The sequence below is a fragment of the Oryctolagus cuniculus genome, chromosome 12, assembly GCF_051225735.1.
Source record: "Oryctolagus cuniculus isolate XC-2025 breed Fujian yellow rabbit chromosome 12, ASM5122573v1, whole genome shotgun sequence".
NCBI classification, from domain to species: Eukaryota; Metazoa; Chordata; class Mammalia; order Lagomorpha; family Leporidae; genus Oryctolagus; species Oryctolagus cuniculus.
In genome coordinates, this window is record NC_142878.1 from 53,327,935 (window position 1) to 53,400,023 (window position 72,089).

General features: G+C 41.0%; 1 long non-coding RNA gene, 1 pseudogene and 1 gene segment (V, D, J or C); 1 reads left to right on the forward strand and 2 right to left on the reverse strand.

Annotated features, from left to right (window-relative positions):
- Positions 1-21,980: 21,980 nt before the first annotated feature.
- Positions 21,981-23,138, reverse strand: LOC149123046 (T-cell receptor alpha chain V region RL-5-like). The segment is given in 2 exon segments: positions 21,981-22,823; positions 22,950-23,138. Coding segments are annotated over 2 exon segments (510 nt in total).
- A 20,460-nt stretch (positions 23,139-43,598) lies between these two features.
- On the forward strand, positions 43,599-44,609 carry LOC149123047 (high mobility group protein B3 pseudogene; annotated as a pseudogene).
- A 24,030-nt stretch (positions 44,610-68,639) lies between these two features.
- On the reverse strand, positions 68,640-70,443 carry LOC127483798 (uncharacterized). Its single transcript, XR_016217979.1, has 2 exons — positions 70,000-70,443; positions 68,640-69,842 (listed from the first exon to the last, which is right to left on the reverse strand). It is a non-coding gene; the product is annotated as an uncharacterized LOC127483798 (long non-coding RNA).
- Positions 70,444-72,089: the final 1,646 nt, after the last annotated feature.

Genomic DNA, 72,089 nt, shown 5'->3' on the forward strand with positions numbered 1-72,089 from the left:
AGCAGATTACCTGGGGTTATAGATATGCGTTTTACTTATTCCATGAACTGACAAAAAGGAGTGGAAACCCTCAGAAACATCAACCTATAGATTAATACAATGTAAACAATGTAAGCCTTTTCCAGATGCGTTTTTATATATACAGTGTGTGGCCTCTCCTCAAACATGAGTACTGAATAATCTGCGGAATTACACCACTCCTGTTGCCTCGCCCACTGATCACTCAGATTTTTCTAGAGGGTATTGTCTGTGTCTCCAATCATTGTTTAGAATATCTTCCTGTGACAACACCCTTCACTACTTTAAATGCTCTCTCCAAAACATGTCCCATTTCTGTTAATATCATTCCAGCCAAAATAAATCTGGGCAGAGTGGGGGCTGGCTTTGTGGCAGAGTGGACTAAGCCTCTGCCTGTGGCACCAGCATACCATATGGGCGCCAGTTCATGTCTTAGCTGCTCCTCTTCTGATCCAGCTCTCTGCTGTGGCCTGGGAAAGCAGTAGAAGAAGGCCCAAGTCCTTGGCACCCTGCACCCACGTGGGATATCCAGAAGAAGCTCCAAGCTCCAGGCTTCGGATCATCCCAGCTCTGGCTGCTTCAGCCATTTGGGGAGTGAACCAACAGGTGGAAACCTTCTCTCTGTATCTCACTCTCTCTCTCTGTAATTCTGCCTCTCAAATAAATAAATAAAATCTTATTTAAATAAAGAAGTAAAAGATCCTCCCTATATTTTAAGACCATACATCTACAGGAATATAGAAAATAAATATAATCCCTCACACACATTGTATACCTGTGTATCTCCAAACCCTGACTATGTAGAATAGCTTTCCTAATCTAGAAAAATATGGGACCCAGCACAGCTGCATAGCAAGTAACTTTGCCACCTACAGAGCCGGCATCTCATATGGGTGCCAGTTCAAGTCCCAGCTGTTCCACTTCTGATCCAGTTCTCTGCTATGGCCTGTGAAAGCAAAAGATCGCCCAACTTTTGGGTCCTGCACCCACGTGCAGAACCAGAAGAAACTTTGGGCTCCTGGCCTCGGATTGACAGAGCTCAGCTGCAGCCAATTGGGGAGTGAACCAGTGGATGGAAGACCTATCTCTCTCTCTCTCTCTCTCTCTCTGTGTGTGTGTGTGTGTGAATGTGTGTGTGTAACTCTCTCAAATAAAAAATATACATCATAAAAAAAATACATAGAGAAACATGTACATATTTCAAAAATGCAGGTATATATGTATATACATTAAATGCACTTCTAGAAATTTTTATTTTAAAATTATAATCAGGATGGGGTTGTGGGACAGTAGCTAAGTTGCTGCTAGAACAACCAAATCTAATGCCAGAGACCTTGGAATCCAGTCACGTCTTTTTTTTTTTTTTTCCCCCACGGGCAGAGGGGACAGTGAGAGAGAGAGAGAGAGAGAGAGTAAGGTCTTCCTTTGCCGTTGGTTCACCCTTCAATGGCTGCCGCGGCCAGCGCGCTGTGGCCGGCACACCGCGCTGATCCGATGGCAGGAGCCAGGTACTTATCCTGGTCTCCCATGGGGTGCAGGGCCCAAGGACTTGGGCCATTCTCCACTGCACTCCCTGGCCACAGCAGAGAGCTGGCCTGGAAGAGAGGCAACCGGGACAGAATCCGGCGCCCAGACCGGGACTAGAACCCGGTGTTCCAGCGCCGCAAGGCGGAGGATTAGCCTAGTGAGCTGCTGCACCGGCTCCAGTCACGTCTTTGATTCTGACCACTTCCTGCTAATGTGGAAGCTGGGAGTCAACAGATGAAGGCTCAAGTACTTGGATCCAATATGGAAAAAACAGATGGAATTAAGTACTTGGATCCAATATGGAAAAAACAGATGGAATTCCTGGACCCTGATTTGGCCTGGTCTAGTCCTGGTTGTTATATCCATTTGGAAAATGAAACAGGGGTTGGAAGATTCTCTGTCTCTCTCATTAGAAAATAAAAATAAGACAACATAAAAAAAAAAAAACAGATTGAGGGAAACAACCATAGCAGATAAGAGCTGGAGCAGGCGGCAGCTTAGAGATGCAGGTGAGACCGGACTGCAGCAAACCACAGTGCTATAGCCAGAGGGAGAGCATGGCAAGAGTCTGGACTGGCACTCTGGGGGCCAGCAGTTGCTAGCGGTTGCCCACAGACCCCATGGATGTATAGGAGGCACATTTATCTCATCCACTTCCCCACAACATCAACCATTTCCCAGCTGAGAAAGGGCGGGTGCCATTTTGGGTTTGGGCAGGGCTGCAGAAGACTTTGTACGAGCACATAGCAACTGGCTGAGAGAGGACGCCATCTTCTTCACATTACTGGCAGCAGTGGCAGGGAGAGAACAACATTCGGCCAGTGGCTCTTGTGTATGCATGTGAACCAGAGATTCTAGCAGAGAGAACAATCCACAGCAGGTAGGAAGAGAGTGGGCAACCATGCCCAAGGCTCCCGAGATCAAGATGCCTAAGCAGAGCTATCTTGGGGAACATCTGTCTCTGTTGACTGGAAAGTACAGCAGGGCAGAGAGAAACCTTTGTACCCAGTGAATGTGGGAAACTTGTATAATGAGTCCATGGGGACTCAGTGGTTACATGAGAAGCTACAGGGTGTAGCTGGGTCTCTGGGCAATCACTAGTTGTGGCTCCATACATTCAATACTGTTTGGTTACATGAAGCAATCATTTCATTGGGAACTGTGTTCACAGTGAGGGCTGTAGAAACCATTTGTGTGGTTCATATGGTGGAATAGATAGCTGTAGAATATATTCTGGAATAACACCCAGACATTACTCATCTTGGAAGAGAAGGTGAGGGGGTGATCACACCAACAGAGGTGACCATTCCCCCCCTCCACTTCTGTTTACAAGAGATCAACTATACCCAACTTGGGTATAGTTGCCCTAGATACTTGCCCCACCCTAGAGCACTAACCAGAGCTCACTGGCCACACCCACCCACATCTCTTGGTATTCACTGAAAGTACAGATAATCCATCAAGCCACAGAGGCATAGCTCAAAGATAAAAGCCATCAGAGGAAAAAAGCAACCATCAAATACACCAATACCTAAAAACAAATGCAGAATTTCATGAAAAAAGAACAAGGAAAACAATATAAGCCCCAAAGAGAACACAACATTTCAGTATTAGAATGAGAAGATGAAGAGATGGAGGATAGGCCAGAAATGGAATTCAAAACTTAGTCATAGGGTTACTCAAAAGCAATCAGAGGCAAAACCACAAACTAAAGAAATCAATATATGACATGAATGAAAATTTTTCCCAGGAAATTAAGATTTTAAAGAAAAATCAAAATGAAACAGTAGAAATGAACAACCCAATAGATCAAATAAAAAATGTGATGGAAAGCCTTACCAGAAGTCTTGGGGAGGCAGAAGAAAGAATATCCAAACTAGAAGACTAATCTTTGGAAATCTTACAGACAGACCTAAAAACAATGAAAAGAAAAACAAGAAGAAGATAGAAAGCTTAAAAAAAAGTATTAGACATTTATGGGATACTATCAAATGAACCAACATACAATCTTAGGAATTCCTGAAGGAATGGGAAGAGAGATGGAACATAAGGCATATTTAGGGAAATAATTACAGAAAATGTCCCTCATTTGGAGAAAGAAAATAGAGGAACCATATAAAACTCTTAATAGACATGACCAGAAAAGATCTTCACCACTACACATTATAGTCAAACTTTCTACAGTAAAACATAAAAAAAAAAGATTCTAAAATGTGCATGAGAGAAATGCCAGAATATTTCCAGAGGATCTCCAATTAGACTCAAGATGACTTTTCTTCAGAAACCCTATAGGCTAGAGGAAAATGCCAAGATATAGTCTAAGTCTTAATAGAAAATAACTGTCAACAAAGAATACTGTACCCTCAAAGCATTCATTTATGAATGAAGGTGAAATAAAGGCCTTCCACAACAAACAGAAATTGAAAGAATTTGTCATCACAAATACAGCATTACATAGATGCTTAATGACATGCTACACATCAAGTGCCTGGTAATAATAATAGGCAGAACAAAAAGGAATGAATGTCCAACATAGGAAGCAGTCCACATAGCACACTCATAGAATGACAATCGCTTTAAGTAACACTCTGACCTCAGAATCAGCCCTTAAGACATCTAGATGTGGATGAAAAACCCACAAGAGCATTTCAGGCATGGAAAGCCAAGACACTGTGGCAAAAAATATCCTACACGAAAGATCTCTGTGAAGGAGATCCCAGTACAAAGAAGGGGCCATCAAAGAAGGAGGTACTTTTCTCTGAAGGGAGGGCAGAATTTCCCTTTGCTTATGGCCTTGTCTAAATACTGATGGAGTTTGTGGTCACAAAAGGCTTCCAGAGACTTGGCAGTTCATTACAAGAGCCTAGGGTGATCACTGATGTCATAAATAAGAGTGTTCATTATTAAATTAACAACAGGAGTCACTGTGCACTTACTCCCTATGTAGGACCTCTGTCCTTAGAGTTGTACTATGAGAATTAACTGCAAAACTTGTTCTCAAACAGTACTTTCTAAGTTGTGTGTGTGTTGCGGACTGCAAACTGTTGAAATCTTTGCTTAGTATAGAGTTGGTCTTCTGTATATAAAGTTAATTAAAAATGAATCTTAATGAAGAATAGGATGGGAGAGGGAGTAGGAGGTAGGATGAGAGTGGGGGTGGAAGGTTGGGTATGGAGGAAGAACCACTATATTCCTAAAGTTGTACTTATGAAATTTGCCTTTATTAAATAAAAGCTTTTAAAAAATGCAACAAACAAAGTGCAACAAACAGACCATATGCTAGGCCATAAAGCAAGTGTCAACAAATTAAAAAAATCATCTCATGCATCTTCTTTGACCACAATAGAATGAAGTTAGAAATCAACAGTTCAATAAATCTATAGATCAGATGCAAACTAATGGAGACTAAACAAATATTCCTGAATAAAAAGTGGGTCATAGAAGAAATTAAATATGTATCACTCTCACCACTCAATATAGTTCTGGAAGTTCTAGCCAGAGCTATTAGGCAAGAAAAAGAAATTAAAGGGATACAAATTGGGAAGGAAGAACTCAAACTATCCCTCTTTGCAGATGACATGATTCTTTATTTAGGGGACCCAAAGAACTCTACTAAGAGACTATTGGAACTCATAGAAGATTTTGGCAAAGTAGCAGGGTATAAAATCAATGCACAAAAATCAACAGCCTTTGTATACACAGACAATGCCATGGCTGAGGAAGAACTTCTAAGATCATTCCCATTCACAATAGCTACAAAAACAATCAAATACCTGGAATAAATTTAACCAAGGATGTTAAAGATCTCTATGATGAAAACTACAAAACCTTAAAGAAAAAAATAGAAGAGGATACCAAGAAATGGAAAAATCTGCCATGCTCATGGATTGGAAGAATCAATATCATCAAAATGTCCATTCTCCAAAAAGCAATTTATAGATTCAATGCAATACCAATCAAGATGCCGAAGACCTTCTTCTCAGATCTGGAAAAAATGATGCTGAAATTTATATGGAGACACAGGAGACCTCGAATAGCTAAAGCAATCTTGTACAACAAAAACAAAGCTGGAGGCATCACAATACCAGATTTCAGGACATACTACAGGGCAGTTGTAATCAAAACAGCATGGTACTGGTACAGAAACAGATGGATAGACCAATGGAACAGAATTGAAACACCAGAAATCAATTCAAACATCTACAGCCAACTCATATTTGATCAAGGATCCAAAACCAATCCCTGGAGTAAGGAGAGTTTATTCAATAAATGGTGCTGGGAAAATTGGATTTCCACGTGCAGAATCATGAAGCAAGACCCCTATCTTTCACCTTACACAAAAATCCACTCAACATGGATTAAAGACTTAAATCTATGACCTGACACCATCAAATTATTAGAGAGCATTGGAAAAACCCTGCATGATATAGGTACCGGCAATGACTTCTTGGAAAACACCCCAGAAGCACAGGCAGTCAAAACCAAAATGAACATTTTGGATTGCATCAAATTGAGAAGTTTCTGTACTGCAAAAGAAACAGTCAGGAAAGTGAAGAGACAACCAACAGAATGGGAAAATATATTTGCAAACTATGCAACTGATGAAGAGTTGATAACCAGAATCTACAAAGAAATCAAGAAACTCCACAACATCAAAACAAACAACCCACTTAAGAGATGGGCCAAGGACCTCAATAGACATTTTTCAAAAGAGGAAATCCAAATGGCCAACAGGCACATGAAAAAATGTTCAAGATCACTAGCAATCAGGGAAATGCAAATCAAAACCACAATGAGGTTTCACCTCACCCCAGTTAGAATGGCTCACATTCAGAAATCTACCAACAATAGATGCTGAAGAGGATGTGGGGAAAAAGGGACACTAACCCACTGTTGGTGGGAATGCAAACTGGTTAAGCCACTATGGAAGTCAGTCTGGAGATTCCTCAGAAACCTGAATATAACCCTACCATTCAACCCAGCCATCCCACTCCTTGGAATTTACCCAAGGAAATTAAACTGGCAAACAAAAAAGCAGTCTGCACATTAATGTTTATTGCAGCTCAATTCACAAGAGCTAAGACCTAGAACCAACCCAAATGCCAATCAACAGTAGACTGGATAAAGAAATTATGGGACATGTACTCTATAGAATACTATACAGCAGTCAAAAACAACGAAACCCAGTCATTTGCAACAAGATGGAGGGATTTGGAAAACTTCATGCTGAGTGAATTAAGCCAGTCCCAAACGGACAAATATCATATGTTCTCCCTGATTGGTGAAAACTAACTGAGCACCAAAGGGGAAACTTGTTGAAGTGAAATGGACACTATGAGAGTGATTTGATCAGCTCTTGTCCTGACGGTTGATGTACAATGTAATACTTTATCCATTTTGGTATTTTTTTTGTTCTAGTACCATTGGTTGAACTCTGTAATTAACACACAATTATTCTTAGGTGTTTAAATTTTAGCTGAAAAGTGATCCCTGTTAGGAATTTGGAAAACATTATGTTGAGTGAAATAAGCCAATCCCAAAGGGACAAATATCACTTGTTCTCCTTGATAGGTGACAACTAACTGAGCACCAAAAAGGAAACCTGTAAAAGTGAAATGAACACTATGAGAAATAGTGACTTCATCAGCCCTCACCCTGACTGTTGATGAGCAGCTTAATATGTTATCCCTCTTAGTATTTTTTTTGTTTGTTCTACTTAATACTTTTGGTTGAATACTGTAATCAATACACAATTCTTCTTAAGTGCTGAAACTTAACTGAAAAGTGATCCCTGTTAAATATAAGAGTGGGAATAAGAGAGGGAAGAGATGTGCAATTCGGGACATGCTCAAGCTGACTTACCTCAAACGGTAGAGTTAGAAACATACCAGAGGATTCGAATTCAATCCCATCAAGGTGGCATGTACCAATGCCATCTCACTAGTCCAGGTGATCAATTTCTGTTCACAATTGATCATAATGATAGGACTAAGAACCAAAGGGATCACATAAACAAGAATAGTGTCTGCAAATACTGGCTGATAGAATCAAAAAGGGAGAGAATGATCCAACATGGGAAGTGAGATACACAGCAGACCCATAGAATGGCAAATGTCTTAAGAGCACTCTGGCCTCAGAATCAGCCCTTAAGGCATGCAGATCCGGCTGAAATGACCATGAGAGTATTTCAGGCATGGAAAGCCAAGACACTCTGGGGGAAAAAAAAAAAACCTAAATGAAAGATCTCCAGGAGTGAGATCCCAGTGGAAAGAATGGGTCATCAAAGAAGGAGGTACCTTTCTCTGAAGGGAGGAGAGAACTTCCACTTTGACCATGGCCTTGTCTAAATATGATCAGAGTCAGTGAACTCAGGGGCCTTCCATAGCCTTGGCAGCTCATGACAAGAGCCTAGGGTGATTACTGAGGCCATAAACAAGAGTGTCAATTTGTTAAGTCAACAACAGGAGTCACTGTGCACTTACTCCTCATGTAGGATCTTTGTCCTTAGTGTGCTGTACATTGAGATTTAATGCTATAACTAGTACTCAAACAGTATTTTTCACTTTATGTTTCTGTGTGGGAGCAAACTGTTGAAATCTTTACTTAATGTATGCTAAACTGATCTTCTGTATATAAAGAGAATCGAAAATGAATCTTGATGTGAATGGAAGGGGAGAGGGAGTGGGAAAGGGGAGGGTTGCGGGTGGGAGGGACGTTATGTGGGGGAAGCCATTGTAATCCATATTCTGTACTTTGGAAATTTATATTCATTAAATAAAAGTTAAAAAAAAAAAAAAGAATACGGCCTGATAGCAAAAGCATTAAAAAAAAAAAAGAAATCTATAGATCTGATGCAAACTAATGGAGACTAAACAACATATTCCTGAATAAACAGTGGGTCATAGAAGAAATTAAAGATGTATCAAAAAATTTCTGGAAGTGAATGAAGATGACAATACCGCATATCAAAACATACAGGATACAACAAAAGCAGAGTTAAGAGGGAAGTTTAGAGCAATTGGTGCCTACATCAAGATATTGGAAAGGTACCAATAAATGAGCTATCAATGCATCTCAGGGCATAAAGAAACAATAATAAAACAAACACCATATCAGTAGGAGGAAAGAAATAATTAAATTAGAGGAGAGCCAGTGCCGTGGCTCAATAGGCTAATCTTCTGCCTGTGAAACCGAACACCAAGTTCTAGTCCCAGTTGGGGCGCCAGATTCTGTCCCGGTTGCTCCACTACTGGTCCAGCTCTGTGCTATGGCCTGGGAGTGCAGTGGAGGATGGCCCAAGTCCTTGGGGCCTGCACCCGCATGGGAGACCAGGAGAAGCACCTGGCTCCTGGTTTCTGATCAGCGCGGTGTGCCAGCCGCAGCACGCCGGCCACAACGGCCATTTGGGGGTGAACCAACAGCAAAAGGAAGAGCTTTCTCTCTGTCTCTCTCTCTCACTGTCCACTTTGCCTGTCAAAAAAATAAAAAAAAATTAGAGAAGAAACAAACTAAATGGAAACAAAAAACAACACAAAAGATCAGTTAAATGAAGAGCTGGTTTTTTGAAAAACTAAACAATATTGAAACACCATTGGCCCAACTAACAAAAAAAAAGAGAGAAAAGACCAAAATCAAGAAAACCATAGGTAAAAAAGGAAATGAAACAATAGATACAAAGAAATAAAAGAATAATCAGGAATTACTACAAAGAGCAATATGCCAACAAATTGGGAAACATAGAAGAAATATATAGATTCCTAAATACATACAATCTAACAAAACTGAGTCATGAAGACATAGAAAACATTAACAGGAGCCAGCGCTGTGGTGTAGCAGATAAAGTCGAACCTTCAGTGCTGCCATACCACATGGGCGCTGGTTCAGTCCCAGCTGCTCCACTTCCGATCCAGCTCTCTGCTGTGGCCTGGGAAAGCAGTAGAGGATGGCCCAAGTTCGTGGACACCTGCATCTACATGGGAGACCCAGAGAAGGCTCCTGGCTCCTTGCTTTGCATCGGCACAGCGCCAGCCGTTATAACCAACTGGGGAGTGAACCAGCAGATGGAAGACCTCTCTCTGCCTCTCCTTCTTTCTCTGTGTAACTTTCAAGTAAATAAACAAATCTTTCTTTTTAGAAAATTTAACAAAGCAATAACCAATATGGAAATTAAATTGGTAATAAAGACTCTCTCAAAAAAGAAAAGTTCAGGACCAAATGGCTTTACTGCTGAATTCTTTTTTTTTTAAGATTTATTGATTTATTTGAAAGAGTTACACAGAGAGGGAAGAGGCAGAAAGAGAGAGAAAGAGGTGTCTTCCATCTGCTGGTGTACTCCTCAAATGGCCACAATGCCAGAGCCGCACCAATCTGAAGCCAGGAGCCAGGAGTTTCGTTTGGGTCTCCCACGTGGGTGCAGGGGCCCAAGGGCTTGGGCCATCTCTACTGCTTTCCCAGGCCATAGCAGAGAGCTGGATCAGAACAGGAGCAGCCAGGACTAGAACTGGCACCCATATGGGGTGCTGGTGCTACAGGCCAGGGCATTAACCTGCTGCGCCACAGCGCCAGCCCCTACTGCTGAATTCTACCAGACGTTTAAAGAACAAATTCCAATTCTCAAGCTATTCAAAATAATTGAAATGGAGGAAATCCTCCCTAACTCCTTCTATGAAGCCAGTATCATCTTATACTTCTGAAATCAGAAAATGATACAACAGAGAAGGAGAACTATAGACCAATATCCCTGATGAACATAGAGCCAAAAATCTTCAACAAATTTTAGCTAATCAAATCCAACAACACATCAGAAAGATCATTCACCTGGACCTAGTGTGAGTTATCCCTGAAATGCAGGGATGATTCAACATTTGCAAATTAATAGATGTGATATAGCACATCAACAAACTGAAGAACAGAAACTAGATGGCTATTTTACTTGAGAGATGCAGAGAAAGCATTTCATAAAATACAACATCCTTTCATGATGAAAACCTTAAGCAAGTAGATTATGGGAGGAACATTCCTCAACACAATCAAGGCAATTTATGACAAACCCATGGCCAGCATCCTACCAAATGATGAAAAGCTGTAAGTATTCCCACTGAGATCCAGACCCAGACAAGGGTGTGAACTTTGATATAGTCCTGGAAGTTTTAGCCAGAGCCATTAGGCAAGAAAAGGAAATCAAAGGAATACAAATTGTGAAGGAAAGAAATCAACTATCCCTATTTGCAGGTGACATGATTCTCTATATAGGAGACCCAAAGACTCCACTAACAAACTATTAGAATTCATAAAAGACTTTAGTAAAGTAGCAGGGTGTAAAATCAACATAAAAAATCAATAGCCTTACTCGGATCTGGCTGAAAAGCCCATGAGAGTATTTCAGGCATGGAAAGCCAAGGCACTCTGGCAAAAAGATCTCTGTGAGTGAGATCCCAGTGGAAAGAACAGGTCTTCAAAGAGGGAGGTGCCTTTCTCTGAAGGGAGGAGAGAACCTCCACTTTGACTATGACCTTGTCTAAACAAGATAAGAGTTGGAGAACTCAAGGGGCTTCCATAGCCTTGGAAACTCATGACTGGTGCATAGGGAGATTACGGATGCCATAAACAGGAGTGTCAATTTGTAAAGTCAACAACAGGAGTCACTGTGCACTTACTCCTCATGTAGGATCTCTGTCCTTAATGTGCTGTACACTGAGGCTTAATGCTATAACGAGTACTCAAACAGTATATTTCACTTTGTGTTTCTATGGGGGTGCAAACGATTGAAATCTTTACTTAATGTACACTAAACTGATCTTCTGTAAAAAAAAAAAAGAAATTATCAATTCCCAACTTGACTCTCACTGGGATTAAACATGACAATAGGTCTGATCTGATTTCATCATGATTTAAAAAAAAAATCATCTATTATTTTTCACTTTATGTTTCTGTGTGGGAACAAACTGTTGAAATCCTTACTTAAGGTATACTAAGCTGATCTTCTGTATATTAAGATAATCGAAAATGAATCTTGATGTGAATGGAAGGGGAGAGGGAGTGGGAAAGGGGAGGGTTGTGGGTGGGAGGGACGGTATGGGGGGGAAAGCCATTGTAACCCATGAGTCGTACTTTGGAAATTTATATTCATTAAATAAAAGATAAAAAAAAAATCAATAGCCTTTTTCTACCCAGACAATGCCCTGGCTGAGAAAGAACTTATAAGATCAATCCAATTGACAATAGCTACAAAAAGAATTAAAGGCCAGCGCTGCGGCTCAATAGATTAATCCTCTGCCTGCAGTGCCGGCACCCCAGTTTCTAGTCCTGCTAGGGGTGCCAGATTCTCTCGCAGTTGCTCCTCTTCCAATTTTGCCTGTCAAAAAAAAAAAAAAGAATTAAATACCTTGGAATAAATTGAATCAAGGAGGTCAAAGATGTCTGTGATGGAAATTACAAAACATTAAAGAAATAACTAGAAGAAGACATTTTAAAAAACGAAAAAGCTTCCATGTTCATGGATTGGAAGAACCAACATCATCAAAATGCCCATACTACCAAAAGCAATGTACAAATTCAATGGGATCTCAATCAAAATACCAATGATTTTCCTTGCAGATCTAGAAAAAAGGATGCTAAAATTCATCTGCAGGGGGCTGGTGCTGTGGCGCAGTGGATTAATGCCCTGGCCTGAAGCGTCGGCATCCCATATAGGGGCTGGTTCAAGACCTAGCCACTTCACTGCCAATTTCAGCTCTAAGCTATGGCCTGGGAAAGCAGTAGAAGATGGCCCAAGTCCTTGTGCCCCTGCACCCATGTGGGAGACCCAGAAGAAGCTCCTGGCTCCTGGCCCTAGATTGGCGCAGTTCCAGCCATTGCAGCCAACTGGGGAGTGAACCTTCGTATGGAAGACCTCTCTTTCTCTGCCTCTCATCTCTCTGTGTAACTCTGACATTCAAATGAATAAATAAATAATTAAAAAATTCATATGGAAACAAAAAGACCCTGAATAGCTAAATCAATCTTATTATTTTTTTTTATCTTTTTGAAAGACGGTTACAGAGAGAGGTAGAGCGAGAGCGAGAGAGAGAGAGAGAGCGAGAGAGAGGTCTTCCATCAACTAGTTCATTCCCCAAATAACCGCAATGGAAAATGCTGAGCTGAGCTGATCTGAAGCCAGGAGCCAAGAGCTTCTTCTGGGTCTCCCTAGTGGGTGCAGGGGCCCAAGCACTTGGGCCAACTTCTACTGCCTTCCCAGGCCATAGCAGAGAGCTGGATTGGAAGCGGAGCCAAGACCTGAACCAGCACCCATATGGGATGCTGGTGCTGCAGGCTGCAGCTTTAACTCACTGCGCCACAGCACCACTCCCTAAATCACTCTTTTAGAACAAGAATAACACTGGAGGCATCACAATACCCGATTTCCAGACATACTATGGGAAACCTATAGCCAAAACTGCCTGGCACTGGCACAGAAACAGACTCATATGCCATTGGAACAGAATGGAAACTCCAGAAATCAATCCATACATCTACAATCAACTCCTCCTTGACAAAGAACTGAAATCAATCCCTGGACCAAGGACAGTCTCTTTAACAAATGGTGCTGGGGAAACTGGATCTGCACATGCAGAAGTATGAAACTAGAACCCTACCTTACATCGTACACAAAAATCCACTCATAATGGATCTGATACCACCAAATTACTAGAGAACATTGAGGAAAATAAGCAAGATATTGGTATAGGCAAACACTTCTTGGAAAAGACTCCAGATGCACAGGCAATCAAAGTCAAAATTGACAAATGGGATTACATCAAGTTGAGAAGTTTTGGCACTGCAACAGAAACACTCATAAGGGGCCTGTGTTGTGGCGTAATGGGTGAATTCACCGCCTACAGTGCCGGCATCCAACGTGGGCAACAGTTCAAGTCCTGGCTGCTCCTCTTCCGATCTAGCTCTCTACTATGGCCCAGGAAGGCAGTGAAAGATGGCCCAAGTCCTTGAGCCCCTGCACTTCATGGGAGACCTGGAAGAAGCTCCTGGATCCTGGCTTTGGATCGGCCCAGCTCTAGCCATTGTGTCCATTTGGGGAGTGAACCAGCAGATGAAAGACCTCTCTCTCTCTCTGCATCTGCCTCATTCTAATTCTCCCTTTCAAATAAGTAAATAAATTTTAAAAAACACTCAGCAAAGTGAAGAGGCAACCAACAGAATGGGAAAAATTATTTGTGAAATATAAAACTGATAAAGAATTAAAAACTGGAGGATATAAAGAGTCAAGAAAATCAACAAAATAACAAAACAACCCAGTTAAGAAACAGGCAAAGCACTTAAACCCGCATTTGAGAAACTATCTGTATAAAGGTAATATCAGAGTTCAGAAATGCCATCCTTCACCACAAGGATAGGAGAAGAATGGCAGAAGAAAGAAAAGAGTGACTTGCAAAAATTAAGTTTTACAAGATTGATCATAATTTAGAATATGTGGAAATAATTCAAAATAGTGGTCTTATGAATTTAATTTTTATCAAAATTTAACAAAGACGGGACACCAAATAATATAAATTATTTGTTTGTCATTCCAGCCAGTCTGTTGGTTTTTTAACTTCCATTTGCATGGAATATCTTTTTCATCCTTTAACTTTCAGACTGTATATCCTTATAGGTGTAGTGTATTTCTTGTAGACAGTAATACATGGATCCAGTTTTTTTTTTATCGAGAATTTATTTATTTTTATGACAGAATTACATTTTAATTTTTTCCCTTTTATTTTATTACTTTCTAATACCATCATTTAATAATTTCACAGAAAAAATCAATAAACATATTAATAAAGTATAAAGACCTTTCAATCAAGAAGAGAATTCTCACCCAGCGCCACAGCTCAATAGGCTAATCCTCCGCCTGTGGTGCTGGCACACCGGATTCTAGTCCCGGTCATGGTGCCGGATTCTGTCCTAGTTGCCCCTCTTCCAGGCCAGCTCTATGCTGTGGCCCAGGAGTGCAGTGGAGGATGGCCCAAGTGCTTGGGCCCTGCACCCACATGGGAGACCAGGAGAAGCACCTGGCTCCTGCCTTTGGATCACAGCGATGCACCGGCTGCAGCGGCCATTGGGGGGTGAACCAATGGCAAAAGGAAGACCTTTCTCTCTCTCTTTCTCTCTTTCTCTCTCTCTCACTGTCCACTCTGCCTGTCAAAAAAAAAAAAAAAAGAAAAGAAAAAGGAAAAAAAGAAAAGAAGAGAATTCTCTAACCTTGACAACATGTCCACAAAGGGAGAAAACTTATTTTTGCCAGTAAGGTAAACCCTAGAGACATGAGATCTCACTGAAGATCACTAACTCCCAACAAGAACTCATTCAAAATGTTCTAACATTCATTGGGTCACTTTGAAAGTGAATTTCTTTCAAATTTTTTAAGTATCCATCTATTGAAAATATAGTACTGAAAATCCTGGGCTCAAGTGTCAAAATTAAATAGAGCAGATCTTCAGATTCCATTGCAGATGTTCTTTTTTTTATTCTTTTCATTGAGTTTTATTTATTTATGAATGGGGACGGCCACTGTGGCACAGCAGGTAAGCTACCACTTACTGTACTGGCATTGCTTATCACAGCACCAATTCAAGTTCTCTGCTCGATTTCTGATCTAGATTCTGCTAACATGCCTGAGAAGGCAGCAAAAGATAGCCCGAGTTCTTGGACCACCTCCACTGCCATCAGCCTAGCCCAGATACAGCTCTTAGCACCATTTGGAGAGTGAACCATGGAATGAATGATCTAACTATCTATCCCTCCCTCTCACCATCTCTCCCTCCATCCCTCACCCATTCTCTTTGTCACTGCCTTTCAAATAAATAATCTGCATTTAAAAAAAAATGATGAGAGACAGAAAGAGAGAGAGAGAGAGAGATCATACAGGTGCTGGTTCACTCCTCCCAATGACTGCAACAGCCTTGCTGCAGGTTTGGGTACAGGCTTCGGGTGGATGGGGAGCACTGTGCTGACGCTGCACAGAAGTAGGTGGCTGAGTCCACAGCATGGGCAGCTGCGATGTGCAGGGAGAGATGTTTGTCCTTCTTATTCATGAAGACAGTGAATCTCTTCTCTTCTTTCTTATCCATACTTGAGAAAATGTTTAAGAGCAACTGGAGACCTGCTCCAGGTTCTTGCTTATACCAGTAGAAGTAGTTGAAGGTACTGTCTGTGTAAGTGCAGTTGATAACACAGCCGTCTCCCTCACGGACATTCAGGAATAAAGGACTCTGCTCCACCGTCTCTCTCCTCTACTCACACCTGGGCAAAAGGAGAAGTCAGACACGATCATCAAGTCATCATTCCCGCAAATTTTTTTCGACAATGATTTCAGGCAGCCTAGAAAATGCCAACCTCCACTCAGACTTCTAAAGAACATTTGCTAATCACCGTGATCTCCCAAAGCTCCAAACTCACAATACAGCTGCAGCCACAAGAATAGGAGGAACGGTCCTGAAAGAGTCCCCATGGCTCCACCTATCAGGACTTGCAATCTCCAGCCAGGAAAGCTACAGCGATTATCGTTGTCTCTTCCTGTCCTCCTAAGACCAGTCGTTTTTCAAACTGGCTGCTCAGGAACCTGCTTCTGTCTTTAGCCTGCTCTTAGAGAAGCCAAGCAAAAAGAGCCAGTCCCACATCGTGCATCAGCAGAGACGTGCTGCCCTCTTCTGGACAGAGCCTCAACTGTTAAACCGCTTCCCAGATCCTCACACCCTGACAGGCATCTTTGGAGAACAAGGGAAACAGCCATGAGTCACGTAAACCAAGGTCCAAGTGTGTCCCCAGTCGGAAATGATGAAGTTTGGCAGAAAGAAACATGGTGAAAATGTGGGGTTCAGGATTCCACTTCATCTTCTCAGCACTCTTCTGAGACATTTTAAATGAACTTGAGGGTACCGGTTTGTCACCAACAGGATTAGTCCACTTGATCAGGAAAACACTGGCATCCACTGAGTACTTCAGAAATAAAGTCCTTCCTCCTCTTACATTTCCGACTTCTAAAACTGGACACAGAATCCCTCAGACAAAACAACCATCTTGATTCAGTCTAATAGGAAATCTCTTTCTACAGGTCACATATGTACCCACTAAGATTGTAATAAAATAGAGAGCTTTGCTAAATATCTCAGATGCACCCCACTGCAGTCTCTGCTCCCCCAAGTCTGGCATTGCTCTGACCTTGCCATTCCTAGGAAATAATGCCATGGATCAAAACAGCAAAATTTTTTCATTAAAAATGACTAAATTGTAAAGTAAAAGATCAAACAGAGGGAAAGCTTCCATGAATCAACTGTATTAGTGTAATCAATGGGGAGAGTATAGCTTGTAGACTGTGATGAGAAACCTAAAGTGGATGTTAGGATTCTTTCTTCTGGAAGAACAGATTGCGTGTGTTATGGACATGTGGTTTATCTATTGGCAAGAATTGACAGAAAAGAGTAGAAACTCTCAGAAACATCAGGCTACAGGTAGATATAATTCGAAAAAGTGTACATCTCTCTCAGGTGTGCTTACACATGATAATGTCAGTGTGAGTGGTCCCGCTTCAAAACTGATTACTGAATAATCTGCAGTAGAATTACTCCCTGCTGTTGCCTTGACCACTGACCATTCAGGCTTCCCTAGATTTTACTGTCAGTGTCTCAAATCATGGTTTAGAATTTCAACTTATGATTACATCCTTCACTCCTTTAAATTCTCTCCCCAAACTGTGTCTCATTTGTGTTCATATCATGCATCTTTGGGTTCATTCCAGCAGGAATAAATCTGGGCAAGGATAAGTCAATGCCTATCAGTGGAGCAGACATATGGGAATGTGACCTTGAGAAATCTGCTCTCAAGAGAACCGAATCCCAATCAGTGTTAGAAGCAACAGTTCCTCTCCTGTGATTTGAGTCCATACAACTCCAGGAAATATAGGAAATTAATATTATTTCTTATCCACACTGTAGTTTATATATCCCAAGATGCTGACTATGAAGAATCACATTCCTAATATAGAAAGAAATGTACATATTTCAAAATATATGCAGAGGTACATACCATAAATGCACTTAACAAAATTTCATTAATTAATTGTAATTCAGGATGTGCATTGTGGGACAGCAGTTAAGTTGCTGCTTGAGACATCCCATTTCAGAGTGCTTGGGATACAGTCATGTCTCCACTTCCAGTCACTTCCTGCTGATGACCAACCCAGGAGTCTGCAGGCTTGTATCTCTGTCACAAATGGGGGGGCCTGGATGGAATTCCTGGCTCTTGGTTTTGACCTGTTCCAGCTCTAACTGTTGTGTCTATTTGGAGAATGACCAGAGGATGGAAGATGTCTCTTTCTACCTCCCTTGCTCTGTTGCTCAATCTTTCAAGTAAGCAATAAAAAATAAAATTATGATTCTTTCACTCATTCTTTTTTTTTTTAGATTTATTTATTTACTTGAAAGTCAGAGTTACACAGAGAGAAAGAAAGGCAGAAAGAAAGGAAGTGAAATGTTTCTGTGATGACATCATTTCTATAATAATAAATTGGGAGGTGGAAGTAGTGAATTTCTTACATCTTGTGATTTGAGAAGATAGTTTGGATCTGGGATACGATGACAAACAGAATCCAAGAACATAGCTACCAGGAGGAAAAGCTCACGAGAGAGAACTGCAGAGTTACAGGGCTTCTTTCAAGTATTCAAGGAGCATGCATGAGGGAGGCCAAACTAATGCCATCCAAAAGAGTTAGAGGAAGCAGAGCATAGCTGGTGCTCACACGGTGGAATGACCAGGCAGGTCCCACCAGCCGTACTATAAAAACTCAAAATTCATGGATAAGTAGGTGGGTAAGCAAAACGTTCTTGCTGAGAAGCGGGAGATAATTATCCTAGAAGCAGACCAATGCATGGAGATATATATATGTTAGGAAAACCATTATGCAAGAAAGATCTAATGGTTGAATACCAGGTATTATCTATTAGGATAAAGACACACAAAATAAATTCATTAAATGAAAAATGAATCCCTAAACCCAAACCTGAAAAGTTAAACAAACAAACAAAAAAAAAAAACACACAGAAGAAATCATTGGGAAATGCTATGTGAAGATCTCATAGTATGAAACATCATTGAACTTTTGTAACAAAACCTAAGCCATAATAGAAAACACTGAAAAATATGGACACATATTTTAAAATTTTGCAGAAAAACATTCTCTACAATGTGGGGAGCAACTGAGACTAGACTAAATTACTGGAACTAAGACTAATTCTATGCATCTGATCTCCCACAATATGGCACTGAGAGAGAGCAAACAACTTCTACGCAGCTGCCTCATCAGTTTGACTGATAAGCTGCAGGAGCTGATCCTGCTCCTGATTGGAGGAGAGCAGCGTGCTCGGCGTGTGGGCAGCAGAGCATGGATTGGTGGAAGAGGACTATAAAGGAGGAGAGAGACAGCATGCACCGAGCAACATCTGAGGAACATCTGAGCAGCCCCTGAGAGAGCCGGCCGGCGGTGTGCCGCTCCCCCGCGGAGGCGGGGGGCCGGCAGCTAACCCTGGACGGCGTCGTTCCTCCGCGAGTGAGGGAACGGCAGTTAACCCGGGAAGAGCAGGGCAAAAAGAACAGCGCAGGGTCCGGTGTCATTCCTCCGCGAATGGGCGAGCAACACTACAACAAACTAGCTAATCAAATCCAACAACACATCAGAAAGATCATTCACACCACACCGCTTGCAAGTCTATCCCTGGTATGCAAGTTTGGTTCAACAAATACATATCAATAAATGTGATACATCACATTACAAATGGAAGAATAAAAACAGTATATTATCACAGTAGATGCAGAAAAAGAATTTGATTAAATACAACATTCTTTCATAGTAAAAACCTTGAGCATATTGGATATGACGGAACATTCTCAATGCAATCAAGCCAATATATGACAACCCAGGACAGCTTCACAATGAATGGGAGAAGGGTGTTAGCATTTCCACTGAGTTCTGAAACCCAATAAGGATACTCTCTTTCCCCATTGCTATCCACATAGTTCTGGAAGTTTTAGCCAGAGCCATTAGGTAAGAAAAAGAAGTCAAGGGGATACGAATTAGAACAGAAGAAGTCAAACTGTGTGTGTTTACAGATGACATAATCATGTAGATAGTAGATCCAAAAGGCTCCACTAAGACAATATTGGACTCAAAAGAGAATTTAATAAAGTTTCAGGATATCAAATCAATACACAAAAATCAATAGCCTTTGTATACACAGGCAATGCATGGCTGAGAAAGAACTTGTAAGAGCAGTCCCATTAACAATAGGTACAAAAAATTTAAATACCTGGAATACATTTAACTAAGGATGTGAAAGATCTCTACAATAAAAATTTTAAATCTTTAAGAATGAAATAGAAGAAGACAAAAAATGGAAAAAATTCCATATTCATAATTGGAAGAATTAATATCATCAAAATGTCCATACTAATGAAAGAATTTTGTAGATACAATGCAATCCCAATCAAACTATAAACAACATTCTTCTCATATCTAGAAAAATATGATGCTAAAATTCATACGGACACAAAACAGACCACAAATAGCTAATACAATCTTAAACAACAATATAACAACAAAAAATAGATGCATTACAATACCAGATATCAAGACATATTACAGGATACTTATAATCAAAACAGCCTGGTTATGGCACATAAATAGACTTGCGGAACAATTAAACAGATTAGAAGCCCCAGAAATTAATCTGCATATCTACAACCAGCTAATCTTTGACAAAGGAGCTAACATCAATCCGTGGATAGAAGACAGTATCTTCGACAAATGGAGTTGCAAGAACTGGAACTACACATGCAGAACTATGATAAAGACCCCTACATACTCCTTTTCAAAAATCAACCTACAATTCGTTAGGAATCTAAATCTTACCTGATGCCATCAAATTACAGAGAAAACTTCAGGGAACCCTACAAGACATTTGCATAAGCAAAGACTTCTTGGAAAAGACCCCAGAACCACAGGCAATCAAATCAAAAATAGACAAATGGGATTACATCAAGCTGAGAAGCTTCTGTTAGCAGGAAATACTCGACAAAGTGAAGAGGCCACCAGCAGAATGGGATAAAAATAAAAAATAAAATATTTACAAAAAATAAAATATTTGCAAACAGTGGAACTGATAAAGGTTTAATATCCAGGAACTACAAAGAGTTCAAGAAGCTCAACAACAACAACAACAAATCCAGTTAAGGAATGTGCAAAGGACATGAATAGGCATTGCTCTTTTTCTTCTTTTAAAGATTTATTTATATATGAAAGTCGGAGTTACACAGAGAGAGAGACGGGCAGAGAGAGAGAGGTCTTCCATCTGGGGGATCACTCCCCAGCTGTCCGCAATGGACAGAGCTGCGCCGACCCAAAGTGGGAGCTAGGAGCTCCTTCCAGGTCTCCCACACTGATGCAGGGGCTCAAGCACTTTAGCCATCCTCTACTACTTTCCCAGGCCATAGCAGAGAGCTGGATCGGAAGTGGAGCGCTCAGTACTGTAACTCCCAACAATGGGATGTCAGCACTAAAGGCAACGGCTTTACCCGCCACACCACAGCCCCACCCTACTTAATGGTACATTTGTATTCAACTTCCAGGTTCACAAGCAGATGGGTGTTTGCTTAAGTACAACTTCTGAATGGGCTACTTGGACTAAAATAGGAGATTATTTTCATGTAATGAGGGTGCCCTCTGAGACCCCATATCTTTGATGCCTACACACTTCTTTTCTGCGAGAGATTCCCCCTGCAGTTGAAAGAACAGAGCAAGGCACAATATAATTAAAACAATATGTTCCTGGAGCTAGCGCTGTGGTGCATGCATTAAAGCCACGGTTCGCAGTGCTGGCATGATATATGGGTGCTCGTTCAAGTTCTGGCTGCTCCACTTCCAATATAGCTCTTGGCTGTGGCCCGAGAAAGCAGTAGAAGATGGCCCAAGAACTTGGACACCTGAATCTATATGGGAGACCCAGAGGAAGCTCCTGGCTCCTGGCTTCAGCACAGCTCCGGCCATTGTGGCCATTTGGGAGTGAACCAGTGAATGGAAGACCACTCTCTCTCACTCTCACTCTCACTCTCACTCTCACTATCTCTGCCTGTGCCTCTCTGAAGCTCTGACTTTCAAATAAATAAATAAATAATTTAAAAAAAGAATATGCTCCTAAAAAAAGGAAGAGCAAGCTTGAAACTAAAGTACCTTTCATGCACAAAAAAAACAAGAACAATCGCAACACAAAACCCAGGGTCACACCCCCACCCACAGCTGACTTGGGTCTCACACAGAGAGACAAGGGAAGCTTCCCCTCACAGTATTTCTCGACTGGGCACTTGTATATCGTGACAGGGAGAAGATGGAAAGATTCCTGCAAAGGGAGAACTGGAGAGGAAATGAAGGTCCTGGGATATGGGGAAAGAGTTTCTATAGCTCAGGCTGTGAGTAGGGTGACTTGCACCAGTGCTGATCTCAATCGGATTGCATCCCTAGTATTCAATTTAACTTATCTTATGTTTAGCAAAAATGATGAGATCCTTGCAGATCTCCCAGACTGAGAGATGAGGAGATCTCAGGAGAGACCAGATCCACATTTCTCTTGGCAGAGGAGCCATTGCAAACTTCAGCAGACACCAGGGAACATCTTCAACCTGCTGGAACACTAGAGGCACCTTTACTGAAAGCAGAATCATCTCAGATAACTGGAACTCACCTGTTCATTAGATTTCCTCTTCCCGCTCCTAGTCGCACTTTTCCAGGGCTCCAGAGCCCTAGAACATCAAAGCTGGAATCTGTTCCTTCCCTGCGAGTGTCCGCAGACACCTCGTGACTTTGGAGGGAAACCTAGCTCGACCCTCCCAGGGCTGCCCACCCCCAGCCCTCAGCTGCACGCCTCTGGGTTTGTGCTCGGCTCCCTCTGTGGTTCCTCTCACTGTGTCTCTCAGAGCACAGTAGTACACAGCTGAGTCTGATAACTGCAGTGAGGATTTGTGCAGGTGGAAGGAGCTGTCCTTCTTGACAAGAGTGGCGTGAAAACCTTCATGCTTCATTCTCTGGTTTTCTGTTCCGCTCTTCAACAGGAGCTGAGGACCTTGATGGATATGCTGGACGTACCAGAAAAGGACATCCAAATAGCTGGTTTGGTAGTTGCAGTTCAGGGTCAGAGATGAGCCCTCAGAGAGGATAACTGGTCCCTCGGTCTGGGTCACTGAGTCTCCATTCGTCCTTCCTAAAATGATTAAGGTGTTGTAATTTAGGAATATGTCAACAGGACAGTCCAGGGAGAAAGTGGGGCTAGAGATCTTCACCAAGATCTAGGAACAGAAAATAATTTAAAAAACCAAACATCACTTACTGACAGTTATCAGCAGGACCACCACAGTCACTGAACAAGACACCGAGAGCATGGCTGGTGAGCTAGGAGTAAGACAAAGTCCTTGGATGCACCCCGGATGTCAGGGTGACTCTCCAGTTTTAGAACCTGAATTCTGAGAGGATCTCCTGGAAAATCCTTGCTCCTTGGAAAGACAGCCTTACTGCCCTGCGGCAGTTGCAACAATGAAGAGTGAACAAAATATGCACCTGTCAAACCACTTAAACCATGTGGAAAATAACCCCCATCTGAAGAAAGATGCGCCCTCTTGTGGTTAGTCCAAGCATTGGCAGTTTGCATCATGGCTCTCACATTTGACTCCTTTTCTTAGGATATTTAAAGTTAAAAGAGAAGATTTTGACGTTTTTACCTCAAGGAAATCATAAGCTTTTGATGTGACTGTTGCACTAAGTATACTGCATTATAACATGGAGTACACCTTTATTTAAAATTACATTGTATTTTATAAATTTGTATACATGTGTCATTTATAAATAAAATCAAACTCAACTAATAAAAGCAATAGTCAAAGTAGGCAGAGGAGTGAACATTGAGTTCACGATAGTGGATGAGATGGTAGGCAGGAGTCCTCAGGCTTCCCAAAACCACTCTGCATGGGATGTGCTCTGGAGTTCATTACCTGTGTTACAAAGATGCCACCCAGTTTATGTTCTCAGATCTCCACACCATGATGCTAGTTCATCCCACAACTATCTGCAACCCAGACAGTTACCTTGGCCTTCTAAACAGGACTTTTGCATGCTCTGCAGTGGGACCAAGGCAGCAAAGGGCATCTTGACCTCCTCATCCTTTCCATCACTGCCTCCTTGAAGGCCGATGAAGTTGCAGACAGGAGGGCACCCCACACACATCAGAGTCGGTGTGAGATGGATATAAAGTCCTCTTTGTTAATTCACAGAGGTTTTGTGGTTTATTTATTACTGGAGTATGGTGTAGAGTCATGCTAACTAATAATGCAGAGAGCTGTCTTAGATGCCTGGAGGGACCAGATTCTTCCAGCTGTTCTCTCAGGCCTAGAGAGCCAAGCACCCTAGCCAGGTGGTAAACTGTATTGTGACGTTTCACAAACATACAACAAAGTGAAAATTCTTCTATGGAGGAACAATGCAAAGGCTTCAGTAATGATTTTTAAAAGATGTCATCTGTCATCTTACTTGTCCACCTGTTACCATCACACAATTCCCTCCACCTCAGGGTACTGAAATTGCATGGCACCATCCTGATACACTCAGATCACCCACAATATCTCTTTTTAAATTGATATCTCTCCAGTCTTTTTTCAAATCCAAACCACAAATGTAGTGTTAGAATTTGCATGCCTGAGGTCTCTTTTGTGATACTGTCCTTAAACTCAAAGCTCTCAAAACTGTCTTTAGCCTGGCCCTCTTTTAGGAACTCAGCCCACATCTCAGGCCTGACACATCTCAACTAAACTCCTGATCTTCCCTGCCTCTGCCTACCACAACAAGCCTCATCAATCAGCACTCACCTGGCAGCAGCACTATCTTCCTATTTGTTTAGGTCCAGAGCTTTGGCATCATCTTTGATTTCTTTTCTTCATATTCCTATTCAATATGCCAGCAAATGTTGTGAGTTTTATCTTCTAAACACCTCAGGATCTGTTCACTTCTCAGCACATCCACTATTACCACCTTGGTCCACATCACCACCATCATTCCACCAGGATGACAGCAACAGCCTGACTTGTATTCCTAACTCTCTACAGTCTACTCTCAACATGGTAGCCAAAATCCTCCCCCTTTGAGATACGAATTACATGTGATTTCCTCGCATTCCCCTCCAGAACGCCCCTAATCCGCCGGGCTGACACACCCTTTATGTGGCTGCCAGGCCCTACATGTGAGCCAGTCTCCCATTCCTCTCCTCCAGCGGACTCTACTTTGGCTTCTGCATTGTTCCTTGAACAGCTCCACCTCAAGGCCTTAGCACTGGCTGTTGCCTAACCTGAAGCTTGGCTGGTAAATGTACACCCTAACTTTCCCCCACTTCCTCCATGCACTTGTTCCTTGAGGCCTGCAGTGACCCCTCCCTACATCTAAAATCACAGTTGAAGTGACTCTGCCTCCATGAGTCCCATCTCCATTTTCCTGCTCTACTTTCCCCTAGCACTTAACTAATATGCTATAACATTTGTCTCATTTTTCTCTTTGTATCAGCCAAGAGGGCAGGAACTTTATCTGGTTTATTCATAATGTGTCTTTACTGTATATGACAGTGCCTGTCTTGTGTCCATGAACAACATCAGGTTCGTGAAATACAAATTTTATATTTATACAAATGTACTTCAAATAGATTTTGAACTGATTTTCAGTATTATTAATCAAATACTGAGTTAATGAAGATGATCCAAGCAAGTTTAATGCTCACAGCAGAAAATATGAGTATGGACCCCCTGGGGAAAATAAATAAACATGATCAACAACTAAGTGTCTGTTGAATTCCTAGTACGTTGGAGTACCTGCCACTAAAGGAGTGGCATTGTGTTTATTTTTGTAATTTTGTTTAATCCTAACAAAATCCTATGAGATCTTTCTATCAATAGATTTCAGAAGAGGAAACTCACCCTAAGAAAACTGAAACCACTCATCCAAGACTATATAGCTGATTAGTGACTGAGTCAGGATTTTACACAGAAGTGCTGGAACTGTGGCACAGTGGGTTAAAGTCCTGGTATGCAGTGCCAGCGTCTCATATGGGCACCAGTTTGAGTCTCAGTTGCTCCACCACCAATCCAGCTCTCTGATATGCCTGGGAAAGCAGTAGAAGATGGCCCCCAAGTCCTTGGTACCCTGCACCCATGTGGGAGACCTAGAAAAACTCCTGGCTTCTGGTTTCAGTTTGGCGCAGCTCTAGTTGTTGCAGCCATTTGAGGAGTGAACCAGTGGATAAAAGACCTCTCTCTCTCTCTCTCTCTCTCTCTCTCTCTCTCTCTCTGCCTCTCTGTAACTCTGCCTTTACAAATAAATTAAATAATCCTTTAAAATAGAAGAAGTGCTGGACTCTTGGGCCCATCCCTTTGAATGTGTACTGCGAGCTGGTGATTACCTCCCCCCCCATTTGTTACCAACACAAAAACACTAGCTCCTCCCTGGGAAGTTATTTATTGCAAATTCTGCTACACCCAGTCATGTCTTGCTCCCTCCCCATCCTCTCCCTGGATTGTTGACCAATGCCCTGCCATCCTCTCAGTGCCTTTCTTCACGTGACTCTTACCCAGACTCAGATTATCAGCATCTTTCACAGTGCACTGATTCTTGAAAAATGCGATGAAACACCTGACTGATACCCGCACTCTAATAACACAGCACAGCTGGCTCAGGCTCAGGGAGTTTATGAACTTAAGAAGCCCATCCACAGTTACCAGTCTCTGCATTGGACCTCCCCATATCCTCCTCTGATTGACATGTCCCAAATGCCAGTGACCAGAGTCCATCATTTCCTGATCCCAAATTTCTCTGTTGTACTGATTGTGATTAGAGTAAGGCATTTGCGTGTCCAAATACCGATGGAGTCTATGGTCACAAAAGGCTTCCATAGCCTTGGAAGCCCATGGCAAGAGCCTTGTGTGATCATTGACGTCATAAATAAGAGTGTTAATTGTTAAAGGAACAAAGGAAGTCTCTGTGCACTTACTCCACATGTAGGACATCCGCCTCTAATGTATTGTACTATGAGAATCGACTGCAAATTTTGTTCCCAAACTCTACTCTATATTTTGTGTGTGTGCATGAGTGTTAACTGTTGAAATCTATGCTTAACATGGAGTTGGTCCTCTGTATATAAAATCAAACTACAAATGAACCATTATGAAGAAGGAGATGGGAGAGGGAGAGGGAGGTAGGATGAGAGTTGGGGTGGGAAGGCGGGTATGGGGCAAAGAACCACTATATTCCTAAAATCTATAAAAATGCATTCATTAAATAAAACTTAAAAAATAAGTAAATAATCATAAAAAGTAAAGTAAGGCATTTGGACTGGGAGACCCCTAATGCATATGCAGCCCTCAAATTCTCTTTTCTCATTGTCTAAATTTCTTCCCCCTTTCTCCCACAATTATTTTCTGTGCACTGCTCCCAAGCCTCAAACATAAGCAGCATGGGGATCATATCACCACTGGGGCAGTGACTCTACGTGGCCTGGAACGAGGAGACACCAACACTAGCCCCAGGTGGAGTCAGCCAAAACCCACAGATTCTGTCATTAGGAACTGAACACGCTATGACATGAGGGATCTCTCCTTCTTTATAGTAATTGAAAAGTGAGTTAAGAAAGGAGGTAATATGCAGATGAGTTAAATTGATAGAAATGACAGTGTTGGCTACATAATAATAATAAAGCTGTCCTCAGCTTACAACATAGGCCTGGCATGAATAGCTGTAAGTTCCTGTCTTTAAAATCAATTCCAAAGGGTTGCACTCATCAAATCCCACACAGAGAGTAATAAGGGTGTACATCCATCCTTGTGATGCCGCTGACTTACAGTATATAAGTAGCCAGTCAGTATGATCATCTAGTTACAAGACGAGTAACTATAAAGAAAGCAGGTAAATGTTTATCCCTATCATCATCATTGTCATCATCATCATCATCATTTTAAAAAATGTTTTATTAATACAAAGAGAACAGATTTCATGTATTTCACATGTACAATTCCAAGAAGATCAGCACTGTGGCTTAGTGGGTTAAGACGCTACCAGTGGTGCCAGCACATTATACGAGCACAAGTTCGCACCCTCTTCCAATCCAGCTCTCAGCTTATGGGCTGGGAAAGCAGTAGAAGACACACAAGTGCCTGGGCCTCTGCTCCCATGGGGGAGACCCAGAAGAATCTCCTGACGCCAGACTTCATATCAGCTCAGCTCCCCACGTTGTATCTGTTTGGGGAGTGAACCAGAAGAGAGAAGACTTCTCTGTCTCTGTCTCTCCCTCTCTCTGTAACTTTACCTCTCAAATTAATAAATAAAATATTTTAAAAAAAACTGTTGGACAGATAGAAGTCACAAGTCCCAGTATCACATAGCACATTGTGGCTTTTATAGTCATGGTTATGTGTAATATTCTGTATAAAGAATGAGGGGAGGGGGGTTCCAAGATGGTGGAATAGGGAGAGAGCTCACTGATAGTCCAGGAAAAGATACTTTATTTTTTTTAATCTTTTATTTAATGAATATAAATTTCCAAAGTACGACTCATGTGTTACAATGGCTTCCCCCCACCATACCGTCCCTCCCACCCACAACCCTCCCCTTTCCCACTCCCTCTCCCCTTTCATTAACATCAAGATTCATTTTCGATTATCTTAATATACAGAAGATCAGCTTAGTATACCTTAAGTAAGTATTTCAACAGTTTGCTCCCACACAGAAACATAAAGTGAAAAATAATAGATGATTTTTTTAAATGATGATGAAATCAAATCAGACCTATTGTCATGTTTAATCCCAGTGAGAGTCAAGTTGGGAATTGATAATTTCTTTTTTTTTTTTTACAGAAGATCAGTTTAGTGTACATTAAGTAAAGATTTCAGTCGTTCACACCCCCATAGAAACACAAAGTGAAATATACTGTTTGAGTATTCGTTATAGCATTAAGCCTCAGTGTACAGCACGTTAAGGACAGAGATCCTACATGAGGAGTAAGTGCACAGTGACTCCTGTTGTTGACTTTACAAATTGACACTCCTGTTTATGGCATCAGTAATCTCCCCATGCACCAGTTATGAGTTTCCAAGGCTATGGAAGCCCCTTGAGTTCTCCAACTCTTATCTTGTTTAGACACGGTCATAGTCAAAGTGGAGGTTCTCTCCTCCCTTCAGAGAAAGACACCTCCCTCAGGAAAAGATACTTTAATAAAAGTGGAGATAGTGAAGTCTCAGGGTTGAGTTTGGGAAAAAACTGCACAGGGAACTGTTCCAGAGTTAGAGGGACATGTGGATCGACGTGGAGGGCATGGGCACCCATGGCTCAGGAGCCCTGCTGCCGAGAGTCTCCTCTGCACCAGCGCTGGAAAGAGAGGTGAGGCAAAACCACAGCAGCCTGAGACACTGGTGGAAAAGCAGCAGGAAGAGCCTAGAGGGAACAAGGCTTGAAGCCAGGTGGGTAAAGTACACCAGATTAACTACAGGAGAGAAAAAAAAATAAAAGGGATGATACGGACAATTCTCTCACTCCACACACCTTACAAAGGCATGAAAGACAATAGAGCAGGTGCCATTTTGGACATATGTGACCGCTGTGTCAGCTCAGGGCTGCACCCACGCTCAGCCAAACAGAAACACCTGACTCTGGAGGGGAGTAATAACAGGACCTAGTGAATGTGTGGAGCTTATGAACCATACTGTGAAAAAAAAATTGAGGGTGTGTGGGAGAAATCACAGTATGGTTGAGAGGTGAGTAGTCTCGGTGGGAGACTCACAATCTCGAGTGGCCTTGGCTACCCAGTGAGAGACATTGCAGTGGAATCTGAGCTTACACTGAAAACTGCACAGATCCTTTGTGTGCTCCTTGAGACAGAACAGATGAATATTATATCCACTGGGGCTAGCGCTCAGGCACCGATTGAAATCGAGAAGAGCTCACCTGAGCAGAATTACTACCCTTCTGAATAAAAGAGAGAGAGAGAGAGAGAGAGAGAGAGAGAGAGAGAGAGAGAATTACCACACCAAACCTGGGTGTGTCACCTTTGGCACACCCTTAACCCTGAAGAACTGAATAGAGCTCTCTGGCCACACCCACCACAAGCCACTAGAGATTCACCAAAAGCAGAGAGTCCACTTAATCTAGAGTAATAGTACAATGAGAAAAGCCACTACAGTGGAAAAAAAAGAAGAAACCAAAGAATATCTCCACAAGCCAAACAACAAATGCAAAGACTGAGGAAACAAGAACAAGGAAGACAACATGACACTCCCAAATAAACATGACAATCTAGTACAAGATTATGAAGATGATGAGATAGAAGAAATGCAAGATGCAAAATTCAAAAAAAATTATGATAAGAACATTTGGAAGTAATCAAAAACAAATGTATGAACTACAGAAACCCATAAAGGACAGGACAGAAAATCTCTCTCGTAAAAATGAAATAATAAGAAGAAATCAAAATGAAATGAGGAATTCAATAGAACATGAAATTGAGATATTAAAGAGAAATCAAAATGAAATGAAGAATTCAGTAGAACAAATAAAAAATACAGTTGAGAGCCATAAAAACAGAATCAGTGAGGCAGAAGAGAGAATAACGGACTTAAAAGAGTGCACAGGAAAGTATACAGTCAAACCAAAGACAAGAAAAGGAAATTAGGGAATCTTCAGGATAGTATCTAAAAAACACAACATTCGGGTTCTAGAAGTTCCTGAAGGCATGGAGAGAGAGAAAGGATTAGAAGGCCTTTTTAGTGAGATACTAGCAGAAAACTTCCCAGGTTTGGAGAAAGAAAGAGTCATCCAAGTACAGGAAGCACACAGAACCCCCAATAAACAGGACCAAAAGAGAGCCTCACCATGACACATTGTAATCAAACTCACCACAGTGAAACAGAAAGAAAAGATTCTAAAATGTGCAAGAGAGAAACATCAGATTACACTCAGAGGATCTCCAATTAGACTCACAGCTGACTTCTAATCAGAAACGTTACAGGCTAGGAGGGAATGGCGAGATATAGCCCAAGTACTAACAGAAAAAAACTGCCAGCCCAGAATATTATATCCTGCAAAGCTCTCACACTTGGGAATGAAGGTGAAATGAAGACCTTTCATAGCAAACTGAAATTGAAAGAATTTGTCACCACATCCAGTCCTGAAAAAGATGATCAAAGATGTGTTACACACAGAAACACAGAAACATGGCCATATATACGAAAGAAGGTAAAGGAAGAAAATCTCCCAGTAAAAGATCACTGGAAGTTCAAAGCATATATCACAAATATCTTTGGGAAAATGGCAGGGCAAAGTCACTACTTATCAATAGTCACACTGAATCAATATCATCAAAATGTCCGTTCTCCCAAAAGCAATTTATAGATTCAATGTGATACCAATCAAAATACCAAAGATATTCTTCTCAGATCTGGAAAAACTGATGCTGAAATTCATATGAAGACACAGGAGACCTCGAAAGGCTAAAGCATTCTTGTACAAAAAAAAAAAAGCCGGAGGCATCACAATACCATACTTCAAGACTTACTACAGGGCAGTTGTAATCAAAACAGCATGGTACTGGTACAGAAACAGATGGATAGACCAATGGAACAGAAGAGAAACACCAGAAATCAACCCAAACATCTACAGCCAACTTATATTTGATCAAGGATCTAAAACCAATTCCTGGAGCAAGGAGAGTCTATTCAAAAAATGGTGCTGGAAAAACTGGATTTCCACATGCAGAAGCATGATGCAAGACCCCTACCTTACACCTTACACAAAAATCCACTCAACACGGACTAAAAATCTAAACCTGAGATCCGACAACATCAAATTATTAGAGAACATTGGAGAAGCCCTGCAAGATATAGGCACAGGCAAAGACTTCTTGGAAAAGATCCCAGAGGAACAGGAAGTCAAAGCCAAAATTAACAACTGGAATTACATCATATTGAGAAGTTTGAGAAGTTTTTCTAAAAAGTCAAGAAAGTGAAGAGGCAAGTAACAGAGTGGGAAAAATATTTGCAAATTATGCAACCAATAAAGAATTAATAACCAGAATCTACAAAGAGATCAAGAAACTCCACAACAGCAAAACAAACAACCCACTTAAGAGATGGGCCATGGACCTCAATAGACATTTTTCAAAGAGGAAATCCAAACGGCCAACAGACACATGAAGAAATTTCAGGATCACTAGCCATCAGGGAAATGCAAATCAAAACCACAATGAGATTTCACCTCACCCTGATGAGAATGGCTCACATTCAGAAATCTACCAACAACAGATGCTGGTGAGGATGTGGGGAAAAAGGGACACTAACCCACTGTTGGTGGGAATGCAAACTGGTAATGCCACTATGCAGATCAGTCTGGAGATTCCTCAGAAACCTGAACATAACCCTACCACACAACCCAGCCAGCCTACTCCTCGGAATTTACCCAAAGGAAATTAAATTGGCAAAAAATTGAACTGTCTGCACCTCAATGTTTATTTTTTTTTTATTTTTTGACAGGCAGAGTGGACAGTGAGAGAGAGAGAGACAGAAAGGTCTTCCTTTTGCCGTTGGTTCACCCTCCAATGGCTGCCGCGGTTGGCACGCTGCGGCCGGCGCACAGCACTGATCCAATGGCAGGAGCCAGGTACTTATCCTGGTCTCTCATGGGGTGCAGAACCCAAGTACTTGGGCCATCCTCCACTACACTCCCTGGCCACAGCAGAGCAGCTCAAATCACAATAGCTAAAACATGCAATCAATCTAAATGCCCATCATTTAACAGAAGACTGGATAAAGAACTTATGGGATATATACTATACAGAATACTATACAGAGGTAAAAAAAAAAATGAAATCCGGTCATTTGCAACCAAATGAAGGAATCTGGAAAACATCATGCTGAGTGAAATAAGCCAGTCCCAAAGGGACAAATGTCATATGTTCTCCCTGATCGGAGACAACTACCTGAGCACCTAAAAGGAAACCTGGTAAAGTGAAAGGGACACTACGAGAAACAATGACTCGATCAGCCCTTGTCCTGACTGCCAAGGGACAACTTACTATTTTATTCCTTTTGGTATTTGTTTTGTTCTACTTAATACCATTGTTTGAACTCTTTAATTAACACACAATTATTCTTAGATGATTAAATTTAACTAAAAAGTGATCCCTGTTAAATATAAAAGTGGAATATGAGAGGGAAGAAATTCACAGTTTGGCACATGCTCTCTTGGACTTACCTCTAATAGGAGAGCTAGAAACGTGCCAGGGGATTCCAATTCATACCATCAAGGTGGCTTGTACCAATGCCATTTCACTAGTCAAAGTGATCAGTTTCAGTTCATAATTGATCATAATGATCTGATTAAGTGTCAAAGGGATCACATAAACCAGACTAGCGTCTGCTAATACTAACTGATAGAATTAAAAAGAAGACAACAATCCAACATGTAAGTGGATACACAGCAGACTCATAGAATGGCAGATGCATTAAACAGCACTCTGGCCTCAGAATTAGTCCTTAAGGCAGTCATATCTGGCTAAAAAGTCCATGAGAGTATTTCAGGCATGGAAAGCCAAGACACTCTGGCAAAAAAAAAAAATGACCTAAATGAAAGATCTCTGTGAGTGAGATCCCAGCAGAAAGAATGGGTCATCAAAGAAGGAGGTACCTTTCTCTGAAAGGAGGAGAGAACTTCCACTTTGACTATGACCTTGTCTAAATAAGATCATAGCTGGTGAACTCAAGAGGCTTCCATAGCCTTGGTAGTTCATGACAAGAACCTCGGGTGATTACTGATGCCATAAATAAGAGTGTCAATTGTAAAATTAACACCAGCAGTCACTGTGCACCTGTTCCCCCTGTAGGATCTCTGTCCTTAATGTTTTTACTAAGCGAATTAACCTTAAAACTATTCATCAAACTGAACTTTATATCTTGTGTTTCTGTGTGGGTGCAAATTGTTGAAATCTTCACTTAGTGTATACCAAGTTGATCTATATAAAAAGGTAATTGAAAATGAATCATTTGAAGAATGGAATGGGCGAGGGAGTGGGAGATGAGATGGTTGCAGGTAAGAGGAAGGTTATGGGGGGGAAAGCCACTATAGTCCAAAAGTTGTACTTTCACAATTTACATTTATTAAATAAAAGTTTTTAAAAAAGTAAATTTGAAAAAAAGAAAGATCTCCACAATAAACATTTTAAATCTTAAAGAATGTAATAGAAGTCACAAAAAATGGATAAATATTCCATGTTCATTGATTTGCAGAATTAATATCGTATTAGTACACACTAGAACATACTAGTGAAAGCAGTGTATAAATTCAATGCAAACCCAATCAAACTAAAAACAACATTCTTCTCATATCTAGAAAAATATAATGTTAAAATCATATGGACACAAAACAGATCCCAAATAGCTAAAACAATCTTAAACAACAATATAACAACAAAAAATAGATGCATTATAATACCAGATATCAAGACATATTACAGGATACTTATAATCAAAACAGCCTGGTAATGGCACAAAAATAGACTTGCGGAACAATTAAACAGATTAGAAACCCCAGAAATTAATCTGCATATCTACAACCAGCTAATCTTTGACAAAGGAGCTAACATCAATCCCTGGAGCAAGCATAGCATCTTCAACAAATGGAGTTGCAAGAATTGGAACTACACATGCAGAAGTATGATAAAGACCCTAACATACTCCTTTTCAAAAATCAACCCACAATGCCTCAAGAATCTAAATCTTACCTGATGCCATCAAATTACAGAGAAAACTTCAGGGAACCCTACAAGACATTTGCATAAGCAAAGACTTCTTGGAAAAGACCCCAGAACCACAGGAAATCAAAGCAAAAAGAGACAAGTGGGATTACATCAAGCTAAGAAGCTTCTGTTAGCAAAGGAAATGTCCAACAGAGCAAAGAGGCCAAAAACAAAATGGGATAAAATATTTGCAAACAATGGAACTGATAAAGGTTGAATATTCAGGAACTACAAGAGTTCAAGAAACTCAAAACACAACAACAACAACAACAAAAAAGAAACAAACCAGTTAAGGTTGGACAAAGGACATAAACAGGCATTTTTTTTTATTTTCTTTTTTCAAGATTTATTTATTTATTTGAAAGTCAGAGTTACACAAAGAGAGGAAGAGAGGGAGACAGAGAGAGAAAGAGAGACAGAGAGACAGAAAGAGAGAGAGAGCTCTTTCATCTGCTGGTTCACTCTCCAATTGGACACAATGGATGGAGCTGTGCCGATCCAAAGCTAGGAGCCAGGAGCTTTGTCCAGGTCTCCCACGCTGGTGCAGGGTCTCATGCACTTGGGCCATCTTCTACTGCTTTTCCAGGTCATAGCAGAAAACTGTATTGGAAGTGGGGCACTCAGGACTGGAACTCTAAACAAAGGGATGCCGGCACTACAGGCAGCGGCTTTACCTCCCACACCACAGTGAAACCCTACTTGATGGTACGTTTACACTCAACTTCCAGATTCACAAGTAGAGGGGTGTTTGATAAGTACAACTTCTGAATGGTTTCCTTGGACTAAAATAAAAGTTTCTTTTCAAGCAGTGAGGGTGACCTCTGAGACCCCATGTCTTTGATGCCACAGCCCTACACACTTCCTTTCTGCAAAAGAGATTCCCCCTGCAGTTGAAAGAACAGAACAAGGCACAATAATAATTAAAAGAATATGCTCCTGGGGCTGGTGCTGTGCTCAGTGCATTAAAGCTGCAGTTTGTAGCTGTGCATGGGTCTCACACAGAGACAAGGGAAACCTCCCCTCACAATTTCTCCCAACTGGGCTCCTGTCTGTTGTGCCGGGGAGAAGATGGAAAGATTCCTGCAAAGGAAGAACTGCAGACGAAATGAAGGTCCTGGGAACTGGGGCAGAAATTTCTGTAGCTCAGGATGTGAGGAGCACCACTTGCATCATCTCTGACATCCGTGGCATTACACCTCGGATATCCAACTTAACTTAACGTATACTTACCAAAAAATGAGATCTTAGCAGCTCTCCCAGACTGAGAGATGAAGATATCTCAGGAGAGACCAGATCCACATTTCTCTTGGCAGAGGAGCCATTGCAAACGTCAGCAGACACCAGGGAACATCTTCAACCTGCTGGAACACTAGAGGCACCTTTACTGAAAGCAGGATCATCTCAGATAACTGGACCTCCCACAGTTCATAAGATTTTTTCTTCCCACTCCTAGTCTGACTTACTCCAGAGCTCCTGAGCCTGAGACATCAAAGCTGGAATCTGTTCCTTCCATGTGAGTGTTGGTAGACAACTCATGACTTTGGAGGGAAACCTAACTCTCTCCTCCCAGGGCTGCCCACCCCCAACCCCCAGCTGCACGCCTCTGGGTTTGTGCTCAACTTCCCCTGTGGTTCCTCTCACTGTGTCTCTCAGAGCACAGTAGTACACAGCTGAGTCTGATAACTGCAGTGAGGATTTGTGCAGGTGGAAGGAGCTGTCCTTCTTGACAAGAGTGGCGTGAAAACCTTCATGCTCCACTCTCTGGTTTTCTATTGCACTTTTCAACAGGAGCTGAGGACCTTCATGGAGATACTGGACATACCAGAAGAGGAACACTGAAGAGCTGGTTTGATAGCTGCAGTTCAGGGTCAGTGGTGACCCTTCAGAGAGGATAACTGGTCCCTCGGTCTGGGTCACTGAGTCTCCATTCGTCCTTCCTAAAATGATTAAGATGTTGTTATTTAGGAATATGTCAACAGACAGTCAGGGAGGAAGTGGGGCTAGAGATCTTCACCCAGACCTGGGAACAGAAAATCATTTAAAAACCAAACATCACTTACTGACAGTTATCAGCAGGACCACCACAGTCACTGAGCAAGACGCAGAGAGCATGGCTGGTGAGCTGGGAGAAAGACAAAGTCCTGGCAGCCTTAGATATACCCCGGATGTCAGGGTGAAACTCCAGCTCCAGAACCTGGATTCTGGGTAGGAACTCCTGGAGAATCCTTGCTCCTTGGAAAGATAGCCTCCCTGCCCTGCAGCAATTGAAACAATGAAGAGTGAACCAAACATGCACCTGTCAAACCACTTAAGCACGGTGGAAAATAACCCTCATCTGAAGAACGACGCGCCCTCTTGTGGTTTGTCCAAGCATCGGCAGTTTGCATCATGGCTCTCATATTTGACTCCACTCCTCCAGTATATTTGAAGTTAAAAGAGGATTTTGAAGGTTTTCCCACAAAATAACCATAAACCTTTTTTGTGATGTATGCTCCAAATACACTTCATTATAACACGGTGTACACATGATCTTCCACATGATCTCTCAGGCTTGGAAACCACCAGCATCATAGCCAGGCTTTAAACTGTATTTTGATGTTTCAAAAACATGCAATAATGTGAAAACTCTTTTAGGGATGAAAAAGGAAAACTTTCAGTAATGATTCCTTTTTAAAAAGTATTTATCTTCTTATATGAAAGTCAGAGCCACAGAGAGGAGAGACAGAGAGAGAGAAAGAGGTCTTCCATCTGCTAGCTTACCACCCTCCCCAATTGGCCAGAATGGCTGGAGCTATTCCAATCTGAAGCTAGGAGCCAGTAGCTTCTTCTGGGTCATCCACGGGGCATTTAAAGGGGTTCAAGGACTCGGGTCACCTTCCACTGCTTTCCCAGGCCATAGCAGATAGCTGGATCAGAAGTGGAGCAGCCAGGACCCAAATCGGTGCCCACATGCGATGCCAGCACTGTAGTTGGCAGTCACCCACTATGCAACAACACCAGCCCCAGTAATAATTTCTGAAAGCTGTCATCTGTATGGGGTACTGCCATATGACTTCTACATCAATTACTATCACATAATTCTCTCCCTGAAATTGCATCACAACATCCTAGTATGCTGAAATCAACCAAATCATCCAAATAAATTCCAGTATGTGAGAGTAACTGGGAGTACACCAGTGTTCACAAAACAAAAAGCCATTTGATTTTTTCCCACTTCATTTTAGATGGCATGATATGCCATAATTGCTGTCACTGGTGTGCTTGATAAACCCCATGAAGAATAAAACTAGAACTTCCTTTTGACTCTGGCCCAGAACAGCTTACACCTCTCAGGCACATACCTCCCAAAACCACAGGTTCACCTCTGATGCTCTCAGCTTTGCTCTCCATGTCTTCTAACAACAGAAAACTATGCACGTGTGCCCGGGTTGATAATAGCATCTTAAATCTGCAGGTACCACTGAGTAAAGTATTAGCTAGACAAATCTTTTTGTACATATTATTAAAGTTCTTGCCTTTATAGGCAGTAAACTCTTTTAATTTTTAAATTTCTGATCTACATAATCACTGTACATGTATTTGAGCTACTGTGTGATATTTCAACACATGTACACTATGAGTTTTGAACAAATCAAGGTGGTTAGTATTTCCATTTGCTTATCATTATTTTTGGTTGGAGTTTTTTATTTCGTCTCCTCTAATCAAAAAATAATATAAGCTAGTGATGATGTGGAAAAATAGACTGACTGTAGAATGTAAATTAGTACAACTAGAAAACCGCATGGATATTTCTCTGAAATGTGAGATTAGATATACCATAGATTCAGCCATCCCATTGCTGGAAATTTACCGAAACCAATGAAATCAGCATATGAAAGAATTATTTGTATTCCCATGTATATTACTCAATTCACAATACCAAAGATATGGAATCAACCCATATGCCCATCAGTTGACAACTGGATTATGTGGTATATATATAAACACAACAGCACACTATTCAGTCATAAAAAAAGAAAGAAATCCTTTTTTTTGCAACAAAATAGATACAAATGGAAACCATTATGCTTAGTGAAATAATCCAGTCCCACAAAACAAATATATGTTTCTCTCATATGCAGTGTTTAATATGGAATCCAAAAACAAACTATAGGGATGAAATGAACATCTGGTGATTTGATTGTTGGTTTTAGCCCTTGTTGAACCACTATGGAACTGTGCTCTTCTAGTTTTTACTTGTTGAATATTATGATTAGTGGTACATTAAGCCTGTGATTATAGAGTGGATTGAAATTACATTTTTTGCAGATAATTTAAAAGACAAAAAAGATGGGAAGGAAGTAGTTGAATTTAGGAAGGGACAGAGGGACAAGGGGAATATGGTTTTGTTTAGAATTGTACCTATGAAATACATGAAATCTGTTCTCTTTATATTAATAAAAATATGTGCTGAAAATAACCATAAATAACAAAAAGGAAGTCATGTACAGAAGACAATTTTAAGGCAGATTACACCAGTTATTATCAAGACACAATAACATACACCTAGGAATCACAGAGAGAGTGGTGAATTTCCCAAAAGAGCAGGGAACTCCACAAAGAGGAAACTCAACTTGTGGAAACTTTACCACGTAGATCAACATTTTTAACTTTGGAAACACCAAGACTGTGGAGGATGTGAGGAAACAGAATTGACAAAATCTACCCTAAGGAGCACAATGGCTGATATAACAGCTTAAAACTCAGATTGTCAGTACCTGGTACAATTGAAAATTTTGTGCAAAGGAACTCTGACCTGACACAGATTCAGATTTCAATATAATTGGGAGTTACCCTCACAAGCCATTAGCACAAGTCATCTTCCAACTTCAGGGAACAGGACCATTTGGTGAGTTTCACTGTAATACTCCAATGTATAAATGTTGTGAAGCAGCATTTTTTAATAAACAAGGAGGCACATTATACAGAAGGTTTCATAATTTAAACAACTCCTGAACCATGATAGGTACTCACATATTTGTTGAAAGGATGAATCTGGGCATCCAATGTTGCAAAGGATTTTAGTTATTTTCAGATTTTTCTTTCCTTTTTTTATATAAGATTTATTTATGAGTGCTTTGAAAGGCAGACTTGCAAAGACACAGGGAAAGTCAAAGAGATCCTCCATCAGGTGGTTCATTCCACAAATGCCTATAACAGACTAGGCTAGGCTGAAGACAGGAGCCAGGAACTCCACCCAGGTCTCCTACCATGTGGAGGGGCCAAAGGACTTGGGGCACCTTCTGCTGCCTCCTATGAGCATTAGCAGGAAGCTCGACTGGAAACAGAACAGCAGGGACTCGATCAGAGGAATGGGATGTGGGCATCCTAGGCAGGCTGCCTAAGCTGCTCACTGCCCCTCAGACATGTGTTTTAAGCTTCATTAGCCAGTTCTCTTAGAACTGTCAAAGTACTAAATTGAAAAATGATGCAATTGTGTTCCTGGAGCATTCATTACCTTATGATACTTTTTTTAAGATATATTTTCTGTGCTGGCACTGTCCATAGCAGGTAAAGCTGCCGATTGCAACCGGCATCCCATATGGGCACCAGATCAAGTCCCGGTTGCTCCACTTCTGATCCAGCTCTCTGCTATGGCATGGGCAATCAACAGAAGATGGCCCAAGTCCTTGGCCTCTTCACCCAAGTGGGAGACCAGGAAGAAAATCCTGGCACCTGGCTTCAGACTGGCACAGCTCCAATTGTTGAGGCCCATTAGGGAGTGAATCAGCAGATGGAAGACTTTCTCTCTCTCTCTCTCTCTCTCTCTCTCTCTACCTCTCTACCTCTCCGCCTCTCCTTCTCTCTGTGTAACTCTGACTTCCAAATAAATAAATAAATCTTTAAAAAATATTTATTTTTTATTTGAGAGATTGAGTTACAGATAGACAGAGGGAAATACAGAAATATCTTCTATCTGCTGTGCACTAACCAAATGGCCACGACAGCAGGAGTTGGGCAAGTCTGACGTCAGGATCCACCAGGTTCTTTCAGGTCTCTCACGCTGGTGCGGAGGCTCAAGCTCTTTCGCAGGCTTTCCCAGGCCATAGCAGAAAACTGAACTGGAAATTGAGCCTATGACTTAAATCTTATATTTAGCAAAAATGATGAGATCCTTGCAGATCTTCCAGAACAAGAGATGAGGATATTTCAGGAGAGACCTAATCCACATTTCTCTTGGCAGAGGAGCCATTGAAAACGTCAGCAGACACCAGAGAACATCTTCAACCTGCTGGAACACTAGAGGCACCTTTACTGAAAGCAGGATCCTCTCAGAACTGGAACTTGCCTGTTCATTAGATTTCTTCTTCCCACTCCTAGTCTCACTCCAGGGCGCCCGAGCCTGAGATATCAAAGCTGGAATCTCTTCCTTCCATGTGAGTGTTCCCAGACACATCATGACTTTGCAGGAAAACTTAGCTCTCTGCTCCCTGGGCTTCCCACACCAGGCCCCAGCTGCACGCCTCTGGGTTTGTGCTCAACTTCCCCTGTGGTTCCTCTCACTGTGTCTCTCAGAGCACAGTAGTACACAGCTGAGTCTGATAACTGCAGTGAGGATTTGTGCAGGTGGAAGGAGCTGTCCTTCTTGACAAGAGTGGCATGGAAACCATGATGCTCCATTCTCTGGTTTTCTGTTGTGCTTTTCAACAGGAGCTGAGGACCTTCATGGAGATACTGGACGTACCAGAAAAGGAATTCCGAATAGGAGTCAGCTTGGTAGTTGCAGTTCAGGGTCAGAGATGAGCCCTCGGAGAGGATAACCAGTCCCTCTGTCTGGGTCACTGAGTCTCCATTCGTCCTTCCTAAAATGATTAAAGTGTTGTTACTTAGGAATATATCAACAGGACAGTCCAGGAAGGAAGTTGGGGTAGAAATCTTCACCCAGACCTTGGATTAAAAAATCATTTAAAAAACATCACTTACACACAGTTATCAGCAGGACCACCACAGTCACTGAGCAAGACGCAGAGAGCATGGCTGGTGAGCTGGGAGAAAGACAAAGTCCTGGCAGCCTTAGATATACCCCGGATGTCAGGGTGAAACTCCAGCTCCAGAACCTGGATTCTGGGTAGGAACTCCTGGAGAATCCTTGCTCCTTGGAAAGACAGCCTCCCTGCCCTGCAGCAATTGAAACAATGAAGAGTGTACCACACATGCACCTTCAAATCACTTAAGCCATGTGGAAAATAACCCTCATCTGAAGAACGACGCGCCCTCTTGTGGTTTGTCCAAGCATCGGCAGTTTGCATCATGGCTCTCATATTTGACTCCACTCCTCCAGTATATTTGAAGTTAAAAGAGGATTTTGAAGGTTTTCCCACAAAGAAACCATGAACCTTTGATGTGACTGATGCACCAAATAAACTCCATTATAACACAGTGTACCCATGATCTTCCACATGATCTCTAAGGATTGGAAACCACCAGCATCATAGCCAGGTGTTATACTGTATTTTGATGTTCCACAGTATACAATAATGTGAAACTTCTTTTAGGGATGAAAAAAAGGAAAACTTTCAGTAATTATTTCTAAAATCTGTCATCTGTATGGAGTATTGCCATACTACTTCTCTATCAATTACTATCACATACTTCTCTCCACCTGAAATTGCATCACCACATCCTAGTATGCTGAAATCAACCAAATCACCCAATTGAATTTCATTATGGAAGAGTAACTGGGAGTACACCAGTGTTGACAAAACAAAAAAACATTTGATTTTTTCCACTTTATTTTAGATGGCATGATATGATATAATTTCTGTCACTGGTGTGCTTGATAAACCCAACGAAGAGTGAAACTAGAACTGCCTTTTGACTCTGGCCCAGAACAGCTTACACCTCTCAGGCACATACCTCCCAAAACCACAGGTTCGCCTCTGATGCTCTCAGCTTTGCTCTTCCATGTCTTCTAACAACAGAAAACTAGCACATTTGCCAGGATTGACAATAGCATCTTAAATCTGCAGGGACCACTGGGTCAAGTATTATGAAGACAAATCTTTTTGGACATTTAATTAAAATTCTTCCCTTTTTAGGCAGTAAGATTTTTTAATTTTTAAATTTCTGATCTGTGTAATCACTTTACATGTTTTTAGCTACTGTGTGATATTTCAACACTGCTGCTCGTCACGAGGCAGCAGTTCCGATAGAGCTCCTCACGGCCAGCCTGGGGAGCTCAGGATTCGAGCGGGATGATGAGTGTCAGCGGCAAAGGAACCACACCAGAGCCAGGAGATCAGTCAACGCCTATGCGCAGCTGGGTTCTCGACTTTATTGGGAGGGGAAAAGCTTTTATAGACACAGAAAGGGGGCTGTCCAGGGCACAAGGGAACTGAGCCAACCAGCTGAAAGCTAAGGCAGGACACGAGCCGGGCACGCTCTCACGGGCCTATCACAGCCGAGGACACATACTGTCCATGAATACGGAAGTCTCCTGTCAGGCTAGCCCTCTTGTGGCTAGTCCAAGAATCGGCAGACGCATCGTGGCTCTCAATCTGACTTCATTTCTCCAGTATATTTTAAGTTAAAAGAGGATTTTGAAGGTTTTACCTCAAATAAACCATAAATCATTGATGTCTCTGAAGCACCAAATACACTCCATAACACGGTGTACCCATGAACTTCCACATGATCTCTCAGGATTGGAAAACATAAGAATCATAGCCTGATATTAAACTATATTTTAACATTTCAGAAACATACAATAATGTGAAACTTCTTTTAGGGATGAAAAAAGGAAAGCTCTCAGTAATCATTTCTGAAAGCTGTCATCTGTATGTCCTACTAAAATACTAATTATCTATCAATTTCCATCACATAATTCCTTCCACCTTAAATTGCATCACAACATCCTGAAATCATATGAATCATCCAATTGAATTTCATTATGGGAGAGTAACTGGGATACGGCAAAAGCAGTGTTCAGAGGAAAGTTTATAGCAATAGGTGTCTACATCAAGAAATTGGAAAGGAACCAAATAAATGAGCTTTCAACACATCTCAAGGATCTAGAAAAACTGCAGCAAACAAGACCAAAATCTAGTAGGAGAAGAGAAATAATTAAAATCCGAAAAGAAATCAACAGGATTGAATCCAACAAACATTACAAAAAATCAGCCAAACAGCCAGACTAGCGAATAATACAGTCAGGATGGCTAAAGGTGACCCCAAGAAGCCCAAGGGCAAGATGTCTGCTTACGCCTTCTTTGTGCAGACTTGCAGAGAGGAACACAAGAAGAAAAACCCAGAGGTCCCGGTCAACTTCGCAGAGTTTTCCAAGAAGTGCTCCGAGAGGTGGAAGACAATGTCTGGAAAGGAAAAGTCTAAATTTGATGAAATGGCGAAGGCGGATAAAGTACGTTATGATTGGGAAATGAAGGATTATGGACCAGCTAAGGGCGGCAAGAAGAAAAAGGACCCCAATGCCCCTAAAAGGCCACCGTCCAGATTCTTCCTCTTCTGTTCAGAATTCCGCCCCAAGATCAAATCCACAAACCCTGGAATCTCTATTGGCGATGTGGCCAAAAAGCTGGGGGAGATGTGGAATAACCTGAGCGACAGTGACAAGCAGCAGTACATCACCAAGGCGGCAAAGCTCAAGGAGAAGTACGAAAAGGATGTTACCGACTATAAATCTAAAGGAAAGTTCGATGGTGCAAAGGGTCCTGCGAAAGTTGCCCGGAAAAAGGTGGAAGAGGAAGACGAAGAGGATGAGGAGGAAGAGGAGGAGGAAGAAGATGAATAAAAAATTGTTGTTCTGTCTCCTTGTGAATACCTTAGAGTCGGGGAGCGCTGGGACTGGAACACCTCTCACTGGAGACATGTCTTGCCCTCATTAGGTTTAATTAACGAGAATTGGATCTGATCATATTGTAGTTTCTCAAAGTGCTCTAGAAATTGTCAGTGGTTTACATGACGTGGCCATGGGTGTCTGGAGCACCCTGAAACTGTATCAAAGTTGTACATATTTCCAAACATTTTTAAAAGGAAAAGGCACTCGCGTGTTCTCCTCACTCTGTGCACTTTGCTGTTGGTGTGACAAGGCATTTCAAGATGTTTCCGGCATTTTCATTTACTTTGTAAGGTGGTGTTGACTCTCTGGTTGTGGGCTAGAGCTCCTGAGTTACCAGCTGTACATATCTATAGTTTGTAAAAAGAGCAAAACAACTGAGACAAACTCCCGATGCTCCTTGCGTGACACTGAGGCTGTGGGGCAGGTGCCTGTGCAGGGGCTGAAGCTCAGGGCATGCACTGCGAGGCTGGACCCGTTGACACTGCAGTGGGCATCCATTTCGCTTCAGGTTGTCTTGTTTTTGTATATAGTGACATAGCATTCTGCTGCCATTCGTAGCTGTGGAAAAAAAAGGGGGGTCAGCTGGCATGAGAAGGGTTGGGTTTTGTTTTTTTGTTTTTGTTTTTGTTTTTTTTAGTTAAGTGCAGTAGTTTTTTAACTGTTTGTTTTTTTTTAAACAAACTGTAGAACTCTTCAGTGTCAGCAAATTGAAGAGCCACTACCATCGATGGAAGTTCAAGAACCTTCTGTACTTAAAAGACTTTGCAATGTTCTGTTGTTTTTTTTTTGTATGTTTAGAATGCTCAAATGTTTTTGAAGTTAAATAAACAGTATTACATTTAAAAAAAATCAGCCAAAGAGCTAGTTTTTTGAAAAAAATGAATAAAATTGACACACCATTGACCCAACTGACTAAAAAAAGAAAAGGCTGAAATCAATAAAATCAGAAATGAAAAAGGAAATGTAACAACAGACACCACAGAAATAAAAAGAATTATCAGAAATTACTACAAAGAGTTGTATGCCAGCAAACAAGGAAATCTATCAAAAATGGATAGATTCCTGGACACATGCAATCTACCTAAATTGAACTATGAAGACATGGAAAACCTAAATAGACCCATTACTGAGAAAGAAATTGAAACAGTAATAAAGGCCCTCCCAACAAAGAAAAGCCACTTCCCATGTTGGATTGTTCTCTCCTTTTTAATTCTATCTAGTATTAGCAGACACTAGTCTTCTTTATGTGATCCCTTTGACTCTTAATCCTATCATTATGATCAATTAGGAACAGAAACTTATCACTTTGATTAGTGAGATGGCATTGGTACATGCCACCTTGATGGGATTGAATTGGAATCCCCTGGCATGTTTTTAACTCTCCCATTAAGGGTAAGTCCGAGTGAGCATGTGCCAAACTGTACATTTCCTCCCTCTCTTATTTCCACTCTTGTATCTAACGGGCATACTTTTCAGTTAAATTTAAGCACCTAAGAATAATTGTGTGTTAATTAAAGAGTTCAACGAATGGTATTAAGTAAAACAAAAAAAAATACTAAAAGCAATAAAGTAGTAAGTTGTCCCTTGACAATCAGCACAAGAGCTGAACAAGACATTGTTTCTCATGGTGTCCATTTCACTTCACCAGGTTTCCTTTTAGGTGCCCAGTTAGATGACACCAATCAGGCGACTCTGCCTCCACAAGGCCCAAATCTATTTTCCTGCTCTACTTTCCCATAGCACTTACTAATATGCTATAACATTTGTCGCATTTTTCTCTTTGTATCAGCCATGAGGGCAGGAACTTTTCTCTGGTTTATTCACTAATGTGTCTTTATTGTATATAACAGTGCTGTCTTGTGTCCATGAACAACATCAGGTTGTGAAATGCAAATTTTATATTTATACAAATGTACTTCAAATAGATTTTGAACTGATTTTCAGTACGATTAATCAAATATGAAGATGGTCCAAGCAACTTTAGTGCTCACAGCAGAAAATTTGAGTATGGACTCCCTGGAGAAAATAAATAAACCTGATCAACAACCAAGTGACTGTTGAATTCCTAGTACGTTGGAGTACTTGCCACAACAGGAGTGGCATTGTGTTTATTTTTGCAATTTTGTTTAATCCTAAGAAAATCCTATGAGAGCTTTCTATCAATAGATTTCAGAAGAGGAAACTCACCCTAAGAAAACTGAAACCACTCATCTAAGACTATACAGCTGATTAGTGACTGAGTCAGGATTTTACACAAAAGTGCTGACATTGAAGCACAGTGAGTTAAATTCCTGGTCTGCAGTGCCAGCATCCCATACAAGCGCCAGTTCGAATCCCGGCAGCTCCATTTCCAATCCAGCTCTCTGATATGTCTGGGAAAGCAGTAGAGGATGGCCTAAGTTCTTGGGACCCTGAACCCATGTGGGAGACCCAGAAAAACTCCTGGCTCCTGGTTTCAGTTTGGCGCAGCTCCGGCCATTGCAGCCATTTGGGGGGTAAACCAGTGGATGGAAGACCTCTCTCTCTTTCTCTCTCTTTCTGCCTCTGCCTCTCTGTAACTCTGCCTTTACAAATAAATTAAATAAACCTTTAAAATAGAAGAAGTGCTGGACTCTTGGGCCCATCCCTTTGAATGTGTACTGCCAGCTGGTGATTACCTCTCCCCCATTTGTTACCAACACAAAAACACTAGCTCCTCCCTGGGAAGTTATTTATTGCAAATTCCGCTACACCCAGTCATGTCTTGGCTCTCTCCCCATCCTCTCCCTGGATTGTTGATCAATGCCCCGCCATCCTCTCAGTGCCTTTCTTCACGTGACTCTTACCCAGACTCAGATTATCAGCATCTTTCACAGTGCACTGACTCTTGAAAAATGCGATGAAACTCCTGACTGATACCCACACACTATTAACACAGCACAGCAGGCTCAGCCTCAGGGAGTTTATGAACTTAAGAAGCCCATCCACAGTTACCAGTCTCTGCAATGGGCCTCCCCATATCCTCCTCTGATTGACATGTCCCAAATGCCAGTGACCAGAGTCCATCATTTCCTGATCCCAAATTTCTCTGTTGTACTGATTGTGATTAGAGTAAGGCATTTGCGTGTCCAAATACCGATGGAGTCTATGGTCACAAAAGGCTTCCATAGCCTTGGAAGCCCATGGCAAGAGCCTTGTGTGATCATTGACGTCATAAATAAGAGTGTTAATTGTTAAAGGAACAAAGGAAGTCTCTGTGCACTTACTCCACATGTAGGACATCCACCTCTAATGAATTGTACTATGAGAATCGACTGCAAAGTTTGTTCCCAAACTCTACTCTATATTTTGTGTGTGTGCATGAGTGCTACCTGTTGAAATCTATGCTTAACATGGAGTTGGTCCTCTGTATATAAAATCAAACTACAAATGAACCATTATGAAGAAGGAGATGGGAGAAGGAGAGGGAGGTAGGATGAGAGTTGGGGTGGGAGGGTAGGTATGGGGCAAAGAACCACTATATTCCTAAAATCTGTAAAAATGCATTCCTTAAAAAAACTTTAAAAATAAGTAAATAAGTCATAAAAAATAAAGGCATTTGGACTGCGAGACCCCTAATGCATATGCAGCCCTCAAATTCTTTGTTTCATTGTCTAAATTTCTTTCCCTTTTCTCCCACAATGTTCTCTCTGCAATGCTCCCAAGCCTCAAACGTAAGCAGCATAGTGATCGTATCACCACTGGGGCAGTGACTCTACGTGGCCTGGAATGAGGAGACACCAACACTAGCCCCAGGTGGAGTCAGCCAAAACCCACAGATTCTGTCATTAGGAACTGAACACGCTATGACATGAGGGATCTCTCCTTCTTTATAGTAATTGAAAAGTGAGTTAAGAAAGGAGGTAATATGCAGATGAGTTAAATTGATAGAAATGACAGTGTTGGCTACATAATAATAATAAAGCTGTCCTCAGCTTACAACATATACCTGGCATGAATAGCTGTAAGTTCCTGTCTTTAAAATCAATTCCAAAGGGATGCACTCATCAAATCCCACACAGAGAGTAATAAGGGTGTACATCCATCCTTGTGATGCCGCTGACTTACAGTATATAAGTAGCCAGTCAGTATGATCATCTAGTTACAAGACGAGTAACTATAAAGAAAGCAGGTAAATGTTTATCCCTATCATCATCATTGGCATCATCATCATCATCATTTTAAAAAATGTTTTATTAATACAAAGAGAACAGATTTCATGTATTTCACATGTACAATTCCAAGAAGATCAGCACTGTGGCTTAGTGGGTTAAGACGCTACCAGTGGTGCCAGCACATTATACGAGCACAAGTTCGCACCCTCTTCCAATCCAGCTCTCAGCTTATGGGCTGGGAAAGCAGTAGAAGACACACAAGTGCCTGGGCCTCTGCTCCCATGTGGGAGACCCAGAAGAATCTCCTGACGCCAGACTTCATATCAGCTCAGCTCCCCACGTTGTATCTGTTAGGAGAGTGAACCAGAAGAGAGAAGACTTCTCTGTCTCTGTCTCTCCCTCTCTCTGTAACTTTACCTCTCAAATTAATAAATAAAATATTTTAAAAAACAGTTGGACAGATAGAAGTCACAAGTCCCAGTGTCACATAGCACATAGTGGCTTTTATAGTCATGGTTATGTGTAATATTCTGTATAAAGAATGAGGGGAGGGGGGTTCCAAGATGGTGGAATAGGGAGAGAGCTCAGTGATAGTCCAGGAAAAGATACTTTAATAAAAGTGGAGATAGTGAAGTCTCAGGGTTGAGTTTGGGAAAAAACTGCACAGGGAACTGTTCCGGAGTTAGAGGGACATGTGGATCGACGTGGAGGGCATGGGTACCCATGGCTCAGGAGCCCTGCTGCCGAGAGTCTCCTCTGCACCAGCGCTGGAAAGAGAGGTGAGGCAAAACCACAGCAGCCTGAGACACTGGTGGAAAAGCAGCAGGAAGAGCCTAGAGGGAATAAGGCTTGAAGCCAGGTGGGTAAAGTACACCAGATTAACTACAGGAGAGAAAAAAAAATAAAAGGGATGGTACAGACGATTCTCTCACTCCACACACCTTACAAAGGCATGCAAGACTATAGAGCAGGTGCCATTTTGGACATATGTAACAACTGTGCCAGCTCGCAGCTGCACCCGCCCTCAGCCAAACAGAAACACCTGACTCTGGAGGGGAGTAATAACAGGACCTAGTGAATGTGTGGAGCTTATGAACCATACTGTGAAAAAAAAATTGAGGGTGTGTGGGAGAACTCACAGTATGGCTGAGAGGTGAGTAGTCTCGGTGGGAGACTCACAATCTCGAGTGGCCTTGGCTACCCAGTGAGAGACATTGCAGTGGAATCTGAACTTACACTGAAAACTGCACAGATCCTTTGTGTGCTCCTTGGGACAGAACAGATGAATATTATATCCACTGGGGCTAGCGCTCAGGCACTGATTGCAATCGAGGAGAAGAGCTCACCTGAGCAGAATTACTACCCTTCTGAATAAAAGAGAGAGAGAGAGAGAGAGAGAATTGGCACACCCTTAACCCTGAAGAACTGAATAGAGCTCTCTGGCCACACCCACCACAAGCCACTAGAGATTCACCAAAAGCAGAGAGTCCACTTAATCTAGAGTAATAGTATAATGAGAAAAGCCACCACAGTGGAAAATAAAGAAGAAACCAAAGAATATCTCCACAAGCCAAACAACAAATGCAAAGACTGAGGAAACAAGAACAAGGAAGACAACTTGACGCTCCTAAAGGAACATGACACTCCAATAAAAGATTTTAAGATGATGAGATAGAAGAAATGCAAGATATGGAATTCAAAAAAATATATGATAAGAACATTTGGAAGGAATCAAAAACAATGTATGAACTACAGAAACCCATAAAGGACAGGATAGAAAATCTCTCTCGTAAAATGAATTAATAAGAAATCAAAATGAAATGAGGAATTTAGTAGAACATGAAATTGAGATATTAAAGAGAAATCAAAATGAAATGAAGAATTCAGTAGAAAAAAATAAAAAATACAGTTGAGAGCCTTAAAAACAGAATCAGTGAGGCAGAAGAAAGAATATCAGACTTAGAAGACAGAGAACAGGAAAGTATACAGTCAATCCAAAGACAAGAAGAGGAAATTAGAAATCTAAAAAATATTGTTGGGAATCTTCAGGATAGTATCTAAAAAACACAACATTCGGGTTCTAGGAGTTCCTGAAGGCATGGAGAGAGAGAAAGGTTAGAAGGCCTTTTTAGTGAGATACTAGCAGAAAACTTCCCAGGTTTGGAGAAAGAAACAGTTATCCAAGCACAGGAAGCACACAGAACCCTCAATAAACAGGACCAAAAGAGTGCGTCACCATGACACATTGTAATCAAACTCACCACAGTGAATCATAAAGAAAAGACTCTAAAATGTGCAAGAGAGAGACGTCAGATTACTCTCAGAGTAATTAGACTCACAGCTGACTTCTCATCAGAAACCGTACAGGTTAGGAGAGAATGGCGAGATATAGTCCAAGTACTAAGAGAAAAAAACTGCCAGCCCAGAATATTTTATCCTGCCAAGCTCTCACTTGTGAATGAAGGTGAAATAAAGACCTTTCACAACAAACTGAAATTGAAAGAATTTGTCACCACATCCAGCCCTGAAAAAGATGATTAAAGATATGTTACACACAGAAACACAGAAACACGGCCATATATACGAAAGAAGGTAAAGGAAGAAAATCTCCCAGTAAAAGATCACTGGAAGTTCAAAGCATATATTACAAATATCTTTGGGAAAATGGCAGGGCAAAGTCACTACTTATCAATAGTCACACTGAATATAAATGGCATCAACTCTCCAATTAAAAGACACAGACTGGCTGAATGGATTAAGGAACAAAACCCATCTATTTGCTGCTTACAAGAAGAGACCAGGATAAGTACCTGGCTCCTGCCATTGGATCAGCACGGTGCACTGGTCGCAGCACGCCGGCTGCGGCAGCCATTGGAGGGTGAACCAACAGCAAAGGAAGACCTTTCTCTCTGTCTCTCTCTCTCTCACTTTCCACTCTGACTGTCCAAAAATTAAAAAAAAAAAAAACATCTTTCCAACAAAGATGCATGCAGACTAAAAGTGAAAGGTTGGAAAAAGATATTCCATGCCCACAGAAACCAAAAAAGAGCTGGCGTAGCCGTCTTAATATCAGACAAAATAAACTCTAACACAAAAACTGTTAAGAGAGAAAAAGAGGGTTACTGTATAATGATTAAGGGATCAATTCAACAGGAAGATGTAACTATTATAAATGTTTATGCACCTGGTTACAAGGCACTGGGTTATTGAACAGATATGTTAAGGAACTTAAAGGGAGACTTAGACTCCAATACAATAGTATTGGGGGACTTCAATACTCCACTTTCAGCAACAAACAGATCAACAAGACAGAAGATCAACAAGGAAACAGCAGATTTAATGAACACTAGAGACTAGATGGATTTAACAGATATCGACAAAACTTTTCATCCTACACTTAAAGAATACACATTCTTATCAGCAGTACATGGAACCTAGTCTAGGATTTACACATACTAGGACATAAAGCAAATATCAGCAAATTCAAAAGAATCAAAATCATCTCATGCACCTTCTCAGATCACCATGGAATGAAGCTGGCAATTAGCAACTCAGGAATCTCTAGAGCATATGCAAACACTTGGGGACTGAACTTTGTGCCCCTGAATGAACAGTGGGTCATAGAAGAAATCCAAAGAGAAATCAAAAACTTCCTGGAAGTAAATGAAGATAAACAACACAACATATCAAAACTTATGGGATCAGGCAAAAGCAGTGTAAAGAAAAATTTTATAGCAATAAGCACCTACATCAGAAATTACTACAAAGAATTGTATGCCAGCAAACAGGGAAATCTATCAGAAATGGATAGATTCCTGGACACATAGAGCCTACCGAAATTGAACCATGAAAATATAGAAAACCTAAACAGACCCATAACTGAGACAGAAATTGAAACAGTAATAAAGTCCCTCCCAACCAAGAAAAGCCCAGGACCGGATGGATTCACTGCTGAATTCTACCAGACATTTAAAGAAGAACTAACTCCAATTCTTCTCAAACTATTCAGAACAATCGAAGAAGAGGGAATCCTCCCAAATTCTTTCTATGAAGCCAGCATCACCTTAATTCCTAAGCAGAGAAAGATGCAGCACTGAAAGAGAATTACAGACCAATATCCCTGATGAACATAGATGCAAAAATCCTTAATAAAATTCTGGCCAATAGAATGCAACAACACATCAGAAAGATCATCCACCCAGACCAAGTGGGATTTATCCCTGGTATGCAGGGATGGTTCAATGTTCGCAAATCAATCAATGTGATACACCACATTAACAAACTGCAGAAGAAAAACCATAAGATTATCTCAATTGATGCAGAGAAAGCATTTGATAAAATGAAACACACTTTCATGATGACAAACCTAAGCAAACTGGGTATGGAAGGAACATTCCTCAATATAATCAAAGCAATTTATGAAAAACTCATGACCAGCATTCTATTAAATGGGGAAAAGTTGGAAGCATTTCCACTGAGATCTGGTACCAGACAGGGATGCCCACTCTCACCACTGCTATTCAATATAGTACTGGAAGTTTTAGCCATAGCCATTAGGCAAGAAAAAGAAATTAAATGGATACAAAATGGGAAGGAAGAAGTCAAACTATCCCTCTTTGCAGATGATATGATTCTTTATTTAGGGGATCCAAAGAACTCTACTATGAGATTATTGGAACTCATAGAAGAGTTTGGCAAAGTAGCAGGATGTAAAATCATGCACAAAAATCAACAGCCTTTATAAACAGGCAAAGCCATGGCTAAGGAAGAACTTCTAAGATCAATCCCATTCACAATTCTAAAAAAACAATCAGATGCTTTGGAATAAACTTAACCAAGGATGTCAAAGATCTCTACAATGAGAATTACAAAACCTTAAAGAAAGAAATGAAGAGGATATCAAAAAATGGAAAAATCTTCCATGCTCATGGATTGGAAGAATCAATATCATCAAAATGTCCATTCTCCCAAAAGCAATGTATAGATTCAATGTGATACCAATCAAAATACCAAAGACATTTTCTCAGATCTGGAAAAATGATGCTGAATTTCATATGGAGGCACAAGAGACCTCGAATAGCTAAAGCAATCTTGTTCCACAAAAACAAAGCCAGAGGCATCACAATACCATACTTCAAGACTTACTACAGGGCAGTTGTAATCAAAACAGCATGGTACTGGTACAGAAACAGATGGATAGACCAATGGAACAGAAGAGAAACACCAGAAATCAACCCAAACATCTACAGCCAACTTATATTTGATCAAGGATCTAAAACCAATTCCTGGAGCTAGGAGAGTCTATTCAAAAAATGGTGCTGGAAAAACTGGATTTCCACATGCAGAAGCATGATGCAAGACCCCTACCTTACACCTTACACAAAAATCCACTCAACATGGACTAAAAATCTAAACCTGAGACCCGACAACATCAAATTATTAGAGAACATCAGAGAAGCCCTGCAAGATGTAGGCACATGCAAAGACTTCTTGGAAAAGACCCCAGAGGAACAGGAAGTCAAAGCCAATGTTAACAATTGGGATTATATCACATTGGGAAGTTTGAGAAGTATTTCTGAAAAGTCAAGAAAGTAAAGAGGCAAGCGACAGAGTGGGAAAAATGTTGCAAATTATGCAACCGATAAAGGATTAATAACCAGAATCTACAAAGAGATCAAGAAACTCCACAACAGCAAAACAAACAACCCACTTAAGAGATGGGCCAGGACCTAAATAGACATTTTTCAAAAGAGGAAATCCAAATGGCCAACAGACACATGAAGAAATTTCAGGATCACTAGCCATCAGGGAAATGCAAATCAAAACCACAATGAGGTTTCCACCTCATCCTGGTTAGAATGGCTTACATACAGAAACCTACCAACAACAGATGCTGGCAAGGATATGGGGAAAAAGGGACACTAACCCACTGTTGGTGGGAATGCAAACTGGAAAAGCCACTATGCAGGTCAGTCTGGAGATTCCTCAGAAACCTGAACATAACCCTACCATACAACCCAGCCAGCCTACTCCTCGGAATTTACCCAAAGGAAATTAAATTGGCAAAAAATTGAACTGTCTGCACCTCAATGTTTATTGCAGCTCAAATTACAATAGCTAAAACATGCAATCAATCTAAATGCCCATCATTTAACAGAAGACTGGATAAAGAACTTATGGGATATGTACTATGTAGAATACTATACTGAGGTAAAAAAAAAAAATGAAATCCGGTCATTTGCAACCAAATGGAGGAATCTGGAAAACATCATGCTGAGTGAAATAAGCCAGTCCCAAAGGGACAAATATCATATGTTCTCCCTGATCGGAGACAACTACCTGAGCACCTAAAAGGAAACTTGTTGAAGTGAAATGGACACTACGAGAAACAATGACTCGATCAGCCCTTGTCCTGACTGCCAAGGGACAACTTACTATTTTATTCCTTTTGGTATTTGTTTTGTTCTACTTAATACCATTGTTTGAACTCTTTAATTAACACACAATTATTCTTAGATGATTAAATTTAACTAAAAAGTGATCCCTGTTAAATATAAAAGTGGAATATGAGAGGGAAGAAATTCACAGTTTGGCACATGCTCACTTGGACTTACCTCTAATAGGAGAGCTAGAAATGTGCCAGGGGATTCCAATTCAATCCCATCAAGGTGGCTTGTACCAATGCCGTCTCACTAGTCCAAGTGATCAGTTTCAGTTCATAATTGATTATAATGATAGTATTAAGTGTCAAAGGGTTCACATAAATAAGACTAGTGTCTGCCAATACTAACTGATAGAAATAAAAACAAGAGAACAATCCAACATGGGAAGTGGAAACAGCAGACTCATAGAATGGCAGATGCATTAAACAGCACTCTGGCCTCAGAATTAGCCCTTAAGGCAGTTATATCTGGCTAAAAAGTCCATGAGAGTATTTCAGGCATGGAAAGTCAAGACACTCTGGCAAAAAAAAAAATGAACTACATGAAAGATCTCTGTGAGTGAGATCCCAGCAGAAAGAACGGGCCTTCAAAGAAGGAGGTACCTTTCTCTGAAGGGAGGAGAGAACTTCCACTTTGACCATGGCCTTGTCTAAATATGATCAGAGTCGGTGAACTCAGGGGGCTTCCATAGCCTTGGCAGCTCATGACAAGAGCCTCGGGTGATTACTGACGTCATAAATAAGAGTGTCAATTGTTAAATCAACAACAGGAGTCACTGTGCACTTACTCCCCACATAGGATCTCTGTCCTTAATGTGTCGTACTATTCAAATTAACGGTATAACTAGTACTCAAATAGTACTTTATACCTTGTGTTTCTGTGTGGGTGCAAATTGTTGAAATCTTTACTTAGTATATACTAAGTTGATCTTCTGTATATAGGGATAATTAAAAACAAATCTTGATGTGAATGGGATGGGAGAGGGAGTGGGAGATGGGATGGTTGCAGGTGGGAGGGAGATTATGAGGGTAAAAGCCACTATAATCCAAAAGTTGCACTTTGGAAATTTATATACATTCAATAAAAGCTAAAAAATAAAATAATAAAATAATGAAGAAGATTGGTAGGCTCCAAACACAGAGAAATGATAAGAAAATGGAAGTGCTATTTGCATGGGTTGATAGGCTTATACTGTCATATGTACTGAAATATTTTAGTATACCCCATAAATATAAAGTTATTAATGTTAATCAAAGAAAACAATACAATAATTTAAATGAGTATTTTTAGATTACTAAATCATGTCTTTTAATTACTTTCAAAGTGGCTAACAAATGACCCTCCCACCAGAGTTTGCCACCATCACTACATGCTTTGAAAATTTCTCTTTTTTGAGAAGCAGAAATATAGACAGAGAGAGAGGAGAGAGAGAGAGAGAGAGAGATACTATTCACTGACTGAGTCCTCAGATGCCCCCAATGGCTGGAGCTGGGCCAGAACTAAAGCCAGGAACCAGGAACTCATAAATAGCAGGGACCAAGTTGCTTGAGCCATTATGGCTGCAGCAACTCTGCATTAACAGGAAGTTGGACTCAGGAGCCAGAGGTAGGCATCAAGCACAGACATCTAAACCTACAGAATAAACACTAGGCCGAATAACTACACCAATCACCCTTCTTTCAAACTTGCATTGAAGGAATTCCTAAATTGGGTTTGAGAGATATTCATATACATTTTTGTCAACATCAATAGCTACAAGAATTTTCCACGTCTTTGTGAGTGATGTGGCTTTTCAAATTGCCTCATCATACCATATGAACATTTATCTGTTTAGATATTTACGTTCATTTTCATCTATGAAAATAAACTTATTTAGGAAAATCACAAACCAATTGTCAAATTACTGACAAAATAACAATTAACAGTCATTTTGATGTAATTTAGGTATTTATTTCAAAATGATTTTGCTCTTAACATTTAGATATGGAACCTTTTCATTTTCTCTGAATTTCTTCCACTATTTTTATGCTCACAAATCCTTCCCTGTTCAGTGACTTAATTAATACACATTGACCTTTTTACTAAGAACTTCAAGATTTAATTAGTTTGATTGATCCAAAATCAAGTGAGGTACTTGATTTACTTGCTTACTATAATTTATTTTTTACTCATTGGTGATTTCACAACCAGTCAACTTTTTTCTCAAATATTCAACTTTGTGATACTCACACCGGAGTGTTTTTTTAGAATGTCCTTATATTAGACTACAGAAAATCCCCATCGCCAACAGCAACAACAGATGAGATGCCTTCAGCCCTCACTGCGGGTTTGAGTAGAGGCTGCAGGTGCCTGGGGAGCACTGTGCTCTTGCAGCACAGAAGTAGGTGGCTGAGTCTGCAGGACGGGCAGCTGCGATGTGCAGGGAGAGACGTTTGTCCTTCTTGCTCATGAGGACGGTGAGCCTTTGCTCTTCTTTCTTATCCGCATTTGAGAGAATGTTTATAAGGAACTGGAGACCTGCTCCAGGTTCTTGCTTATACCAACTGAAGTAGGTGGAGGCACTCTCTGTGTAAGTGCAGTTGATAACACAGCCGTCTCCCTCCTGGACACTCAGGAAAGAAGGACTCTGCTCCACCGTCTCTCCTCCACTCACACCTGTGCAAAAGGATAATCCAGACATGATTGTCAGGTCATTACTCTCCGAAGATTGCATCATTTTTCCTCAAGGTGATTTCAGGCAGCCTAGAAAATGCCAGCCTCATCCTCAGACTTCTAATGAACATTACTAAGCTCCCTCTTCCCCAAAAAACTCCCAACTCACAGTGCAGCTGCAGCCACAAGAACAGGAAGAAAGGTCCTGCAAGTGTCCTCATGGTTCTGTCCATCAGGACCTGCGAGCTCAAGCCAAGAGAGCTCTGTCTATCACAGATGTCTCCTCCTTTGCTCCAAGGCACAACGGTCTTCAAACTGCACAGGCGTCTGCTTCTGTCTTGAGCCTTCTCCTATAGAAGTCAACCGAAAAGAGCCTGTCCTATACCATGGGTCTGCAGAGACGCTCTGCCCTCTTGTGGTCAGACACTCAACTACTAAACCACTGACCTGATTTCTTTTTGTTGTTGTTGTTTTGTATTTTTTTCCTGTTAGATCTGTATTTTCTTTCTTTTTTTAACTTTTATTTAATGAATATAAATTTCCAAAGTACAGCTTATGGATTACAATGGCTTCCCCCCCATAACGTCCCTCCCACCCTCAACCCTCCCCTTTCCCACTCCCTCTCCCCTTCCATTCACATCAAGATTCATTTTCGATTCTCAAATCAGTTTAGCATACATTAAGTAAAAAATTCAACAGTTTGACCCACACAGAAACATAAAGTGAAAAATACTGTTTGAGTACTAGTTATAACATTAAATCTCAATGTACAGCACACTAAGGACAAAGATCCTACATGAGGAGTAAGTGCACAGTGACTCCTGTTGTTGACTTAACAAATTGACACTCTTGTTTATGGCATCAGTAATCACCCGAGGCTCTTGTCATGAGCTGCCAAGGCTATGGAAGCCCCCTGAGTTCACCGACTCTGATCATATTTAGACAAGGCCATGGTCAAAGTGGAAGTTCTCTCCTCCCTTCAGAGAAAGGTACCTCCTTCTTTGATGACCCATTCTTTCCACTGGGATCTCACTCATGGAGATCTTTCATTTAGGTTTTTGTTTTTTTTTTTCCCCCAGAGTGTCTTGGCTTTCCATGCCTGAAATACTCTCATGGGCTTTTCAGCCGGATCTGCATGCCTTAAGGGCTGATTGTGAGACCAGAGTGCTGTTTAGGACATCTGCCATTCTATGGGTCTGCTGTGTATCTCACTTCCCATGTTGGATCATTCTCTCCCTTTTTTATTCTATCAGCTAGTATTTGCAGACACTAGTCTTGTTTATATGATTCCTTTGGTTCTTAGTCCTATCATTATGACCAATTGTGAACAGAAATTGATCACTGGGACTAGTGAGATGGCATTGGTACATGCCACCTTGATGGGATTGAATTGGAATCCCCTGGTATGTTTCTAACTCTGCCGTTTGAGGCAAGTCAGCTTGAGCATGTCCCGAATTGCACATCTCTTCCCTCTCTTATTCCCACTCTTATATTTAACAGCGGTCACTTTTCAGTTAAGTTTCAGCACTTAAGAAGAATTGTGTATTGATTACAGTATTCAACCAAAAGTATTAAGTAGAGCAAACAAAAAAAATACTAAGAGGGATAACATATCAAGTTGTTCATCAACAGTCAGGGTGAGGGCTGATCAAGTCACCAATTTCTTTCATCCTGAAGGATATCTTTGAGAAAATATACAAATCAGCATAGGCCATGAAGCAAGTTCCAAGTTTGTCTCCAATCAGAAGTTCTGTAGATTAGCAGAAAGCAAACATAATGAAAATGTAGGGTCCAGAATTCCACTTCATCTTCTCAGTACACTACGGAGTCATTTTAAAAGAATTTGAGGGAGCCAGCACTGTAGCACAGCAGGTTAAAGCCCTGGTTGGCCTCCAATATGGGTAATGTTTCAAGTCCTGGCTGCTCCTCTTCTGAGCCAGATCCCTGCTAATGTGCCTGGGAAAGCAGTAGAATATGGCCCAAATCCTTGGGCCCCTGCACCCAGGTGGAAGACCCAGAAGAAGATCCTGACTGCTGGATTCAGACTGCCCAGCTCCAGCTGTTGTGGCCATTTTGTGAGTGAACCACTGGATGGAAGACTTCTCTCTCTCTCTCTCTCTCTCTCTCTCTCTCTCTTTCTCTCTGTATGTTTGTGTGTGTTTGTGTGTGTGCGTAACTCTTTCAAATAAAAATATACATCTTAAAAAATATATAGAAAATATATATTTCAAAAATGTAGGTATATATGTATATACGTTAAATGCACTTCTAGATTTTTTATTTTGAAATTATAATCAGGATGGGATTGTGGGATAGTAGCTAAGTTGCTACTAGAACAACTAAATCTGATGTCAGAGTGCCTGGAATCCAGTCACGTCTTTGATTCTGATCACTTCCTGCTAATGTGCAAGCTGGGAGTCAGCAGATGAAGGCTCAAGTACTTGGATCCAATATGGAAAAAACAGGTGGAATTCCTGGACCCTGATTTGAACTAGTAGAGTCCTGGTTGTTACAGCCATTTGGAAAGTGAAACAGGGGTTGGAAGATTCTCTGTCTATCTCATTAGAAAATAAAAATAAGAAAACATTTTAAAAAAAACAAATTGTGGGAAACAACTGCAGCAGATAAGAGCTGGAGCAGGTGGCAGCTTGGAGATGCAGGTGAGACCAGACTGCAACACACCACAGTGCTATAGCTGGAGGGAGAGCATGGCAAGAGTCTGGACTGGTGCCCTGGGGGCCAGCAGTTGTTAGTGGTTGCCCATGGACCCCATGGATGTATAGGAGGCACATTTATCTCACCCCCACATCCCCACAACATCAACTATTTCCCAGCTGAGAAAGGGCAGGTGCCATTTTGGGTTTAGGCAGGGCTGCAGAAGACTTTGTATGAGCGCATAGCAACTGGCTGAGACAGGATGCCATCTTCTTGACATTACTGGAAGCAGTGGCAGGGAGAGAACAAGGTTCGGCCAGTGGCTCTTGTGTATGCATGTGATCCAGAGATTCTAGCAGAGAGAACAATCCACAGCAGGTAGAAGATGAGTGGGCAACCATGGCCAAGGCTCCCGAGATCAAGATGCCTACACAGAGCTATCTTGGGGAACATCTGTCTCTGTTGACTGGACAGTCCAGCAGGGCAGAGAGAAACCTTCACACCCAGTGAGAGTGGGAGACTTGTGTAATGAGTCCATGGGGACTCAGTGGTTACATGAGAAGGTACAGGGTGTAGCTGGGTCTCTGGGCAATCACTGGGTGTGGCTCCACACATTCAAAGCTCTTTGGTTACCTAAAGCAAATAATTCCGTTGGGTAGTGTGTTCAGAGTGAAGACTGTACAAACCATTTGTGTGGTTCATATGGTGGAATGGATGACTACAGACTAAGGACTAACACCCAAACATTACTCATCTTGGAAGAGAGAAGGTGAGGGGGTGATCACACCAACAGAGGTGACCATTCCCTCCCTCCCTCCTCTTCTGTTTACAAGAGATCAACTTTACCCAACTTGGGTGTTGCCCTGGATATTTGCCCCAACCAAGAGCACTAACCAGAGCTCACTGGCCACACCCACCCACATCTCTTGGTATTCACTGAAAGTGCAGATTTTCCATCTAACCACAGAGGCATAGCTCAAAGATAAAAGCCATCAGAGGAAAAAAGCAACCATCAAATCCACAAATACCTAAAAACAAATGTAGAAGTTTATGAAACAAGAATAAGGAAGACAATATGAGGCCCACAAAGGAACACAACATTTCAGTATTAGAATGCGAAGATGAAGAGATGGAGGATAGGCCAGAAATGGAATTCAAAACTTAGTCATAGGGTTACTCAAAAGCAATCAGAAGCAAATCCATGAACTAAAAAAATCAATATATGACATGAATGAAAATTTTCCCCATGAAATAAGATTTTAAAGAAAATCAAAATGAAACAGTAGAAATGAACAACCCAATAGATCAAATAAAAAATGTGATGGAAAGCCTTAGCAGAAGACTTGGGGAGGCAGAAGAAAGAATATCCAAACTAGAAGACAAATCTTTGGAAATCTTATAGTCAGAAATAAAATAAAAACAACAAGAGGAAGATAGAAAACTTTAAAAAGTATTAAAGATTTATGGGATAATATCAAATGAACCAACATACAGTCTTAGGAGTTCCTGAAGGAATGGGAAGAGAGAATGGAATAGAAGGCATATTTTGGGAAATAATTACAGAAAATGTCCCTCATTTGGAGAAAGAAAAGAACATCAAAATAGAGGAAGCATATAAAACTCCTAATAGACATGACTAGAAAAGATCTTCACCACTAAACATTGTAGTCAAACTTTCTACAGTAAGACATAAAAAAAAAAGATTCTAAAATGTACATGAGAGAAATGCCAGATTACTTTCAGAGGATCTCCAATTAGACTTCAAGTTGACTTTTCCTCAGAAACCCTAGAGACTAGAGGAAAATGCCAAGATATAGTCTAAGTCTAAATAGAAAAAAAAACTGTCAACAAAGAATACTGTAGGGGGGCCGGTGCTGTGGTTCACTAAGTTAATCCTCCACCTGTGGTGCCGGCATGCCATATGGGCACTGGGTTCTAGTCCAGGTGGCTCCTCTTCCAGTCCATCTCTCTGCTGTGGCCCAGGAGGGCAGCAGAGGATGGCCCAGGTGGTTGGGCTCCTGCACCTGCTTGGGAGACTAGGAGGAAGCACCTGGCTCCTGGCTTCAGATCGGTGCAGTACACCAGCCATAGCAGCCAATTTGGGTGTGAACCAATGGAAGGAAGACCTTTCTCTCTCTCTCTCTCTCTGTCTCTCTCTCTCTCAATGTCTAACTCTACATGTCAAATAAAAAAAATTTAAAAACAAAAAAAGAATACTGTACCCTGCAAAGCACTCATTTACTCATTTATGAATGAAGGTGAAATAAAGGCCTTCCACGACAAACAGAAATTGAAAGAATTTGTCATCACAAATGCAACATTACATAGATTCTTAAGGACATGCTACACATCAAGTGTCTGGTAATAATAATAGACAGAACAAAAAGGAGGGAATTTCCAACATGGGAAGCAGTCCACACAGCAGACTTATAGAATAACAATCACTTTAAGTAACACTCTGACCTCAGAATCAGCCCTTAAGACATCTGGATGTGGCTGAAAAACCCACAAGAGCATTTCAGGAATGGAAAGCCAAGACACTGTGGCAAAAAAATATCCTATACCAAAGATCTCTGTGCAAAGAAGGGGCCATCAAAGAAGGAGGTACTTTTCTCTGAAGGGAGGGCAGAATTTCCACCTTGCTTATGGCTTTGCCTAAATACTGATGGAGTTTGTGGTCACAAAAGGCTTCCATAGACTTGGAAGTTCATGACAAGAGCCTAGGGTGATCACTGATGTCATAAATAAGAGTGTTCATTATTAAATTAACAACAGGAGTCACTGTGCACTTACTCCCTATGTAGGACCTCTGTCCTTAGAGTTGTACTATGAGAATTAACTGCAAAACTTGTTCTCAAACAGTACTTACTAAGTTGTGTGTGTGTGTGTGTGTGTGTGTGTGTTGCGGACTACAAACTGTTGAAATCTTTGCTTAGTATAGAGTTGGTCTTCTGTATATAAAGTTAATTAAAAATGAATCTTAATGAAGAATAGGATGGGAGAGGGGTAGGAGGTGGGATAGGAGTGGGGATGGAAGGGTGGGGATGGAGGAAGAATCACTATATTCCTAAGGTTGTACTTATGAAATTTGCCTTTATTAAATAAAAGCTTTTTTAAAAGACATGCTACAAACAAAAACACAGAAAGATATCCATCATTATGAAAGGATGTGAAGACAGAATATCCCCCAGTAAAAGCACAAAAGAAATCCAAAGTAAACAATAGGAATACTTATGGAAAAATGGCAGGGCCAAGTGGTTACTTATCAATAGTCATCTTGATGGTAATTGACCTCAACTCTCCATTTAAAAGACACAGACTGGCTGAATGGACTAAAAAAGAAACTCATCTATTTGCTGCCTACCAGAAACACATCTGTCCAACAAAAAAATACGCAGACTGAAACTGAAAGGATGGAAAAAGATATTCCATGATAATGGAAAGCAAAAAAGGGCAGATGTTGCCATCCTAATATCAGACAAAATAGACGTTAGCATAAAAACTATTAAAAGAGATGAAGAAGGGCACTATATAATGATTAAGGGATCAATTCAACAGGAAGATATGACTATAATAAATGTATATGCACAGAATTAAAGAGTGGTCGACTACTTAAAATAAATGTTAATGGATCTCAAGTGAGACATAAACTCCAATATAATATGAATGGGGGACTTTAACACCCCATTTTCATCAATGGACAGATCAACTGCCAGAAAATCAACAAAGAAAGAACAGAGCTAATCAACACTATGGACCAAATGGACCTAACTGATATCCACAGAACTCTTCACTACACAATTGTAGAATACACATTCTTCTCATCAGTGCATGGAACTTTCTGTAGAATAGACCATATGCTAGGCCATAAAGCAAGTGTCAACAAATTTAAAAAAAAAAATCTCATGTATCTTCTTTGACCACGATGGAATGAAGCTAGAAATCAACAGTTCAAAAAATCTATACATCAGATGCAAACTAATGGAGACTAAACAACATGTTCCTGAATAAACAGTGAGTCATAGAAGAAATTAAAGATATATCAAAAAATTTCTGGAAATGAATGAAGATGACAATACCTCATATCAAAATTACGGGATACAACAAAAGCAGTGTTAAGAGGGAAGTTTAGAGCAATTGGTACCTACATCAAGATATTGGAAAAGTACCAATAAATGAGCTATCAATGCATCTCAAGGAAATAGAAAAACAACAGTAAAACGAGCACCAAATTAGTAGGAGGATTAAAATTAGAGAAGAGACAAACAAAATTGAAACAAAAAAAAAAACAAAAGATCAGTTAAATGAAGAGCTGTTTTTTGAAAAAATTCACAATATTAAAAAATAAAAAGAAAAAAGAAAAAATACACAATATTGATACACCATTGGCCCAACTAACAAAAAAAAAGAGCAGATCCAAATCAATAAAATCAGAGGTAAAAAAGGAATCAAAAAACCAGATACCACAGAAATAAAAAGAATAATCAGGAATTACTACAAAGAGCAGTATGCCAACAAATTGGGAAACATAGAGGAAATATATAGATTCCTAGACCCATACAATCTACCAAAACTGAGTCAGAACACACAGAAAACATTAACAGAAGCCGGCACTGTGCCATAGCAGGTAAAGTCGCCACCTTCAGTGCCAGCATAAATATGGGCGCTGGTTCAGTCCCAGCTGCTCCACTTCCAATCCAGCTCTCTGCTGTGGCCTGGGAAAGCAGTAGAAGATGGCCAAGTCCTTAGACCCTGCATCTGCGTGGGAGACCCAGAGAAGGCTCCTGGCTCCTTGCTTTGGATTGGCACAGCTCCAGCCATTGCAGCCAACTGGGGAGTGAACCAGCAGATGGAAGACCTCTCTCTCTGCCTCTCCTTCTCTCTGTGTGTAACTCTTTCAAGTAAATAAACAAATCTTAAAAAAAGAAAATGTTAACAAAGCAATAACCAATATGGAAATTAAATTGGTAATAAAGACCCTATCAGAAAAGAAAAGTTCAGGACCAAATGGCTTTACTGCTGAATTCTTTTTTTTAGCATTTATTTATTTATTTGAAAGAGTTACACAGAGAGAGGAGAGGCAGAAAGAGAGAGAGAGGTGTCTTCCATCTGCTGCTTGATTCCCAAGATGGCTGCAATGCCAGAGCTGCGCCAATCTGAAGCCAGGAGCCAGGAGATTCTTCCGGGTCTCCCACATGGGTGCATGGACCCAAGGGCTTGGGCCATCTTCTGCTGCTTTTCTAGGCCACAGCAGAGAGCTGGATCAGAAGAGGAGCAGCCAGGACTAGAACTGGTGCACATATGGGGTGCTGGTGCTACAGGCCAGGGCGTTAACCAGCTGTGCCACAGTGCCAGCACCTACTGCTGAATTCTACCAGATGTTTAAAGAACAAATTCCATTTCTCAAGCTATTCAAAATAATTGAAATGGAGGAAATCCTCCCTAACTCCTTCTATGAAGCCAGTATCATCTTACTTCCTAAACCAGAAAATGATACAACAGAGAAAGAAAACTATAGATCAATATCCCTGATGAACATAGAAGCAAAAATTCTCAAGAAATTTTAGCTAATTAAATCCAACAACACATCAGAAAGATCATTCACCTGGACCTAGTGTGAGTTATCCCTGAAATGCAGGGATGATTCAACATTTGCAAATTAATAGATGTGATATAGCACATCAACAAACTGAAGAACAAAAACTAGATGGCTTTTTTACTTAAGAGATGCAGAGAAAGCATTTCATAAAATACAACATCTTTTCATGATGAAAACCTTAAGCAAATAGATTATGGGAGGAACATTCCTCAACACAACCAAGGCAATTTATGACAAACACAAGGCCAGCATCCTACTGAATGAGGAAAAGCTGTAAGTATTCCCACTGAGATCCAGAACCAGACAAGGGTGTGAACTTTGATATAGTCCTGGAAGTTTTAGCCAGAGCCATTAGGCAAGAAAAAGATCAAAGGAATACAAATTGGGAAGGAAAAAAATCAACTACCCCTATTTGCAGATGACATGATTCTACATATAGGGACTCCACTAACAAACAATTGGAACTCATGAAAGACTTTAGTAAAGCAGCAGGGTGTAAAATCAACATAAAAAATCAATAACATTTTTCCACACAGACAACGCCCTGATGAGAAAGAACTTATAAGATCAATCCAATTCACAATAACTACAAAAAGAATTAAATACCTTGGAATAAATTTAATCAAGGATGTCAAAGATCTCTATGATGAAAATTACAAAACACTGAAGAAAGAACTAGAAAAGGACATTTTAAAGAATGGAAAAAGCTTCTACATTCATGAATTGGAAGAACCATATCATGAAAATGTCCATACTACCAAAAGCAATGTACAGATTCAATGTGATTTCAATCAAAATACCAATGACATTCTTTGCAGATCTAGAAAAAAGAATGCTAAAATTCATAGGGAGGGGGCTGTCGGTATGGCGCAGTGGGATAATGCCCTGGTCTGAAGCACCAGCATCCCAATGGGCACTGGTTCTAGACCTGGCCACTCTACTTCTGATCCAGCTCTCTGCTATGGCCTGGGAAAGCAGTAGAAGATGGCCCAAGTCCTTGGGCCCCTACACCCACATGGGAGACGCAAAAGAAGCTCCTGACCCCTTGCTTCAGAAAGGCATAGCTCCAGCCATTGTGGCCAATTGAGGAGTGAACAATCAGAGGGAAGACCTCTCATTCTCTCTGCTTCTCCTCTCTCTCTGTAACTCTGACTTTCAAATAAATAAATAATATTAAAAAAATCATATGGAAACAAAAGAAACCCTGAATAGCTAAAATCAATCTTATTATTTTCATCTTTTCGAGGAGACAGTTAAAGAGAGATAGAGTAAGAGAGCGAGAGAGAGAGAGAGAGGTCTTCCATCCACTGGTTCACTCCTCAAATGACCACAATGGAAAGAGCTGAGCTGAGCTGATCCAAATAGGAGCCAAGAGCTTCTTCTGGGTCTCCCTAGTGGGTGCAGCACTTGAGCCATCTTCTACTGCCTTCCCAGGCCATACCAGAGAGCTGGATCAGAAGCGGAGCTCAGACTCAAACCAGCACCCATATGGGATGCTGGCGCTATAGGCCTCAGCTTTAACTCGCTGTGCTACAGTGCCAGCCCCTAAATCACTCTTTTAGAACAAGAATAACACTGGAGGCATCCCAATACCTGATTTCAAGACATACTATGGCTCACTTATAACCAAAACAGCCTGGCACTGGCACAAAAACAGATTCATTTGCCATTGGAACAGAATGGAAATTCCAGAAATCAATCCATACATCTACAATCAACTCCTCTTTGACAAAAGAGCTAAAATCAATCCCTGGACCAAGGACAGTCTCTTTAACAAATGGTGCTGGGGAAACAGGATCTGCACATGCAGAAGTATGAAACTAGAACCCTACCTTACATCGTACACAAAAATCCACTCAAAATGGATCTGATACCACCAATTGCTAGAGAACATTGAGGAAAATCAGCAAGACATTGGTATAAGCAAAGACTTCTTGGAAAAGACACCAGAAGCACAGGCAATCAAAGTCAAAATGTGACAAATGGGATTACATCAAGTTGACAAGTTTCGGCACTGCAACAGAAACACTCATAAGGGGCCGGTGTTGTAGTGTATTGGGTGAAGTCACCGCCGGCAGTGCCAGCACCCTATGTGGGCAATGGTTCAAGTCCCAGCTGCTCCTCTTCTGATCTAGCTCTCTACTTTGGCCCAGGAAGGCAGTGGAAGATGGCCCCAGTCCTTGAGCCCCTGCACTTCATGGGAGACCTGGAAGAAGCTCCTGGATCCTGGTTTTGGATTGGCCCAACTCCGGCCATTGTGGCCATTTGTGGAGTGAACCAACAGATGAAAGACCTCTCTCTTTCTGCATCTGCCTCATTCTAATTCTCCCTTTCAAATAAGTAAATAAATTTTAAAAAACACTCAGCAAACGAAGAGACAACCAACAGAATGGGAAAAAATTATTTGTGAAATATAAAACTGATAAAGAATTAAAAACTAGAGGATATAAAGAGTCAAGAAACTCAACAAAAACAAAACAACCCAGTTAAGAAATGGGCAAAGCACTTAAACAGGCATTTGTGAAACTCTGTACAAAAGGTAATATCAGAGTTCAGAAATGCCATCCCTCACCACAAGGATAGGAGGAGAATGGCAGAAGAAAGAAAGGAGTGACTTGCAAAAATTGAATTTCACAAGATTGAGCAAATGCAAGATTCTTGATTTATAATATGCAGAAATAATTCAAAGTAGTGGTCTTGTGAATTTAATTTTTATCAAAATTTATCAAAGAAGGGACACCAAATATTATAAATGATTTATTTGTCATTCCAGCCAGCCTGCTTGTTTTTTAACTTCCATTTGCATGGAATATCTTTTTCATCCTTTAACTTTCAGACTGCGTACCCTTATTGGTGTAGTGTGTTTCTTGTAGGCAGTATATACATAGGCCCTGGTTTTTTTAATCCAGATTTTATTTATTTTTATGACAGAATTACATTTTAATTTTTACCTTGCATTTTACTATTTTCTCATACCATGTATTAATAATTTCACAGAAAAGTCAATAAAAATACTAATAAAGTATAAAGACATTTCGATCATGAAGAGAATTCTCTAACCTTGACAACAAGTCCACAAAGGGAGAAAACTTATTTTTGCCAGTAAGGTAAACCCTAGAGATCTAACTCAAGATCACTAACTCCCAACAATAACTCATTCAAAATGTTCTAACATTTATTGGGTCACTTTGAAAGTGAATTTCTTTCAAATGTTTTACGTGTCCATCTATTGAAAACATAGCACCAAAAATCCTGGACTCAAGTGTCAAAATTAAATAGAGCAGATCTTCAGATTCCATTGCATATGTTCTTTTTTTTTACTCTTTTCATTGAGTTTTATTTATTTATGAGTGGAGACTGGCACTGTGGCTCAGCAGGTTAAGCTACCACTTATTGTACTGGCATTGCTTATCACAACACCAATTCAAGTTCTCTGCTCGATTTCTGATCTAGATTCTGCTAACATGCCTGAGAAGGCAGCAAAAGATAGCCCGAGTTCTTGGACCACCTCCACTGCCATCAGCCTAGCCCAGATACAGCTCTTAGCACCATTTGGAGAGTGAACAATGGAATGAATGATCTAACTATCTATCCCTCCCTCTCACCATCTCTCCCTCCTTCCCTCACCAATTCTCTTTGTCAACTGCCTTTCAAATAAATAATCTGCATTTTTTTTTAAAAAATGAAGAGAGAGAAAGAGAGAGAGAGAGAGGAGAGATCATACAGGTGCTGGTTCACTCCTCCCAGTGACTGCAACAGCCTTGCTGCAGGTTTGGGTACAGGCTTCGGGTGGATGGGGAGCACTGTGCTGGGCTGCACAGAAGTAGGTGGCTGAGTCCACAGCACGGGCAGCTGTGATGTGCAGGGAGAGATGTTTGTCCTTCTTATTCATGAAGACAGTGAATCTCTTCTCTTCTTTCTTGTCCATACTTGAGATAATATTTAAAAGCAACTGGAGGCTTGCTCCAGGTTCTTGCTTATACCAGTAGAAGTAGGTGGAGGCACTGTCTGTGTAAGTGCAGTTGATAACACAGCCGTCTCCCTCCTGGACATTCAGGAAAGAAGGACTCTGCTCCACCGTCTCTCCTCTACTCACAGCTGTACAAAAGGAGAAGTCACACACGATCATCAAGTCATCATTTCCCAAAATTTTTTTTCCACAATGATTTCAGGCAGCCTAGAAAATGCCCGCCTCCACTCAGACTTCTAAAGAACATTTGCTAATCACCCTGATTTCCCAAAGCTCCAAACTCACAATACAGCTGCAGCCACAAGAACAGGAAGAACGGTCCAGAAAGAGTCCTCATGGCTCCACCTATCAGGACTTGCAATCTCCAGCCAGGAAAGCTACAGCGATTATCAGTTGTCTCTTCCTGTCCTCCTAAGACCAGTCGTTTTTCAAACTGGCTGCGCAGCAACCTGCTTCTGTCTTTAGCCTGCTCTTAGAGAAGCCAAGCAAAAAGAGCCAGTCCCACATCGTGCATCAGCAGAGACGTGCTGCCCTCTTCTGGACAGAGCCTCAACTGTTAAACCGCTTACCAGATCCTCACACCCTGACAGGCATCTTTGGAGAACAAGGGAAACAGCCATGAGTCACGTAAACCAAGGTCCAAGTGTGTCCCCAGTCGGAAATGATGAAGTTTGGCACAAAGAAACATGGTGAAAATGTGGGGTTCAGGATTCCACTTCATCTTCTCAGCACTCTTCTGAGACATTTTAAATGAACTAGAGGGTACTGGTTTGTCACCAACAGGATTAGTCCACTTGATCAGAAAAACGCTGGCATCCACTGACTACTTCAGAAATAAAGTCCTTCCTCCTCTTACATTTCCTACTTCTTAAACTGGACAAGAATCCCTCAGACAAAACAACCATCTTGATTCAGTCCAATAGGAAATCTCTTTCTACAGGTCACATATGTACCCACTAAGATTGTAATAAAATAGAGAGCTTTGCTAAATATCTCAGATGCACCCCACTGCAGTCTCTGCTCCCCCAAGTCTGGCATTGCTCTGACCTTGCCATTCCTAGGAAATAATGCCATGGATCAAAACAGCAAAATTTTTTCATTAAAAATGACTGAATTGTAAAGTAAAAGATAGAACAGAGTGAAATCTTCCATGAGTAAATTGTATTAGTGTAACCAATGGGGAGAATATACCTTGTAGACTGTGAGGAGAAACCTGAAGTGGATCTTAGGATTCTTTCTTCTGGAAGAACAGATTGCGTGTGTTATGGACATGTGGTTTATCTATTGGCAAGAATTGACAGAAAAGAGTAGAAACTCTCAGAAACATCAGGCTACAGGTAGATTTAATGGGAACAAGTGTACATCTCTCCCAGGTGTGCTTACACATGATAATGTCAGTGTGAGTGGTCCCGCTTCAAAACTGATTACTGAATAATCTGCAGTAGAATTACTCCCTGCCTGTTGCCTTGACTACTGACTATTCAGGCTTCCCTAGATTTTACTGTCAGTGTCTCAAATCATGGTTTAGAATTTCAACTTATGATTACATCCTTCACTCCTTTAAATTCTCTCCCCAAACTGTGTCTCATTTGTGTTAATATCATGCATCTTTGGGTTCATTCCAGCAGGAATAAATCTGGGCAAGTGTAAGTCAATGCCTATCAGTGGAGCAGACATGTGGGAATGTGACCTTGAGAAATCTGCTCTCAAGAGAACCGAATCCCAATCAGTGTTAGAAGCAACAGTTCCTCTCCTGTGATTTGAGTCCATACAACTCCAGGAAATATAGGAAATTAATATTATTTCTTATCCACACTGTAGTTTATATATCCCAAGATGCTGACTATGCAGAATCACATTCCTAATATAGAAAGAAATGTACATATTTCAAAATATATGCAGAGGTATATACTATACATGCACTTAACAAAATTTCATTAATTAATTGTAATTCAGGATGGCATGGTGGGACAGCAGGTAAGCTACTCCTTGGGACATCCATTTCATAGTGCTTGGGATACAATCACATCTCCACTTCCAGCCACTTCCTGCTGTTACACAACCTGGGAGCCTGCAGGCTTGGATCTCTGTCACCCATGTGGGGACCTGGATGGAATTTCTGGCTCTTGGTTTTGACCTGCTCCAGCTCTAATTGTTGTGTGTATTTGGAGAATGACCAGAGGATGGAAGATCTCTCTTTCTACTTCCCTCTCTCTGTTGCTCAATCTTTCAAGTAAACATTAAAAAATAAAATTATGATTCTTTCACTCATTCTTTTTTTGAGATTTATATATTTATTTGAAAGTCAGAGTTACACACAGAGAGAACAAGAGGCAGAGAGAGAAAGAGATCTTCCACTTGCTGGTTCACTCCCC